At 39.6% G+C, this 64,985-nt stretch overlaps 7 protein-coding genes across 13 annotated transcripts in view; 3 read left to right on the forward strand and 4 right to left on the reverse strand.

Annotated features, from left to right (window-relative positions):
* The window catches only part of LOC111221697 (rho guanine nucleotide exchange factor 25-like), a 21,791-nt gene extending 2,706 nt beyond the window's left edge, over positions 1-19,085 (reverse strand). The window contains exons 1-15 of one of the 3 annotated variants that reach the window (XM_022745206.1): positions 18,738-19,085; positions 8,624-8,943; positions 8,423-8,527; positions 4,403-4,530; positions 3,700-3,766; positions 3,336-3,439; positions 3,069-3,138; positions 2,047-2,136; positions 1,843-1,935; positions 1,354-1,404; positions 1,164-1,241; positions 888-1,079; positions 628-808; positions 340-545; positions 101-241 (exon numbers count right to left, since the gene is read on the reverse strand). In XM_022745206.1, coding sequence (XP_022600927.1) covers positions 101-241; positions 340-545; positions 628-808; positions 888-1,079; positions 1,164-1,241; positions 1,354-1,404; positions 1,843-1,935; positions 2,047-2,136; positions 3,069-3,138; positions 3,336-3,439; positions 3,700-3,766; positions 4,403-4,530; positions 8,423-8,527; positions 8,624-8,943; positions 18,738-18,831 — 1,920 coding nt within the window. In that variant the 5' untranslated portion in view covers positions 18,832-19,085. Of the gene's footprint in view, positions 1-100; positions 242-339; positions 546-627; positions 809-887; positions 1,080-1,163; positions 1,242-1,353; positions 1,405-1,842; positions 1,936-2,046; positions 2,137-3,068; positions 3,139-3,335; positions 3,440-3,699; positions 3,767-4,402; positions 4,531-8,422; positions 8,528-8,623; positions 8,947-18,737 lie in introns of all 3 variants that reach the window. The other 2 variants (XM_022745207.1, XM_022745205.1) reach the window with 2 other exon arrangements.
* Positions 19,086-23,436: 4,351 nt separating this feature from the next.
* LOC111221623 (ankyrin repeat domain-containing protein 33B-like) lies at positions 23,437-27,234 on the forward strand. The gene is made up of 5 exons (XM_022745077.1): positions 23,437-23,477; positions 24,401-24,709; positions 24,814-24,943; positions 25,263-25,403; positions 26,390-27,234. The coding sequence occupies exons 2-5, from the start codon at positions 24,449-24,451 to the stop codon at positions 27,232-27,234; spliced, it is 1,377 nt and encodes a 458-aa protein (XP_022600798.1). The 5' UTR covers positions 23,437-23,477; positions 24,401-24,448.
* Positions 27,235-29,350: 2,116 nt separating this feature from the next.
* Positions 29,351-40,689, forward strand: LOC111221636 (activin receptor type-1B-like). The gene is made up of 9 exons (XM_022745094.1): positions 29,351-29,494; positions 32,659-32,904; positions 33,924-34,190; positions 34,320-34,550; positions 34,705-34,872; positions 35,986-36,142; positions 36,275-36,399; positions 36,523-36,653; positions 37,692-40,689. The coding sequence occupies exons 1-9, from the start codon at positions 29,428-29,430 to the stop codon at positions 37,815-37,817; spliced, it is 1,518 nt and encodes a 505-aa protein (XP_022600815.1). The 5' UTR covers positions 29,351-29,427; the 3' UTR covers positions 37,818-40,689.
* Positions 40,690-40,804: 115 nt separating this feature from the next.
* Positions 40,805-47,677, reverse strand: prkag1 (protein kinase AMP-activated non-catalytic subunit gamma 1). Of its 2 annotated transcripts, none has more exons than XM_022745095.1 (13): positions 47,446-47,677; positions 46,269-46,320; positions 46,081-46,181; positions 45,913-45,994; positions 45,761-45,819; positions 45,504-45,549; positions 45,357-45,411; positions 44,662-44,788; positions 44,270-44,435; positions 44,137-44,174; positions 43,258-43,404; positions 42,790-42,889; positions 40,805-42,632 (listed from the first exon to the last, which is right to left on the reverse strand). In XM_022745095.1, exons 1-13 carry the CDS (start codon positions 47,455-47,457, stop codon positions 42,622-42,624), a joined length of 996 nt encoding a protein of 331 aa, XP_022600816.1. In that variant the 5' UTR covers positions 47,458-47,677; the 3' UTR covers positions 40,805-42,621. The 2 variants fall into 2 exon arrangements, with proteins under 2 accessions (XP_022600816.1, XP_022600817.1); XM_022745096.1 differs by having other exon boundaries at positions 47,442-47,677.
* A 178-nt stretch (positions 47,678-47,855) lies between these two features.
* Positions 47,856-52,781, reverse strand: LOC111221638 (GTP-binding protein Rheb-like). Its single transcript, XM_022745097.1, has 8 exons — positions 52,375-52,781; positions 51,188-51,259; positions 51,002-51,069; positions 50,709-50,791; positions 50,207-50,263; positions 50,064-50,111; positions 49,675-49,756; positions 47,856-49,574 (listed from the first exon to the last, which is right to left on the reverse strand). Exons 1-8 carry the CDS (start codon positions 52,424-52,426, stop codon positions 49,482-49,484), a joined length of 555 nt encoding a protein of 184 aa, XP_022600818.1. The 5' UTR covers positions 52,427-52,781; the 3' UTR covers positions 47,856-49,481.
* Positions 52,782-55,052: 2,271 nt separating this feature from the next.
* Positions 55,053-60,579, forward strand: ikzf4 (IKAROS family zinc finger 4). 4 transcript variants are annotated; one of them, XM_022744899.1, is made up of 8 exons: positions 55,053-55,146; positions 56,307-56,364; positions 56,461-56,565; positions 56,900-57,154; positions 57,496-57,663; positions 57,757-57,906; positions 58,234-58,365; positions 58,816-60,579. In XM_022744899.1, the coding sequence occupies exons 2-8, from the start codon at positions 56,325-56,327 to the stop codon at positions 59,697-59,699; spliced, it is 1,734 nt and encodes a 577-aa protein (XP_022600620.1). In that variant the 5' UTR covers positions 55,053-55,146; positions 56,307-56,324; the 3' UTR covers positions 59,700-60,579. The 4 variants fall into 4 exon arrangements, with proteins under 4 accessions (XP_022600620.1, XP_022600623.1, XP_022600621.1 ...); XM_022744900.1 differs by lacking the exon at positions 55,053-55,146 and adding an exon at positions 55,452-55,905; XM_022744901.1 differs by lacking the exon at positions 55,053-55,146 and adding an exon at positions 56,111-56,171.
* Positions 60,580-63,573: 2,994 nt separating this feature from the next.
* On the reverse strand, positions 63,574-64,371 carry rps26 (ribosomal protein S26; the record flags this gene model as incomplete). Its single annotated transcript, XM_022744904.1, has 3 exons — positions 63,574-63,669; positions 63,934-64,064; positions 64,179-64,371. Coding segments are annotated over 3 exons (360 nt in total), but the record flags the coding sequence as incomplete, so codon positions are not given.
* Positions 64,372-64,985: the final 614 nt, after the last annotated feature.

The raw sequence follows: 64,985 nt of genomic DNA on the forward strand, positions 1-64,985 counted from the left end.
CTCAAAACCCGAACATAAAAATAAAAACGTATGATATGCTAATACGTCATCTTAAGAATATGAATTCTGTTTTGCACTGTGTAAATGAAGACTGATGTACCTGCATGCTGTGCTGGCTGCAGGGCGTCAGACCGTTAGACGTCTCACGGTCGTGTCTCACCTCTGTGCACAAACTGAGCTGACGGTGGGAGGACAGTGGCGAGTGAGCTGCTCGAGGTGTCACAGCACAAGGGTTAGAAACCTTAAAAGAGAGACATGAATCAAATAAAGAAGATGTGAGAGAAGGAAAGATGCATGCTTGTGTATTAAACTTATATGGTGTTATTGCTGTACACTCACCGCCTTCGAGGCAGGGCAGTGTTTGGGCGGATGAAGAGAGGGCAGGGAGGCGTTGTAAGAAAGCAGGCGGGGCTGCTGACGTCGGTCCATGGATGCCGAGGAGTGAGGTCGCAGGCCAGATGCTGACGCAGTTGGAGACTTCATGTTCCTGCCCAGACTGTTTGACTTGCTTTCCCTGCGTTGGTACTCTATCGGGGACTGGAGGGCTGCAGTGGACAGGAAGAGATGTCACATTACTCATACGCTCCGAACTCTTACATCTGCAGTTTTATTACTAAACTCTAGTACCATTAAGGAAGTTCCTCTGAGTCTCTAAGATCTGGACCACGTCATTAAGCCAAGCCAGCTGTATTTCCGGAGATAATGCCTGCATGATGAAGCGTGTCACACTGCTGTCCGTCCCCCGGGAGGTCAGGACCAGACAGCATGGATCTTCCTCAGAGTGCTCCTCCACGCCCAAACAGCTGACCTGCAGACGTCAGCCTAACGTTAAACACCAAGGAAAAACACTACACCGAAGATGCATTGAAATATAGTGTTACTCTAACCTTGATGCTGTTTTTAAACGTGTACCCTGGCAACGAGAAGCCTTTTTTCTTGTCAATTGGCTCACTGAAGATGACCAGCTGCTCGAACAGGAAGACCCGCCTCTCCCTCGCTCTGGACAGGAAGCCACTTTCCTGCTCGCTGACAGAGAATGTATCCTGCTGCAGCAGCTTCCCCTGAGCTGTTATTTTACCCTGAAACAGTATGTATGTCACAAACATTGTGAGAGGCCACAAGTTGCCATGGATACGTGTTTAATCTGCGATGAGAGAGCTCACCTCGAAACCTTGGAGCCTGCCTACATTCATCATATCATTACAGCGTTTTGGCACGAAACACATCACCTCCACGGCCCTCTGATGGAGCAAGTTAATTGAAAATCAGTAAGTGAAAATGAGACTTTGGTGCACAGATAGATGTTTGCCACTTACAGATTCACAATACTTATTTGTATTTTTGAGCTCATACCTGCAGCTCCACAACATCCCTTCCCGCTTTACTGTAGTACTTCAGGAAGTCCTGAGGGAACCAGTCAAAGAGAGAATTTTATTTAGTATTTTAGGGATTTTTTAATGGAAGAGAAACATGCCTTTTTCATGCTTTAATTCTAACACAATCTCTGTGCATCTACAGGCTGATGGGATAACTAACTTTCTATTTTATGACAAAAAGTTCCATTAATTTCAAGATTAATTAAAGTTTAAATTTTTTAGTTTTCCCTTTCATGTAATTTTATGTTTAATCTCAGTACCACTTTCTACTAAATCACCATTTATAAAGGGATTGTATACTTTAATGAACGGCTTTAATAAATTAGTTACTTTTCAGATCAGTTATAAGCCATTAATAGGAACAACTTTTGTATTGCCAGGTTGTATAAAATCTTTTCTTACAGTTTTTATTTTATGAATCCAATACACAAGAAATTATGTAAAATAGTGACATTAAACATCAAACCTTCAGCAGCAGCTGATACTTCATGATCCTCTGGACAGGTTTGATGAGCAGGTCATTGAGCTGCAGCCTGTGACCCAACTGCTGCCTGAGATCCTGTCAGGTAAAAAAAAACAAAAAAACAAAGGAGACAAAAGGTTTTAGATATAAATAAAAAGTCTTCAAAGAGCTCCAGTTAAATCTACTGTAATATAAAAGTTTAGTCACCTCAAAGTAGGTCTCAATGTACTCAGAGACAATGTGCTCTGACTTGGGTTTGTTCTGACAGTAAACCACGTACATGTGAAGACGTCGTTCCTGCAGATTTAAGGCAGAGAAACAGTCCATGTGACAGTTATTCTAAACAACACGTGTTTTTTTGCGTGTGAGGGGCCGTGTGAAGAATGAACGGCCAGAACAGAGAGGGAATAAAACCTCTGAGCTGCTCCGACTCTTAGTTTCCTCTCCGTTTTTGTTGCGTTTCTCTTCCCCTGGAGAGTTTTGTGGAAGTTTGGTGAAATCAGTGCAGAAACTTTGCCTCATTAAATAGTTCCAGTGGCTGAGAAAGAATGGTTTAATTTGGCGTGGCTCAATCAAGCATGCTACACTTTGCTGAGTTCAGTGGGATAGAGAAGGTGAGCTGGAAAAGCTGCACCAAATCAAAACATTTTTCCAGTAGTTTATCCTCCCAACCTCCCGCAAGATTACATACTGAAACTGATATGTACAGCGACAATATAAAGTATTTAACACCCTTTTTTATCTGTGTATTTCTGCATTATATCATTGAATCAGCATCTTTTGATTTAGTTTTGTGTTTGCTATTTGTTCAGTATTTGGAGCAATATGCACAGATTTGTTTTCACTTTGACATTAAATGGTCTTTTTTTTCAATCTTCAGAGAAAAAGACTAAAATATGAATAAGTTCATAAGGGGGTGAATACTTTTCATGGCTCATTTTCACACACAGCATGGTCTCTGTGGACCATCTTTCACGCTGACTGTCGGCTTTGACGGCGCTTTAGTGAAACCACAGTGATTACAAAACCTTTTATTCTGCAGCTGCACCTGCGGACAATTGAAGTGTAAGATGAAGTCACATCTGAGTGGCACGGGGCCAACGCTTTACACACAGTTACAGCCCTGAGCTGTGAGACGGCTGCAACCTTCAGCAAAAGTCAAAACATGCGGCGAAATGAAAACAGAGAGTTCTCTTCTACGTTTGTTATTCATTGATCTGGGGACTCACATGTTTGATGAAGAGCTGGGCCAAGCTGTCTGGATCACCCACACATTTCTCCAGCTCTGCCAGGAAATAACTGTGTGACACGAAGCAGGGAGGAACAGACCAAACAAACAAACACACACATAGGCAAGAAACAGGGGACATGGCAAACTGTCAAAAAAAACATGACAAGCTCATTAAAAGTAAAAATGTAAACCATAAGAGATCGTTCGAATTAGAGGAACTGAGCGGGGAGAAAAAAAAAAGACGAAACAGACGTCTCTGACTCACTCTTTATGCCAGTCGTAGATCTGGTGGATGTTTCCAAACACAATCCTGTCCTTCCCCTTCATGTCCTCTGGAACTCCTTGATTGGCCATGGTGACCATGTAGCCCTACACACACACACACACACACACACACACACACACACACACACACACACACACACCACAACACACACACACACACACACACACACACACACACACACACACACACACACACACACACACAGTAATCACATCAATCAGAAGTTGATCATTTCCAGACTCTTTCAGTTTAAGACATAAATATTGTAGAGTGTTATTGATTAAAAGTCTGAGTTCTGTCTTGTATGAAAACAGATTATTTGAAGCCTTGAAGAGAGACACACCTGCACTATGAGGCCGAGATCTTCCACATACAACCGTTCTGTCTCTATGAGTTCTGTCAGCACATATCTGAAGGACAGATTTTAAAACAGCAAATACATGATAATCAGGCAAAAAATAAAAACCAGAAATGTAGGCCTATAGTTGTTAAAGGAACAGTTGACATTTTGGGAAATACGCTCATTTGCTTTTTCACAGACAGTGAGATGAGAAGATCGATACCACTCTGAAGCTACAGCCAGCAGCTGGTTAGCTTAGCTTAGCATAAAGACTGGAAACAAGGGAAAACAGCTAGCAAAATCCTCCAAAGCACACTAATCAACACATTATGTCTCATTGCTTTGATCACTAAAAAAAAGGAAACATAATAAACTTTAGTTTTACGAGAGGTTATGTGTTAGACTATTTCTGTAGGACATAAACTCCCTGAAGTCAGTGCGTGCAGCCAAGAAATAGTCTGGCACATAAACTGGTGCTTGTATAGAGATTTTATTACTATTGGACAGATGAGTCAGACTAGCTGTTTCCCCATTTCTATTTCTTACATGAAGCTAAACTACCCATCTCCTGCCTCCAGTTTCACATTGTACCATACAGACATGAGCGTGGTATCAATCTTCTCACCTGATTCTCGTCAAAGGAAGTGAACAGGTGTATTTCCCGAAACGTTGCACTATTCCTTTAACGTAGAAGCCGAACACCTACATGCTCTTCTCTAAGGCAATGTTTCTCTCCTCTTCGCTGTCCACCGTGGCAGACCACTGACTACCTGAGTCATCAGTCACAGGGCAGCTGTCTTCTCCCTGGAGAGTGTTGATGCTGGATTTTTGACTCTAAAACACACAACAAGATAGTGCAGCTTTTGGTGAGCATCAGTGTAACATATTATGTAAGAGGAAACAAACACAGTGGTGGAAAGTAAGCACAGTAATTTTGTGGTACTTAACTAGAGTATTTCTATTTTCTGCCTCTTTCTATCTTCTTCTCTCTATCTACATTTAAGAGGGAAATACTGAACTTTCTGGTCCACTACATTTACCTAATGGCTACTAGCTACTTTATTGAATACAATTTTAAAATCAAAAACAACATGTGAAGTTACTTTGTCAAAGATTTAACCAGAGGTTCCCAGTGTTTTGGCTTGGGACCCGTTATGTAAAAGCAGCGTCTAGTTGAGGCCCCTTGACATGTTTCTGAAGACTATGCATTGTTAGCAGTTCCACCAAAGAGACATTTCCCCCCTAAAACCTTTCAGATGGTTTCATTTAAACAACAAGTTGGTGCCAAAAGAGGTAAAATTATTCAGTATTTCCCCCAAAAAAGCAAAGATTTTAAAAAAAAAAGGAGAAAACAATACATTTGTGAAGCAGAACTTTTTTTTCTTCTTCTTACAGTGAGGTCACCCCTGCACTAAAACTTTATATAAAGCAGTTAAAAGTAGCTCCACCTCCACCAGCTGTAACAGTAAAATGCTGCTTAGACATGGATGCATGAGTATTAACTATCAAATAATGTCATATAATAATACATTAATCACAAAGCCCATTTTTTTCTGCATGTATGCACTTTTACTTTGGACATTTGAATATGACGATAATACTTCTGTACTTTTACTTAGGAATTAAACCTGTAACGGAGTATCTTCAAATTGCTGCGTTGGTGCTGTTACTTAAGCAAAGGATCTAAATACTGGTGAAAGGCTGTGGCGCACAGTGACGCCTGACCACCGCTCATCAGCCACTCACACTGAAATAACTGAATAGCCTCAGCATCCTTTGACGTAGCCAGCACACATCTGCGGAAAAATAAGAAGATGTGAGGGTCTTAATTCTGGAGAAAACATCAGTAGGGTAATTTCGCTGATCCTCTTTTGGAAAGTCCTGCCCCCCACCCCCACCCCCACCCCCTAAATCTCAAGTAACCTGAGAGTAATAATCACTTTTTAATGTCTCTCCTTGCTGCTGAGGAGACTGTTGGGCAGAGAAATTTGGAAAAGTGGAATCAGGCCTGACGGATGAAGGTGAATAATGAGCAACATTTGCACAATTTGTCAAGTCATATAAAAGAGGTCAGGAATAACTGACCACCGCATGGAGAGTTGTTATATAACAAATACCACGCCTCACCTAAAAGCAGTATAATCTAATGTGAATTTGACTCTAATCCTCTTGACACACCATAGTCTCACCACATTTTGTTCTCTGCCTCAGTGCACTAGATGATAATCCTTCTGTGGAGGCAGTTTGTAGGTCAAATATGCACTTTCTGTTTATTTTACCTTTTTTTTTTTCTTTTTCGCTCTCTCACTGTCTGAGTAGACTGCTCACATCCTCACGCAGCAGCCTGCCCACAAAAATCATCAGATTTAACTTCCATTAAAACTGCTGAGCTTCGCTTTGTGTTTGCTCTTGAGGTTTCTTCCTCTCTTACAGCAGTTATCTCCTCTGAAAACCATGAAAACTTTAAAGGAATAGTTCACCATTTTGGGAAACACACACACACACACATGCTTTCATGTCGAGAAGCTGATTACTGCTCTCACATCTGTACTCAGCAGCTGGTTAGCTTAGCTTAGCATAAATACTGAAAACAGGGGCAACAGCTAGCCTGGCTCTGTCCAAAGGTAACACTTACTAGCACCTCTAAAACTCACTAATTAACATGTTTCAACTGTTTGTGTAATCCTGTAGTACAGAAACTGAAGTGCAAACAAATGTGATAATTTGCTGTTTAACAAGGGATTATGTGGTGAACTAATGTTCTTGCATTTATCAACCTGTCTTTTTTACATTTAAGTTATTGTGTGGATTAAACAACAGAGATATAACGTGTTCATTTCCCCCTCTTTCCAGTCTCTATCCTGGCTCCTGCAACATATTGACCATACGGACATCACTGTGGTATCAACCTTCTCATTTAACTCTCAGCAAGAAAGCGAATAAGCGTATTTCCCAAATTGTCAAACTATTGCTTTAAAGAGACGATAAGTCTTTCTAATCACAGCAGCACAAGAATAGAGGAGTAAGGAGCCAAAGTAAATATAAAGCTGAAGGTATCTATGACGTAATTTTATCCCAACAGGCTATTAGACTGAAAAAGGCTAAAAGTGAGGACAGTAATTTATCGAGCTGACTTGAGAGGTGAAAGGATTTGAACTGTTCAAAACCCGTTTCTACTTATCTGTTATGTAAAGCTTATGAAACTTGACTCTGTCATCCTTGGAGGAGAACTGCCCGACATCCAAAGGCCAGTTTCTCACCTTGCCTTTAGGCCTCTTCTTCTTCTAATTTCAGAGTAAACTCCTCACCCCCAACCCTGACCCTGTTTCAGCCTGTTACAAACTGCTTGGTTAGTTGATTACTTCCAGATGCCGTCTCGAAAAGCCCACAGGATTGATTCCATTCACCAGGGCCTTTCAAGGAGCGCTCAGTACAGTGAAGGGTTTCAAGAAAGAAGCGGTGTGTGCGCTCGTGTGTGAGCACACACACAAAATATGCAACAAAATGTGAGAATATGTTCTGTTCATTTGGCACAATTGATGGAAGTAAAATTATGTGTGAAAATAAGATCCCTTTCTGATAATGAAACAGCTGAACAGGATGTAGAGGTATCTGTGTATGTTTATAATTCATAGTTTGAGTGTGAGTTGCCTTGATATTTCAGTGTATATGCTTCAGTACATACATATAAATTATTAGTTTATGAGACCTGCATTACCTAAGGGTTGATGATGAGAGAAGCTCCAGTGAGAGAATTATAGTTATTGTCCTGGGAGTGTTTTACCTCCATAATTCAAACATTCAAATGTGTTTTTCTTCAACTCATTTCAATATATGTTCTTATCAAAAAGTACCATTTTATACACTGTGTAATTTCATCTCATCACAATAGTAACCTATAAGTATTATACACAACAGTTTCCCAACTATTTTTTGCACTGCATCTGATTTTTATATTGACTTGACTTGTAGATCAAACGACCAAAGTAATGGCTTGTCTCTAATGCAGATCAAATATTTGGATTTTAAAACACATAAATAATGTGTTTTATCTCCTTTTATCATCATAGAAAATCTCCCTTCATTTTGGTTCTTCATAATATTAACTAGTTCGGGCCAACTACAATCTACAAAGTTTAATTATTATTCCTTTTTGTCGAATCATATTGTTTCTTCACAGCCCACTGACGAATGTCCCTGAGTCCAGTCCCAGTCTCTGGCCCAGAGGTTGGGAACCACTGTTATATATGGTAATAGAATATCTGACAACTTGTGATATGATTGTTATGACTCTGATCCTTTAATCCAACTATAGCAAATCTAAATTTGGCCTCAGACAAAAAGACAGAAAAAGCCTTTGAATCAAGACCTCTCAGTATTGATTTGCATGCGTGTGCTTCACCAAGACGCACAATGAAAGTCTTGGACTTTATTGTGTTATCCTTGATATGTGTGTGATTAAATATCTATTTTCACTCTTTTCTCATACAAACTGCTCATACTTTGTGTGTGTGTGTGTGTGTGTGTGTGTGTGTGTGTGTGTGTGTGCGTGTGGGTCCTCACAAGTATAGCAGGACAAACGTGTGTGTGTAGGTGCATGTAAACAGAGATAGAAAAAGATTTAACGGAACAACATTGAATAGATGAATAGAAAAGACAAAAATAGTAGAAGAATAGAATAGAATAGGATAGAATAAAATAGAATAGAATAGAATAGAGTCATTACTAGACTCTGTGTGTCTCTGTCCTGCAGGAGGTCAGATAAGTGGCTCTGACACGACGGCTGTGTAGGAGAAGAAGCTGCTGGACTTGCCAAACTGTCTCTCCACACCTGTACAACACAAAAATAAACAGCCATTAGAAACAAGCAGACAAAGTGTGCTTCCTTAGGGTGAATAAATGTGTAATGTAAGTCTTTATGGCTCACCGTGTCTCCAGAGGGGAGGATGGTGTAGTTACCGTGCGGTTCCAGGGGCCTCGGTTGAGCCTCACTGTGGGAAAGAAGCAAAGGCGGCTGCCTCCCGTCTGACCTGCACATCTGCTTCTCGACTTTTCCTGCTCCTCCTCTGGCATCAGAGCTCAGTTTGCGGACGGGGTTGGTGAGCCATTTCTTCAGGGCACTGACAGGGTGCCGTGATCCTCCAGATGAGGAGTGTGAGCCGGGGCTGGAGCTGCCTGAGGCCTGGTGGGGCACAGAGCCCACTGATGGGGCGATACTACCATCACTGCCCGCCATAGAGTACGACTCTGCTGCAGAGAGAGAGTGAGAGGGAGTGAGAGGGAGAGGAAGGGGGAGAAAAGGGGGAAAAGGATTGGGTTAAAATACAGCCGCTAATTGTGGGGTACATCCTCTCAGGTCAGATGGCGCAGACAGATTTCTGCACAAAAATGTTGTTCAATTTCCTGTGTTAAACCCTAACTGTAACTTTAGTAGCTGCAGCTACTGTACCTACCGGTCCTAAATTATTATAAACACAAAAACAGATCTGTTCTCACAACTCATGCATTTAACTGGAAATTTTATACCAGTTAGACTGCTAGCATTTGTTGTACAGTGTTAAAAGAAAATGTAGCTAAACCAAAAATGTGGTAACAACAACCAAAGAAATCTGTGTAATTCACACAGTATTTTTTTTTTACTAAACTTTACAAGACAGGATGGATGTAAAATAAAATATAACTAAACACAGACAGTCTCATTTTCAATCCAATGACAAAAGCATTATTTGTATTCATAGAGGCAGACCTCATGTTGTGTAGGATGGAATGACGTTTTAATTAGATAAATGCAGAAATACAGGAATATAGACATCCTGTATTTACAGTTTTAACAAAATGTACTTTAAATAGACAGTAAAGGTTCTTGTTATGAAGCAGATTAGCCACTGTTAATGTTATGTTAGTATGTATGATTAGATTATTATTATTGATGCATAGCCAGAATGTTAGTGTTGTTCCTGGTCAAAGAGGAGCTCATTTCAAACTATTTTATAATCAAAATAGTTTCAAAAATTGTCCAGCTTTCTTGAAATTGTACACACAGTAAGTATGGTCCTTGAGTAATAAATGTATTTGCCACCACTGGTTATTCATTTTAATATTTTTTCCATGGAATCACGACACTGTGAATACTGGATCTGAAAATCTACACTGGGCTATAAATTACACTATAAATCATTATAGTCCTGCTTGTACCAACTGTGGTGACTGTAAACTCTCTGCGGCTACAACTCTGACCCCTGTTTCACCTTCGTGCCGACTTATAATGTGAACAGTGGATGAATCATTCAAAGGTTCGAGGGAGTTTTTTGGATTCTGTGACTTCAAGTCATTTAAAACTGATCTCATCACGTCCGCACTAATCTGCCCTCGATCTACTACCCAGGCTTGACCAACACTGGAGCTGACACCCTTTTACGCCACAGCTGGATCTTGTTTCCCGCTTTAAGTCTCTAGACTGTGGAAACTGGTACCTAATCTTCAACCACACTGTTTTAATCAGGCATCCTAACAGCAACATTTCACTCTGTTCTGCTGATGGTAGCAAAGTGGAATCTTTCAGGAGCCCCACTTTGTCGTTTTGGACTCTTCCCAGAAGCCACTATTCCCTGTCAGCACATTTATGTAAGCTGTAATCATAATAACAAGCTTTCAAGAAGCCAGTGAAAATCTGGGTCAGCCATTTGCCAAAACTGCCTGATACAGCTATTAAACAAGACACCATATTGACAGTAAAATACTGAATGATGTGTTTTTCTTCCTGCTCCATTTCAGCTCTCCTTCTATTTAATGGGGACTAGCAAAATCTTCCCTAAATACCACATCCACCGTTCATGACACTGGCTTTTTTGTGTTGCTTTTACTCACATATATGTACTGTACATGCTGGTCCCTTGAGCTGACTGTCAGACAAAAGTTTAGTCTCCCATAAAACAATCTAGACATTTATATCAGGCTTCAATAATTAATTTCAATGATTAAACTAATTCATCATCTGGCAAAGTCACATTCCATTACTCATTTCAGTAATGGGATGATTTAGAGGGAAGTGTGGAGGGTCAGGGTGTGTGTGTGTGTGTGTGTGCGTGTGTGTGTAAAGAGAGAGAGTGTGTTTGTGTGTGTGTGTGTGTTTCTGTTGATCCTTGGGGGAAGGGTTGAGAGGTCCTAATGAATCTTATCACAATTCATGCTGACCAACGATAATCAATCAGTTTAGGATGATAGGAGAAAGGAAGCTGATTCAGAAAAACACAAAGTACAGCTGAGAATGATGGGAAGGTCATTAGTTTTGCAAATATCTTGGTCATAAAACAAAGTTCTGCAGCGACTGAAATTTTGAAGGTTCAATCATTATAATTCATCCTGAATGGAAAGCTTGCACCAAATCAGTCCATTAGACATTGAGACAAGTTACTAAAAATAATTTAAAAAATGTTCACCTGCTGTTGGCACTATAGAGGGAAAGTCAGGGGATCAACAGTGTCATTAGGATTCATCCTCTGGGACCATGAGCGTCTGCGCCAAATTTCAGAGTCGATTATTATATATATTATTGAGATATTTCATTCTGGACCAAAGGTATAGACCTATCAATCGACACTGTCATAAAAACAGATAAAGCCTGTGTTGTCAAATCCAGTCTGTCTCACAATCTTCACTGCATGCCGCTGTCTCTCTCATGTATTTCCTGTCACTTTTCACAGTAGTTTTGTTTCGCTCAGTATAATAAGAAGAGACCAAACATCCCAACAATTGACCAGAGAATGTCAGACTGGCTTTACCAGCCACATCCTCAACTATGTGACCCAAATAAAAACAGAAATTCACTTTTTGCAAACATCTACAAAAGTCCACATACACACAAATATAGCCATCTGGTCTCCTTGTTGTTGTTGTTGTTGTTTTTTAATCTATCAAGGTCAGGCCATACAGGACCACTAATGACCAACTCACCATCTGTTGAAATGATACAAGTGCGCCATACTGCAGGTTTTCCTGCGAAAACATCGACACTTTCTCTGAACTGACCCGTAATTGTGTGTGATGGTCACTGTGACGTCCAAATCACTGCTGAGCTGAGCAACTCAGCTTGTCGTGTTTGTTTGAGACACTTATGTAATGTGTCATTTTCCCACGGAGCAACAGCTGGAGCACCATCCGGACTGCAGGGAGTGTCAGCAGTGCGTGCAAGCATGCATGCTGTGAACGCATCCTCACAGGCGGGAATTATGGACATCCAAATGACATTGAACACTTTTATCTTGTGTAAACTTTGTGTCGACAAAAATAGTGAAACGTTAATGTAAATTCTAAGTTTTTTCTCACACTTCAGCGAGGCTGATTGGTGTGACTTGTCAGCTGTGGAGGTGGCTTCGTGTGTAACTCAAATTCTCTAGTGCAGGCAGATTGATGGATGGTTTAAGGTTGGGAGGGGTTTGACTCTCTCTCTCTGTGACCCCATTGGCTCAGACAACACACCTACCCAGATGGAAAGAGATGGCAGCTAACAGGACCAAACATTAGCATGGGGTCAATCAACCTGCCAGTAATCCTGTTCTGTTGCACTGAAGCACTATCAGCTCAAACACTGCCAGCAAATTGTACAACCCCGCGGCTTGACAGTTTGAAATGTGAGAGCAGAAACTAACTTGCTGCTGAAATTGAGCAGACTGTTTGTGTAGTTTTTGGAATATTTTTTTATTTCCGTTCACAACAGAAAAGGAAAGTCACTTGGCTTTACTTGGATTATGCATTTTACTTTGTGATTTCCTACATTTCCATATCCACACTTCCTCACATTGTCTTCAGTTGTTCAGTTAATTTACTGACCCATACAAAAGCTATGAATGATAACAATGTGCAGGGGTTTTGTGTCTTAGACCTGCAGGTGTTCAGGTGACTCTGTCCACTCCTGAAGACTGGCTTATTGTGACTTTAACTCTACATCTTTTAATTGGTAGTTCATTTATGAGTAAAGTGGCAGTTTATCAATTAGAGTAGGACATTGTCTGTCATCAATGAACAATATGACGTGATGCAATTTAATGAGGAATTAGTATCCATCGCTGAATCACAATGTGTAATTGCAAGGGGTGGATATTATCCACTTGAATTATTTCTGGTTACTTTTAAACCAAAACACTGAGACGCTATGTCACGGCACAGTTGAGGGCTAAGTGGCATAATTACACATAGAGTTACATTATAAAACTAAACTGCTTTTATATTGTTGGGTGTATAAAGAGAAGACCGTTCTCATGATAGAGTACATTTGTGCTTATCTGGCTCCGATGGGAGAGCGAGTGCTGCTTCCATGACCTACTTTATATCATGGAAGTGCTGTTGAGGTGCTCTCTCTCTCTCTCTCTCTCTCTCTCTCTCTCTCTCTCTCTCTCTCTCTCTCTCTCTCTTTCTCTTAAGGCAGATGGTTTGGAGACAGTTAACTACTTCCCCCACTCAACCCCATAAATGGTCACAGTCAGTAACAGCAGGAATTATTGAGAAGCTGTTGGACCGGTGCTTCAAAGAGCATGATGACACTTCACCAGCTCCAAGCATGACTAAAGCTTTGCACATGTTACGTGCCAGGCCTTCATTTGTGTGCCACGTGTATATGGGACCTGATTGCTGTTGGTGCTTCATATTATGTACACAGTGTTGGATGAAATCATCATTACTGATATCAGCGCCAACCATTTGTGGCTCAAAAGGTCTGCTTCACTTCCTGTTGAAATACTGCCAAGAAAAATACCTCAATCCACATCGCTGTCATCAACAAACCTACAAATCAGCCACTCTCACATTGTCTGCATCCATTCAATCCTTAGCAGGATTAATGCACAGTTTATCAATCTGGGAGAGTGACTGAATAGACCACACACACACGCGCACACACACACACACACACACACACACACACAACAACCACACACACACACACACACACACACACACACACACACACACACATAAATATGTCATCTTCCTAGCTCCACATTACATTTTAATTCCAGGCACAGGACCTTTAGCATTTACATGCTAATGTTTAGGTCCTTGCTTTATTGCATAATGTCACTGTCGCAGATAAAGTACAGAATGGAGCTCAAGCTTAAACCAGGGTCTGATTAGATCGACCACCTACTCACATACTCATCTCTACTCTATCCTATGGTATAAATTTGGATGCAGCCGCTACCAACAGCTTTGACTTTTCAGTCCTTGGCCTGAACTGCCTGAAAAAAAAAATAGTGTGAGGTGTGAGAAGTGCGATAAATGTCCTCAGGTGATGTCAACGTTGGTTCCGGCTGAAGTCTGAAAATGAAAACATCTGTCAGTGTAGCGTTAGAAAGAAGAGAGCTTAACAGACTATACTGCAGCCTGGTCGATAGCTCTGGCTCTCCTGCATCGATTCTGATACTTTTTAAACTGTCCTTGGTGAGTTTGACAGTGTTAGTTGTTAATCAGACCAGCGTGTGTCTTTCTGATCTATGACAAGAATGATTATGATTAATATCCCTTCACCCTCACATGTGATTACATCCTGCATGTTGACAATTGACCCAGTTCGAGTCTCTACAATCTTGTCGGACACCACTTCCTTTTTCCCACGGCACCGCAGGCCGCTGAATCTCGCTCGTACACTGTGGTCACTCTTCCTACTGTAGTTTTTGTCTCTCACCCCAAAAAATCATCTCAGTCTACTCCATCTCCTCTCAGTGAAGGTCTGGCTAAGGTCAGGTTTGAGTTCAGGTTAAAACTGAGTATTAAATGCAACACACAAGTTTCACAGGTCTTTGCACTGGCATCAGACAGCTCCCTCCTTACCGCTGCCCCGAGTCCTAACTGAACATGAAGAAACAGAATTGAGTGACTATGCACCACAGAGCTGGAACAAACGTCCAGAGGACAGAAGACTTGTCCCTTCTTTGACTATACTTCTAAATTGAGGTTTAAAATGTTTACTCTCTCCACTGCCTTTGACTGAACTTTAAACTGTCAGCACAACATTGACATATTATCATCTTATACAGAAACATTAGCATTTATTTTAAGTCGTGTCTGGTGATAGGTGTCAGTGTCTTGGTCTCAAACATTTCACAATGGGTAAATATCTGGCTCTTTAGCTGATACAGGCTCCACTATGTTCAACAGCGAGTTGCTAACTTTGTCTGTCTGCTGTTTGGTGCTAAGCAGTGAGCATGCAGCAGGTTTCTCAAAGCTTTTGGCTGAAAACAGGTGTCTGCTGCAGCTGTTATGTGTATGTGTATGTTGCTGAGAATGAATCAAAACAGTGAACTTGAACGATGAGCTGAAAGACACTAAAACGCAGAGTCAGGTGATCATTCTCTGTGAGTTTGTCACTACTTGTTTCTGTTCATATTCTTCCTGTCAAGGGTTTCTATGCTTTAAATTAGCATTTTATTGTTTTCATCCATATCTCATGTTTTAATGCATTATATAAAGCACTTTGAATGCTGAAAAGGAGATTGAGTTGTCTGCACCTGCTGGACCCTTCCCTCGTAGGGACACAAGACCACATCTCACTGACTAATTGTGCGCTTTAATGCAAATCCAGTTGAAAATAAAGATCAGCCAGTCCAATGGTTCAATGACAATATTAGAGCAAAACACCCAGCAATCAAATTCAAAAATGCAAAATGGCTAAGTCGATATGTAGTCTACCACATATGTATGTGTTCTGTGTAACTAAACACTTTTGTGCTTGTTAGTCATCATGTTTACTTCTTCACATACTGGCAGTGACAACCTCACACACACTGGTGGGCTAATGGACTATTAGTCATGCTGGTTTCTGAGCCAGAGTGATGCATGTGTAATGAGACAGTGAGATTGCTGGCAGGACATTCAAGTAAATTTCCAAGCAAGTTTCCCAAACATACTTTATCCGGTGGTGTTTCTCTGTAGCTGTCGGACATTGTACCAAATGAAATGACACACTCAATGAGAGAGGGGTTGCAAAATAAAGAAGTAATGGGGAAGAAGTCTTCAGGGGAGGTAGAGTGACATCAAAAACCCAAGTGCACATAAGAACAACTCAAAAACGAAGCAAAGGCTGCCCAGCAAAAGTACATCACTCCTTGAAAAGGTATGGAGGAAGAGACAAACAGAGACAAAAAAAGAGAGCCAATACTACCCTGACTTTGATTGCTAGTCTTTCTATAAACACAAAGCAAACTCATCCACAGACTCACAAACAGACGAAAGAAGGTATTTTTAGAGTCACGGGGTTGAAAGCATCTTGTATAACAGCAATACTGACATCACGTCACGCAGGCGATGTGTATCCCAGAGAAAAGTGCCATAGATGTTCTATTAAGCTTTGTGAACAAAGGTGAGAAAGCAAGGCATCTCAGCACACAAGTGTTTTCATTTTCACATTTCACACGTCTATTTGTGGGTCTGTCAGAGCAGTGGAGCTCACGGAGGAGCTGCTCTGTAATCACTCCCCGAGCAACTGGAACAACTGAGGATTTAGGAGTCGAGGGCAGTAATGGGACGTGTTTACGTGTTTATGTATGTGCCTGTGTGTGTGCATGCTCAAACGTGTGTGTGTGTGTAGAGCTGCCTTTCCTCTGAAACAGTGGTCACAGTAGTGTAGGGGTACAGATTAAGGAAATCACTTTCTGTTTTTACCTGCTGCCACACACATATATCCACACAGAACAGCAGTCAGAAATGCATCTGATATGGAAAAACTACAACAACAAAAAACTAACCCTACAGCAGGAACAAAAAGATAAGAGAGCAAAGTCTTTGTAATGTAAACTAATGCCTTCATCTCATAGTATTTAAAATTTGTGCTATGCTAACTGCCAAACTGCTACATATGTATTCCCAGAACTGACGAAATGTATGAAAAGTTATCTGATTTCTCCAAAATATGAAAACATAAAACATGTATAAATATATCAATAAATGATATTGTTAGTTAAATAATTAAAATGGAGCGTAAAAAAGAAAAACATTTAAACTCCAAACAGTTGGTTAAAACAGAAAAAAACCCCATCAATCACTGATTTGTTACTCATGTAACCGTAGCTAAAGCATTTTAGCAGCACAGTTACCGAGTCAGCTACTTGGAAGTTCAGAGACACTGTCACTCTTCATCAAGAAGCACAGTAAAAAACTTGGACTGTGTTATCCTTGATGTGTGTGTGATTTAATATCTATTTCTCTTTTCTCATACAAACTGTGTGTGTGTGTGTGTGTGTGTGTGTGTGTGTGTGTGTGTGTGTGTGTGTGTGTGTGTGTGTGTGTGTGTGTGTGTGTGTGTGTGCGCGTGTGTCTGTGGTTAGGGGTCTAGTTTTTTATGGAAAGGAATGTCGGGACAGTGACTCATTGACTCTTGTGTTTCCATGATTCGGTGATCAGAAGCATATTCAGAGACACTCCAGAGATCCAGATGTGACTTTATCACTGTTTTTTTTTTTTGACTGTTTGGAACATGAATCACTCACTGGGTTGTACCTCTTGTTGTACCTGTATCACATCACTTCCCAACACAGCCTGAAAATTTACAGTGAATCAAACCTGAAGACAATTTGTGAAAGTGACTCTCTACCTTGTCTCTAGGTAAAAATCCAAAAACAAAACCTGTGTTATTTTTGGGAATGCTTTCTAAAAGTCTATTTTGGTATTTCATGCGGTTATGCACATTTAAAGGAATAATCCGCTGTTTTTTAGCTCTCTATCCCCTTAATGGTAGAAGCAATGATCAATATAGAGTATCAGCGCTCTCAGTATCTCTAACCCAGAGCATCCCAGATGTCAAGTAGCCCACCATGGTGCAATCAAAGTCCACATCTCAAAATAGAAGTAACACTACCTATGCTATGTCTTGTCTAATACTTGTATCAGAGATGCATTTGCCTCACAAATGTACAAGTATACCATATAATAGACACTATTTTTGACAAACTTAAGTCAAGAGGAAATGAAAAGGCAGTTTTCTAGCTACTTTCTGCAGTTACTGTTTCTATAAACTGCTATTTGCTGACAGCATCCTGCCCAGTGGTAACACTGTTTGCTTGGTTGCTAAATCTGGCTGAGGTAGTCACCAACAATAGTGAGTCAGTAGGATTAATATAGGGATTTTCACGTTTAGGCTAATCCCTCCTACTGTCAAAATATTAGCCATTGCTTGATTGTTGTACATACAGTATTGCATTTACACAATTCTACAAACCACAAACACACAACAGGTAAAACTGTAGGATGTTAATTAGCCTCTCATGAGGTCTATAATTAGCCTCAAGGGGTGTATATCTGGTGTGTAGTAGAAATGGGTATTATAGAAATGGTTGACACCAGTAAGAGCTGGGTTGTAAGTGGAGGTGGTTTTTAGACCATCTCTGAGTATATTTCACACGTTCTTTTGGCCATTTTTCTACAAATTCAGGTAACATTTGAGGTTGCCATGACATCCACAATACAAGGAGTGAAGCATTCCTTCAAGTAGTCTAATCTCCGTCCACTGGCTACCACATTGTTGTTTATATAAACCTCCTAGCAGGTGGATAGGAGGGAGGACACATAATAATCTCCACTTTTTCCCTAAATTTTGCATTAAACATGAAGGACATATGCAGCAGGTGCCTTACATAACTTTGCTCAGACAGCATCATCCTCTGTTTTAGAGTAATCTACTACAAGCTGCGACCCTCTTAGTGTTCCAGTAAGACTGGAAAGTAAATGAATGGAAAATATAACATTTTGGGAAATAAATGTGTAAAGAAAGATTGAGTAGATTTTATTTTACTTTATACCATATAAAAACCAGCTCTAGCTTTGCAGGACTCTAAGAGAAAGGGACACCTGAGTGCATTGGCTATGATTACAAAACATGATGTACAATTAACAAAATTAACTGTCTGCAACATCTTTGGGAAGTCAGAAAAACAACCTAATATACTAAATATGAGTAAAAAGGAAAATCCTTTAAACTTGATGTGTAGACTTTATCCCACGGTCAGAAAACATCTACAGTAAATCTCCTCCTGAAGAGCAGAGCATCTACGTACCTCTGACTCGGACAAAGCAGCAGCCACATTTGCTGAGCAGTTTTCTGAACAGGTGCTGACACCCACACCCTCGCTGGTGGTGACCCCCTCTCATGATGATCCACTCCTGCTGCTAGACCCAATACTATCAGAAGCAGGCATAGTGCTGGAAGGACACACACATAAGCACATGCACACACACTATTCCTGTGGTAATCCCACGAGGAGATGAGAGGAAAAGTGTTCACAGTGCTCAACAGTCATTGTCCAAATCTGAGTACAAAAACCCTGAGACAAAAATGCTGTTACTATCCCATGATTTGAAGACAAACAGCAGCAGAAAACCAGAGAGGCCGTCCTCTCCTCCACTCCCGAGCCTCTCTGTGTGGTCAGATAGTGGGCAAAGATTATGAGAGGGACCAAAAGTAAGTGAGGGAGCGACAGAGAGGCAGGGAAGGGGAGGAGCTGTGATGAGGGAAGGGATGGTAGCTAACATGCTGCACTGCTGTGCCAGCATCTGTTTCCCCGTCCCACCTCCTCCCGTTTCTCCTTCTTCCCCTTCTGTTCACTCTCCCCTACATCTTCACACCTCCTCATCAGCTTCCCTTCTCTTCTCTCTACAGTCCTGAGCAATGAAACATAAATGGACTTTCCAAGATTTCCATCCGTACAGATTAACTCCCCATTCAATGTTTTGTCATTTTTGGCCATGTTAATGGCATGTCTCTGTAGAAGGCAATCTCGGTTGGTCGGTTGGTCGGTACTCCAACACTTTGATCTCAACAACTACTGGAGGATCACCATGAAATTTAGTAGAAAAACTCATGGTACCCCAAAGAGGAACTTGCTGATCCCTAGAATTTTCACTTCAGGCCATTAGTGGATCAAAGTCTTCATTTATCTATTGAAATATCACAACATCTACTGGATGGGTCAGCACCAAATATTCGTGGTCTCCGAGGGATGAATGCTCTCCTGCCTTTTCCTCCATTCATTTATGTAAACTGTACAGAGATGTCACCAGTTGGCATCAGTTCATTTTAAGGGGTCAGAAACATTGGAACCACTGTTTAAAGTAAAGAGGAAATTCAAAACATCCATGGAAAATTCACTTGACCTCTGCTGCAAATCAGGCGTGTGTGCACAAATATCATTGCAATCCCTCTGCAAGTGTTTCTTGGTGTGTAAGTGACTGTGTAAAGCTTTCAGTAAAACGTAATAAAAACTGCTTCAATGATTCAGTTGTACTGACACTTGCAGATCAACAAAGATGATCGATCATTAAACCGGTCATTAAACCGGGTACCAAAGCATTTCCTCTGCTGTGGACAAACCAACATGTGGAAATATCCAGCAAACAACAAACTGAGCCGGCAGGATAGAAGCAGGCCGATTTAATCTCAAAGCAAAGATTAAGTATTCATGACTAGATGATCTTCTGTGTACAGCTGTCCAGGCTCGTGGCAGCCGGTAGTGTGAGTCAAGGAGATTTATGCATAAACTCATACGAACCCAAACAAGGACAAAGTCAGCAAAGAAGAAGGAAAAACAAATACATAAGAACTTGTCTCCGATACAGCTGCTGTTTCTATGAGACACGCGAATATTACACAGTTCCACGCAGACAGTTACACGGTCATGTCACAAGTTGACCAAAGCCACCCTTGAATCTCAATCCACCGAGGACAGATTACAGCTATTAAAACATCAAAATGCTCTTGCTCTCTTTGCCATCAAGTTAAGCTTTTAAAAACTCTGCTGAAATGATGATCCCTGTGAGCTGAAAAGCACTGATCTCCCCCACAATGTAGGATTATTGTATGTGCATGCATGTGTATGTGAGCGTGCAAATGCCTAATTAGTCAATATCTAATCATCAGGCTAAGGCCATGCGTTGCTTTAAGTATTTTAAATCTTAAAGTCATCTGTGATGTTTTGAGTGCAAAGTGCAACATGTTCAGTCAAATCTCCGATGTGACGACTGCTCTTCTTTTCTGTCAGATAGCTCCCCACTATGGGTGACATAGGAAGTGCACACAGCAGTAAACTACTGTATTTCTCTGTATTCGCCGAAGACATGGGAGCAGCAGATGAACCCACAATGTTACCTTTGCATCCTGCAGCCACGTTGGATTTCCTTGTCCACTTGAACTGTGTCCTGATGTCCTGATTGTTTTCAGTGGACAACAGTTTCTCCCGGCTGGTGTCTGAAATCTTATGCAAAGGACAGATGAGAGTAAGTGGGTGAAGTAATGAATAAAATAAGTTGAAATTTAACATTTAATTGTGGCTCTATTTGTGATGTGTTTGCCCGATAGGTTTAGGGGTAGGTAGAACAGAACAGAAAAAAGAGATGGAGCTAATTATACCACTTGTCTACTCTATTTCACCTTTCTCTCCCCACCCTTCTGTCTTTCCTATTTTTGCTTCAGTTTAAGTGGTTTCTTATCTTATCTGTGGAATTTCTCTGAGAGGACGAAACTGATTGGGAGACAGCACAACATCAAACCCGAGGGTCAAAGAAGACTAATGCTGAAGAATAAGTCAGGCTTCATATCTGGTTACTGCCATACAAAAATGTTATTAAATTACTCAAAGACCTTAATGAAGGCAAGATAGTCGAAAAAGTTTGTGGGATGAATTGACGAAGAATTCTGGAGGTTGTTCAATTCTGATGGATTTGCATCCAAAACCTGAAAAAATGGGAAGCACTTCCAAAAAATGTTTCTATAACAGATTATTTCTATAATAAAAAAAAATCAACCCTATATTATATAACTTAGCTTTAGATTCATATTTACAAGGATAAAAATCTAATTATGTTACTATGCACAACATATGGTACAGATAACCGGATACAACAAAATGTAGCAGGCATAAAACACACAGTATGCATCCTACTCAATTACATTTCACATAATTTCAGAATATATACCCATATGATTATTATGAGCAGCCCATGTTGTTAAGTTTTTAGCAATTATTGCCATCACAACATTTGAACAATGTAGGACTCATGAACCAAAGACACTCACTTTATCAACCCTGTATCCCAGAAGCTGTTCAGTCCTGCCTTGCACTTTGGCCAAAGTCTTCATTTTGCATCCCTTGCTCTTCTGTTCTCCTTGATTTGTCCTAATGTGGTGTCCCTTTTTCTTCACCTTAAGGTCTATAAATTCTGTCTCATTCTTCTCTCCTCATTCAAGCATCTATGCCTGATCCACTGGTTTTTGTTTGATAAAGAGGCAGAAAACAAGTTGAAAAGGCTTCAGAAAAAGATCCCTGCTATCCTGCTTGACGTCCAACAGAAGGACAAAAAGAGACAATTTATATTTTGCACCAGATCCTTTTCTCCTCTGGGCAGATGAAGACAGCTGGTCAGTTGCAGTGTTATGTGTCCTCAGGCCCTTCAGCATAAGAAGGGGGCAATCTGTCAGGACAGGTCCAGCCACGTCCCACAGGTTCCATAGACTAATTTCAGTTTCTGTGACCATTCCCAAAGCAGGAGCTTTAACTAACCCAACTAACTAAGTTATTATCACAGGAAAGACCTGATTGTACCATCATCTTTTTTTTTTATTTGTCCTGTTTTCAGCTCCTACACTCTGCACTGAATATAGTGAAATTCTCATAGACCTCACTTTAGAGCACACACAGGCATTTCACATTTAATTAATGTCAATACAGTTTGTTGTTTGTCATATCAAAGACAAATATAACTGCTCATCAGTTTCACCTCATGAGGACCACATTATAAAGGCTGAGGTCTGAGATTAGAGCCTGTGAACAGTGAGATCCCCACCCTGTGGTAAATCTGAGAAATACCATCACTCAGCCTCGGCTGCAGCCGTCGTTCTGTGCAAAAAGTTTTGTTGCTGCTGTCCTGTTTTAACTATTGAGTTTGGATTCTGACCCATCTGTTGAAAGCACGTTGGTCACCTCTGATGGGATTTGATTGTCTGCTGGTCAGTCTTAACAACTAATTAGATTCCTCTGGCTTAAACAGCTTATAGTAAACATTTTATACATTTACAATTGGATTAATGACTTATTTGTGGATCAAACACTAACGCTATACACGGTTTCTGTGTTTTAATAAGAGATTTTTGCATGAAAGCATCAATGACAATGTGTGGTTGTTGTTGGCATGTCACTGTTGATCCACCTTCAGGATTTCTCTTCCATGTTTTTCTGTTTATGTTCGCGTTTATCTTTCAAATAATGATGATGATTTGTGCCATCATGGTGTGGGTCAGATGTTCCTATAACTGTTTATCAGACACTTGTAACAATGGGAATCTACTTATTTTCCAAAATAAATACATAACAGCAGAAAAACGGCATGGCAACTTCAAGAAACTCCTTCAGTTTAGCTAATTAAAAAAACAGGTATAAGTACCAGGTAGTACGGAAATCACTAGTGTTGTGCTGAAAGATGAAAATGGCTAGAGCAGTAATCCTCTCCATAAAGCTGTTGTAAGTGGGATGAGCTAAGCACAGGAGCTGAACACACAGTGTCTCTGTGAAGACTCTGTGAAGACTCCTCCTCTCAGTTTTATGTCATCACGACAATATGTGGGATGGAAATGGGTAAAGTACCTCTATTTACAGGCCCAGGAGAAAAGTGTGACCTCTCGGCTGCTCGGAAAACACAGTAGGAGTGTTAGAAGAAGTCAGAACTCGAGGAAGTCAATACTCTTCCACAAGAAGCCACGGAGCTGTGACATAGAGAGATTTACAGCTGTTTGAATACCCTCTATGGTAAGTGTATATTCTTTATGTTGATATATCAGTGTCAGTTAGTTTGTCATAGTGATTGTACATACATTATGATTATGGATGCTGCAGTTCTCTCTGGTTTTCTTCTGTTTAATGAAACTGAGCTGGCCTCACATGTCTGTACTCAAAGATTCTTGAACGTTTATCATATGAAGTAATGCTTTCTTGTACAACACATACATAACAGGTAATGATTGGGTCGTGAAAATGTTTGGAAAACCACTGTCAGTGCACCCCTTTATAGATGTCAAATATTCCTAAATCACAGTTCTGTTGTTTTGATTTCACAGAAACACTTATGTTGTACTGTACACCTTTGTTTGTGATGAAGTGCCCAATATATGTCAGTTTGAAAAACACGCACAAAGAAAAAATACTGTATTCATTAATTTGTTTGTTTTTAGCCATTTTGGCCTCAGAGAGTCAAAACACGAGTTGACCAGGGCCACATGTGACTGGGGTTATTCTGAGTTGGTTTGTTCCTCATTTAGCTCCCCTGTATGTTCAACAGGGGTTTTAGATGCTGATCCAGTTACTCAACAGTAAAGGCACGCTGAGCTCATATGGCCACGCCCACTCCATGACACACAGATAACACAATCATAATCCCTGACTGACAGACTCAGCCTTTGTCAATGTGTCAGAAAGCTAACTTTTGATCTGTCAGATCTGAGGCCTTACATATCCAGTATGTTGTGATTCACCAACAACTTTGCTCCTACAGTGAGGACATGATTTTAACTTGGCATTATGTGTAATTACGGAGAGCTTTCCAGGGAGGAAAAATTCATCCTTGCTGAGTTTCCATCTCTAAAGCACACCTGATTGCACCTTTGTTGCTATAGACAACATCCAGTAGTTTCTGCCCAACTGGTTACTATTTTCTATTCTATTTTCTTGTGTAGATGTAGCCAAAGGACACAGTACCATCTCACCTGTTCTGTTGTTGGAAGATGGCCACTGCAGCAGAGGACCCCCACCTGGGCTCAGGCCCCGATGAGGACGACGTGTCTCTGTCAGGGGGCGAGTCCGATTCGGACAGCATCCTCTCTGATGACTCAGTGCTTCCAGACTACGGGCCGGAGACGACTAATGGGCGTGCAGCATCAACACTGTATCAAGCATGCGCCCGTAACGAACCTTTCTCTCTGCGTAAAGTTCTGGAGAGAGGGGTCACAAAAGAAGAGGTCATGGAGCTGGACATCAACAGCTGGGTGAGAGTCTAATTCATGATTGTAATAATTCACACACAAGCTTTGGCACGATGTGATATCTTATGGTATTGTCACTGATCCTTATCATTGGCTATTACTAACAGAATGGCTTGATGGTGGCCTGCTGCAAAGGTTTCGTGGACATTGTATATGGGCTTCACAACTGTCCCTTTATAGACATAAACCACCAGGACAACGAAGGCAACACTGCACTGATGATTGCAGCCCAAGCAGGTAAGTTGCACCTACACACAGGACATTAACACAAAATTTTACTTAATGCATACAGTAAAGGTTAAGTTTAGTAGCTAAAGCAATAAAGTGCAACACAAATGACTGAACAGCCTCAAAAATGTTGTAATGAAATAGTGGTAATAATCATCTATAGCATTATGTGACTTATATAGACTGAGAACTGTAAAGCTTTAATAATTTAATTTGATCTAGATGAACCAACCAATCCCACATAATATCTTCATCTGAGCAGCAGAGCCAGTTTTCAAATGTTACACATCTTCTGACACAATGCTGATCTATCTCTCCATCTCTCCAGGTCATATCAACACAGTCATGTATCTCCTAAACTACTATTCTGGTATAGACACGGAAATAAAGGATTGTCGTGGTTTCACGGCCCTCATCAAAGCTGCTATGACCGGCCGCAATGACGTCGTGGCTGCCCTCGTAATGGCTGGTACGTGAGAGCAGGGTACAGCTGTGAACTTTTCTGGCATAAATGCTATCAATGATACATTACTTTCTTTGATGCACATCGTAAATACTGATTAATAAATTAAGGCACAATATATCCTCTTAAATATTTAAGAGAATTTAAGGTACACAGAGGGCCCCATTTTAACACAATTCTGGCTTATTAACCCACCGGTGAAATAACCTTTGACTTTTGACAATGATGTACCCATATAGAAGCTGCTGTACTATGATATTAATAGATCTTTTTTTTTGAAACCCTGACATTAGCTCATTAACCAGGACTCCTATAGCTCAAAATGAACAGTTGCAGCACTGGTGGTGAGAATAGCTGACCTCATGGTTTATCTGTCCATATTTGAAGCCTGCTAACTCTGTTTGCGAGTGAATGTGCCAGTGACGCCAGACCGGTTTAAGGGATCATTCTGAGGTCATTATCCAATCTTAACACAACCCCCAGTAATCACTGATTTACTAGTCTTGCAGGCTGGTTGTAGATTAGCCACTTGCAGAGCTATTTTTAGACTGCACACGTTTCCTAAAGTCTCTGCAACTCATAATTTATTGTTCAACATTGCAGCTATGGCTGGACAATATGACCTGTAGCATGATAAATTGTGACATTTACAGCAATAACAATATACGTATGTATAAATTTGGCAGCCCAGTACAGCCCAGTCCAGCTGGACTTTTGGACTATACTGTGGATTTTTTGGACTGTTGGTTGAACTCTTAATTAGAAGTCCCTGCATGCTAGTTTATCGGCGAGGCTTACAAGGATATTTCCCTGTAAACTAGAATGAAGCCATTGTTAATGTTATTAATGACACCTGTTCTTTTCCTGCTATGGCAAGCCCATTGGTCAGCCATGAGAAAGGCCAAAGGGCTCCCCGAATCACTTTAGAAAAAGAAGCTGAAAAGAAGAAGCTTATTCACTTTTAAATTAAAATGAACCCTTGTTTTTTCCAGGGGCTGACATTAATGCAGTAGACTCTACAAAAGGAAAATGTGCTCGGGACTGGGCACTGAAAACAGGTCGTTATGAGACCTTGCATCGCCTCCGCCGCCTGAATATGCGACCGAAAGCTGAGCAGTTCTGTGAGAGTTATGTCCCTGAGTGGCCTGAGCTCAAGGAGAAGGTAGCCAAGGCCATAGCTGAGAAAAGCGCAAGGGAAAAACTTACCCAGCATATAAAAAATACCTTTGGATTCAGAATTCCTCGTGACCCACAAGACAACGGGGTCTTTGACCACATGGTGCGCATGACCACAAGCATCCATAGTCCACTAATTTCAACTGGATGCCGTCCACTCTGCCCAACAAGCCCTCCAGAGGTGGGGAAGAGGCGGCTGGCTGTACCGGAGCTGGTGAAGAAACACTCAGATAAGGAGCTAGAAGAGAGCTCGGTATGCCACAGCAACGGCTCCGTGTCACACATCATTCCCACAATCCACTCTGCAGAGTCCATTGCTACCAGGTGCTGCACCGACACAGAGCGGCGAGGAAGCATCCTCTCACTGGCCTCCACCAAAGTCGCTACTACATTTATTCCCCGCAGTATGGCGAGAAGGAACAGCGTGTTCCCCTCTGGCTGCATCCCCCAGATCAACATCAGCAGGCCTACAGAGGCAACGCCAAAGAAAGAAAAGAAGAAAAAGAAGAAGAAGGAAAAGGGATTCCTGGAACCACCCAAGTGGAAGTACAAGGAGATCAAGGATGAGAAAAAGAGGGAAAAGAAAAAGGCTGAGAAAGATAAAGCAGAGAAAGAAAAGGAGAAAAAAAAGGAAAAAGAAAGCAAGACGGCAAAAAAATAGTTGGTTGAAGAAAGGGCTCTTGGGAGATGGTAAATGGACTTGCACTTACAGTATATAGCCCTTTTCCAGTCTTACTGACCACTCAAAGCGCTTTACAATGCTTGCGCATTCACCCACTCACACACACATTCATACATCACACTGATGGAACAGCCATCAAGGGCAAATTGGGTTTTGCTATCTTGCCCAATGACACTTTCACATGCGGACTGGAGGAGCCGGGGATCAAACCAACCACTCTTTCTAACTAGTATACGACCTGCTCTACCTCCTGAGCCACAACCACTGCCAGCCCCCACCCCAACCCCCCCACACAGGCACAGCTCTTCTGCTTGAGAACTATATGTTTTTGAAAATGTGTTCAACTCAGGGACTGAAACTGAAACCAAATATCTTGGAAACATTCAGCGAATACTGACCATATAACCTAAAGGGGAAATAGGTACAAGAGGAAATATTTTTTCCTTCGTATGACTGACTGACAGAAGACCTCAAATGAGAACTGTAAAGACTCTTCAGGAGGATTTTTGAAGCTTTTAGTCTGTCTAAAAGTTTTGACAAATATTACATATATTTTGAGATAGAATAGAGAATAAAGTTTATTTTTCCATTAATATATTCAAAATTTATAGAAATAAAAAAGACGATGATTATGATACAATGCATAAAATCCCTGTTTACCGATTCAGGTGCAAAAGCATTTCTAGTATCTACCTCATTGTTCAAATAAAACACAGAAAGGTAGACACATACTGTTTGTATACCTGCATATCCAAAAGTCAAATTTATCCCAGATGTTAATTTAGAAACATATAGCTATTCCATAGCCCATTTGTGTTCTTATATAATATTGTTGTCTTTGTTGAATTTGTTGTAAGTTAACTTTTGTAAATAGGCCAAAATCACTTGTAAATACTGCAAACATGCATCAACATGGAGGATCTGCTCAATCCTCTCACTCAGTTCATTCAAGTTTTATTGCCATTTTCTTATACTGCCAATTCATATGATGTATTCTGCTTTTATTAACTCTATGAGTGCATGGATTCAGTTTGCTTAAAATTACTAATAAATATAGGACAGTGAAAAATTAGCAGTTCGTTAATCAGTTTTGAAGCTGCAATGGTCAATATTTTTACACTAACAGTAGATCAAATGGGGGCACCCCGTTAGCTCACCTCACCTGTATACCATTAAGGCCGAGTCCTTGTCACAGCTGCATGAGATCAAATCTGGCCCAGGTCCTTTGCTGCATGTTATCCCATGTCTCTCTTTCCCCTAACTTTGCTGTCTCTCTTGCACTCTCTCCACTTCTCTATCACAATAAAGGCACAAATGAACCCCCCAAAAATGACTTAAAATTAAAAAAAACAAATGATCAAATCAAAGTATAATGGGAAAGGTGTAATTTGTCATGATGGAGGCAGAAAGAAGTAAACTGACAACTGAGTGTATATTTTGTAAAGTGACCTGTATGCCAATATTGAACTTTCAGCTTGTTCTGCTGTCACCCAAAGTGGCAAAAAAAAAACAAACAGTGAATACAGCTTTAATGTCTAAAGGCTGATGGCCAATCAAAGACCACAACTGAAGACAACAATCCTCAATCAATGTGTATGTGGAGCTGGAGGCAATGAAAGAGCAATCAAATGTACTGACAAAAATATATTTATATATTTTGCAGAAACAGCCTTTTCTCCATTCCTCTAATTAATAAATCTTGAGAATGATCTCAAAGCAATAAAAGCCTAAGGAGAAGGAGCCAGGACCTGGTGTTGACAAAAGGCCAACTGTGACTGGCCTCTGTGTCCTAATAAACATATTTTGTCACATTATATTTCTCTCAAAGCATCCATTCTGCCATATTCATGACTATAACCACATGGTGTTGACCTTTAACCTAGCTATTTGAATGGATGTAGGGATGGCCAGATAAGATTAGGATAGATAGATAGATAGATAGATAGATAGATAGATAGATAGATAGATAGATAGATAGATAGATAGATAGATAGATAGATAGATAGATACTCACCTCTTTAATCTCCACTCTGTGTATGTGCCTGTGCTGCAGCCTGCTGGTGGAGCATGTTAGTAAACTGACAGCCTGGTTAGCTGTCATCGTCTCGCCTCGCCACATCTAACGTTGGCTAACTGAACGTGTTAATGCGATGAGCCGGGAATTTATTGACCATGGCTAACCTACGGATTTCGTTAGCCGTCGCGGTCGTCCAGGCTGTCCTGTACAAAAGCTCCGAGGGTGAGTAACTTATTGTTTGCTTTGTTCATGAAGACGCTCGGGCCGCTGACAGCATCAAGGCGAACGGATGTGGAGTTAGCTGCGAGCTAACGTCAGCTAGGCTGGCTAGCCTAGACGAACACAATTCAGTTGAGCCATAGATATGAAACCAGGTCAGCTCTCATTTATGTAGACCTGGGGACTATTTAAATATCTTTCATGTTCATGTAACAAAACAGTATATCCCACCGTCTCCCTGTTGCTGTCGAGCTAGTTAAGCTAGTCTGAAACAGCAGTTAAACGTGTGTTCAGGTAGCATGGACTGACAGTTCAGTGAATTATTTTGCTGTCAACAGAGACAGTCTTGCTCAGTTTTGGAGCTGTTTATTCCCTCTACAACCTGTACCCCAGTATTTTATAAGCATTTAATTACCTTTCTGCAACAATCTAATAATATTATTCAGATACATTTAACGTGTAGCTAGTTAGATAATGATACCATAAAGGTATTACTGTATATATCAAGGTTTTTAAAGTGCTCAAATGTTAACGTAGAGTGGATGTACTCAAATTACTTGAAGGCAGAAATGAGTAATCTCATGTTTACAATATCCAGGCACATATATGGAGATTGCACACTTTTTACAATGTTGCTACATTGATAGATAATACACAGATTTTAATACTGTAAATAAAACAAAGTTTAGGATTATGAGACATTAGGTAATTTCAGTAGCCTATTACTTTTTTTATTTTTTTTATTCCACTTTTGTGTATAGTAGAATGTATTCAACAGCAGGTTGATAATATGTATTTGATGGGGTAAAGCAGGACTGGGTGATATGTATAAGATCATTTAAATCCTTTAAAAAGTTGTTCATCACATTGATACAAAAATGTTGTAAATCAAGTACTGGCATAAATAAGTTCAGGGCTACAACTAACAATTATTTCCAATACCATTTAAATTGCAGTTCATCTTCATAATGAAGGTGTTCATTTTATTTCCATTTATTGTCAGAAAATAGTGAATTTAGTCCATTAGGTTTGCTTCATTCAGCCAACAGACTACAAATGCAAGGTTGTTCAGTTTATCATTGATACAGAGAAAAGCAGCAAATCCTCACATTTGAGAGGCTGAAACCAGAGAATATTTTGTGTTGCCTTGATAATGATAGAAAGGATTAGGATTTTTCTATTGACCGACTGATTGAAAAGATTTGTCGACAAACAGAAAAAGAGATAAGTAATGGAAGAGTTGTCATAGTATAAATTGTTGTTAAATTTCTGTCATTATAAGGTAGATATCAACAATTCACCCATCTCTATGACAAAGTGATGTTTAGAAAACTGGACACTGTTCTTCTTCTGGTATTGCAACCTGTGAAATAGTGCTAGGGGCACATCATAACTATACAGCGTATTCCTTTACGCCCCCACACAGTGCAAGGTTGTGGTGTCTCGATTCTGTTCCTGTTGATGTCGTCAAAACCATGGGACATAAACTTGTTGCTTATGTTGTAAAACACACTGACACGAAACATAGCCAGTCAATCCTGCTGTGTACTGGTTGAAAACAGAAAAGTGTGTAGGGTAGCGAAGATGACCCACTGCTCAAGCAGCTGAATTCCAGTGGCGATATGAGCTGCTGTGAACTTCTCAAGGAAACATTTTTTCCACTCTGATTTATTATTATTATACATTTGTAATGTTTTCAAGATGAACATGCAGAAACCTCTTTTTTACTGTTGCCTTTTATCATGGTCAAACCGCATTATGTTTTGATAATTTCCATCCATAATACTTGTTTCTTCTCTGAGGACTCTTTTGTGGTTTTAAAACAATCAGCCCAATGTGGATTAAAGCTGTGACTTTATAGCCATGGAAAGTCTGAAATGTCAATCCTATTTCATGTTTAGTCAGCATGTCTTCCTTATTTCCTTATTTCTTCTGTGGCTGTTTTTGTTGCTGGTATTTAACCACCAGCATCTGCTAAGTAGGTGTTGGCATTGTGTGAGTCAGTACCACGAAACATGTTGTAATGTATTAACTCTATATTTCCTCGGTTTGACGTAGATAATGCTGAAGTTCAGCTGCATGTGTGTGGGTTTACAAGCAAACACATCTAACACACAGGCTCTACCAAGGTCATTTTCTGCTGAGAATCCACTGGGGGCATTTTCTGAATTACTGGAATGTCACATCATGTCTGTGTCTTAATAACATTACTCAATTTCACAGAGGAAGTCTCGGTCTCTTGTTAGTCTAATGACTGTCACAGCTGGTCATTTAATCTCTACCCCTACATGCCCTCACATAAACTCTCTCCACCCATCCTCCCAAAACCCCTGCCATCCTAACACACCCCAGCCCACCCCCTAACACTTCCTCTACTTCCTGACTTCGCCAAACCCATCCTCCCTCTCTCTGTCCGTGTGTAGTTCATCTTTGCAAAATGTCACTCATCTGAATTTTTTCCCTCAATACTTGAAATATTTAAGGGTCTTTGCTACAAAATTCTCCTGAACCTTGTCGAGTTGCCACCTCACACAAGTTTCCCACAAATCAAACCTTCCCTTTTGCAGTTATCTTTATTGGTGACCAAAAAGTGAGATGTCACGTGCCTCACTGACAAAGTAAACTATCACTAGCATTGTCCTTAATGTTTTTAGGCTTTTTGTAAGGCTGCACATTGTTTGTAAGGTGTCATGCACGCTGAAGCTATGTCCTAAATCCATACTACATACTAATGCTATAATGCTACATACAGGAAATGATACATGTATGTGTGATGTCAGTTGTCAATCAAGCTGGGCATCAAAATCCTCTATCCTCAACAGCATTCTCAAGAATTGATCGTATTTGTTATTATTATGCATGCTGTCTGCTTAGAGTATACTTTATTTTATACTAGTATGGATTTGGGACATGAATCTGCTCGCTGTTACTGCCCTCTGCTGCATAGGATTTCTATAGAAGGATCTTCTACAGCTGAGAACAAATTACAGTACTTCATTAGTACCCTTGACTGACTGTTGATGTTTTGTAACAATAAATTCACAGCTTGTACACACAGTATTCATTTGCAGCGCTTGCAGACCAAAGTTTATTATTCTGAATCGTGGAATTTTATTAATAATATTTTTCATACTGTTTTGCCTCTTCTGCCCCCTCCACCTCTGCAGCCCTTTGGTGTAATTGCACCACTGCCCAGTGTGAGAAGACTGGCTCCCTGTGTGAGACTGATGGAGCCTGCATGGCTTCCACCTCCTTCATTGACGGCCAAGAACAGCACATCCGTATCTGCATCACACGGGACAAGCTCGTGCCCCCGGGTCAGCCGTTCTACTGCCTCGGTGCAGAGGGCTTGCTCAACATCCACTGCTGCTACACTGACTATTGCAACAGCATTGACCTCAAAGTACCCTCAGGTGAGAACTGTGAAGTGACGCACAGCTTATACAGCAAATAAATTACATGAAAAAAAAATTGTCTTTACCTCGAGTACAGTACATCTAACACATGCCCCTGGCCCACAGTGAGTGAGTTCATCCCAGACCAGGCAGCAAAGTGTGTTAAACTGTCTTGTGCTTTCTGTTTAATGTTCAGGTCTGAGGAGCAGCTTTTGCACCTTTATTTTAACTTTAAGTTCTGAAAATGAATGAGTGACCAAGTTATAACATGTTCTACATTGTCTGTGATGTTATTTAGAGACATCTCAGTGCCCAAGAAGGATTTCATACACTGTTTTTTGTGACTCATGGTTCCTGAAAAGATAAGTGTTTCCAAGGAACAAGGGTTATAAAAAATTATGGACAGTGTTCATCCACAGCACAAAAAAAAGTTCTTAACTACAAAGCAGCATTTTAGAGACAAAGTGACAAGTGTTATTCTAAGTCAAAGTTGCTCTGCTTGGTTTGCTGGCTCACATACTCACATTTTTCTGTCAGCACGCACATTTGGAAAATAATTTATGCTAGGACCAGCTATAATGTATTGAAACACGAATAATTTCAAAGATCCATATTCATTTGTCAAATTCATATGTCTAAATCAAGGGTGGAGTTGAGGAGGAAACCAAAACGTGATGCAAGCATTACAAAGACGACGCACTGCTGAATAATATGGAGTGTTCAAGAGAGAGAATAAGGAGACCTTTTAACATTATTAGTTTGCTGTTAATGTAATTTTAACACTTTTTGTGTCTGTGCTTTTCACAGTAAAAGCCTTTCAGTGTTGAGATTTGAGTATTTCTTTGTGAAATAACTGGAAATAATCAATGTAGGTTAATGCAAGAGTCAAATGTTGACTCAGTTTTCCAATTGTCAAATCAGACAAAAGCTTGATGCTGTTACCCATCAAGGGATCATCATGTCAGGGAAAGAAGTCGGTCTTATGTTGCACTGGTTGCCAGGTGTCAGATATTAATTTCCTACTCTTCTGTTTTCAGTGACATCTCCATCAGGGCTGGAGGGAGGCTACGGCCCAGGTGGGACATGGGGGCTGGTGGAACTAGTTGCTGTGATTGCAGGGCCACTATTCCTGCTGTGTCTGCTTTTGTTGGTGGGTGTGTTCCTGTATCAGTACCACCAGAGGGCCTACAACCACAGGCAGAGGTTGGAGGTGGAGGACCCCTCCTGTGACCACCTCTACCCAGCCAAAGACAGGACCCTGCAGGACCTCATTTACGATCTGTCCACATCTGGCTCAGGCTCGGGTCAGTTGACAATGGGATAATAAATCAGATGGCCAGCACTCATTTGGTAGTTGACACTAGTTTTGGGATGTCTAGATCAAATTTACTGACTGGGGATGACTGGTCTCCATTCTCATCTTTTCTGAGCAGGTCTGCCTCTGTTTGTCCAGCGGACCGTGGCCAGAACTATTGTCCTGCAGGAGATCATTGGTAAGGGGCGTTTCGGGGAGGTGTGGCGAGGACGTTGGAGGGGTGGTGATGTGGCAGTGAAGATCTTCTCATCCAGAGAAGAGCGCTCCTGGTTCCGAGAGGCTGAGATCTATCAGACTATCATGCTCCGTCATGAGAACATCCTGGGCTTTATAGCTGCTGACAACAAAGGTGTGCCCCTGTTGTTTTGTAGTCAAATAATGAAGGAATAATTTACTTCTTGGAGGTACTAGTATTTGTGTTTTTATTTCCTGTGCAAGAATGAATCATTTTGAAGTAAACTTATACTTTCTGGGGTATTTCTGTATCTCTTTCTCTTGCTCAGATAACGGCACATGGACCCAGCTGTGGTTGGTGTCAGACTACCATGAGCATGGCTCTCTGTTCGACTATCTGAACCGCTACTCTGTCACCACTGAAGGAATGATCAAACTGGCTCTGTCAGCTGCCAGCGGCCTTGCACATCTGCACATGGAGATACTTGGAACACAAGGTAGTGTTTGTGCATTTGTATATTTGTATTTAGGCATTACTTAATTTTTCCTGTGTTCCACCTGTAATTAACAGGGTGGTTCGAATGGTGACACTTCCAAATAGAAGCTAAAACATCTAACACACTGTATGTCACATTCAAACACGTGGTTTAGTTTCTGAAGTAATGAGTATTATTTCCAGAGTTTCTTTTAACTGTTGTAAAGACACATCAATGCCTGAGCAGGTCAAGTCTGCTCCCTACATGACTTACTTTCTCATCTCGTTGTATAGTAGCTACCAGTGGTGAAATACATTTGTGATTTCTCTGAATTCTCTAAGCTGAAATGTTAATCATTCAGTTGTTTCATCCAGGAAGTTTCATGCTTTCTAGAGGTGAAAGGAAGTTTGGGCAGTAATCCAAGTGAAAAAAACTTGTGTCAACAAGAGCTTTTCACTTCTTCACTACTTACAGTGCTGGTTGTATAAATTTCCCTTCCAAAACTCATTTGTTACTTTGCCTCCCCCACCTACAAACTGGCACAAGGCCTCTCACTCAACTGATCTCTGTCTTTAGATAAAAAGACTCTGATGTAACTAGATAGAGTAAACAGAATGTGTCACAACAGCATGTTGAATTTGATTAGAAGTCACCCACAATAAAAGACTAATTGTTTTGCGAAGTATGTGTGTAATATATTAATTCAAAATAGAAACTTAAAAATAGTTTTAAAAAAATATATATATATAGTAGAAAAATAATTACATCATGTTCTTGAAGATGTAGAGAGTTTTTATTCTAGAAGGGGGTCTGAAAACCTAAAGTTGCAAATGGCAGAGAAAGAGGTTAAATAAATAATAAACCTGTGAAAAAATAGAGGACACTGAAAATCCAGTGTGGTGAAGTTTCTAAATGCCCTTTGTTTTCCAACTGTTGACATTATATGGTCAAGGGCATGTGTTCGTGGGCTCCTATCCAAGTCCAAGTCATCATGCTTAGCTGTCATCACTGTCACATACATGGCTGCACATGCCTGTTTTCTATTTTTATGAACCAAACTGATGCCCAAAAAAGTAAATGGATACAGAAATAAGAATTCAGAAGTGATTACCATGTACATTTATGTTTTAATAGGAAAGCCAGGCATCGCCCACAGAGACCTGAAGTCCAAGAACATCCTCGTGAAGAAGAACTGCACCTGTGCTATTGCTGACCTGGGTCTGGCTGTCCGTCATGACTCTGCCACTGACACAATCGACATCGCCCCCAATCAAAGGGTGGGCACCAAGAGGTCTGTGTCCACATACACACTTGCTGACTTAACATTGACCTTCCTTTCGCACACATATCTTTGACACCTTTCCCAGAATATCCTTTAATGCTGTACATTATTACAACCTGGGATTGTTTTTACATCTCACAGGTACATGGCTCCAGAGGTTCTGGATGAGACTATCAACATGAGACACTTTGACTCATTCAAATGTGCTGATATCTACGCATTGGGGCTGGTCTACTGGGAGATCGCACGCCGCTGTAACAGTGGAGGTCAGACTCTTTTTGTTTTTGCTCTGGATACTCGACCTGTGTTGTTTGTTTTTTTTTTTTTATCGGTGTTATAAGCTCAGATCACAGCACTGGGCTGACCTCAACACTGTCCTGTGTTATCAGGTATCCATGAAGAGTACCAGCTGCCCTACTATGACCTGGTACCTTCTGATCCTTCCATAGAGGAGATGAGGAAGGTGGTGTGTGACCAAAAGCTACGACCCAACATCCCAAATTGGTGGCAGAGCTATGAGGTATGAAAATGCAATTCATTTCTGAAAATAAAAATGTTATTACTGTTGAATATCTTCACTGTTTTTAGAGGGTAATTCTAGTTTATTACAACCAGGATCTTATCTTTTAATTATTTATCTGTTATTCCTATTGCTAATGGTAAAATTGTACTCACCAGTTTAGGGGCACATCTAGGGATGCTGCAGCATCACAAAAAAGAAGTCCCACGGGTCATAATTGTTACCCAAAGTGAGTGACTTACACACAGTTTTTCCTTTGCATGAGAGTGGACATTTCAAGTGCACTCACTTTTGGTTTTACCTCCAAAAACTGGTTCAGGTTTAGAAGGTTTAGATAACCTAGGAAAACTGATGGCTCGTTTACAAATAGAACCAATTTCAGATAAATCGGTGTGTGTGTATTTGTTGAGCGATGAATAACAAGAAAGCTTTACAATATGTTTGAGATCATTTAGAAGCAGTGTCACTGTTACATAGTTTGTCCACAGAGAGCGAGGTTTATTTTTTAACTATAAACTGTCCTGCCCATTAAATATCTTGGTCACATTTCAGTGTCCTGGCCAAGACAGCAACACCACATAAAACATAAAATCTAGAGGTGTCACAACTTATAATAGACGTACAAAGAATTAGATGAAATCTAAAAGAAAGATTCACAAATGACGTAAAATAAAAAGGATTAAACAAGACCAAGGCCAATATATTGATTTTGGCCTCAAATATCAAGTCACAGTCGGACATTTACAACCTGTCTGATTGTCGGACTGTTTGTGTGTCTTGCCCCATTGAAATGTATTCATAGAAATATAGCTGTGTTCCCAAACCTGAACAGTCACAGCGGTGAGTACAATGTTATCATAGACACTAAAAATGACACCAAAAACTACAAAAAAATGACCAAGTTGTAATAAACAGGAGCTATCCTTTGAAGCCGTTGTTAAATACTGTGCCTGTGCTGCATTTGTACCATCAACTTTATTCAAACCATATTATGACAAATAATAAGTCCTAGTATACCTTTTCCTCCTGCTGTTCCAGGCCTTGCGGGTCATGGGCAAAATCATGAGGGAGTGTTGGTATGCTAATGGAGCTGCCCGCCTGACAGCCTTGCGAATCAAAAAGACCCTGTCCCTGCTCAGCATTCAAGAGGACATTAAAGTCTGAGCGAAGTCAGCAGACCACTGAGAGAGCACTGAGCAGGACCCGGCTCCAGACTATAGGACAGTTAGAGAAAAGGGTCCGGGCCCTTCTACAAAGAACGCACAGAGAAAGAGAATGTGATGGAGAGTGGCACATTGTAAAATATTAGTCCATCGACACTCCTGCCAGTTTTGAAGCCACTTGATTTCCGACAAACCCTACCTCGCTTACCCAGCCAAACTACCAAGAACTCCTTTCCTGTCTTGTCCTCAGCTACTGCTGCCCTACCTGAACCTTTCTGTTCCACTCTACACATACTAACAAGGATCTTTGGATTTCCTGTATGATGGTATGCAGTCAATAGCAGGATATGTAATTAACCAGTTAACATTTTAAAAATCAGTTGCTGATATTTCAGTCTCTTTGATCACTTTTGCCTAATAGTTAACAAACAGCATTCGCTCTTATTTTCTTTGTAAGGGGGCAGGCTGGGAGGGTTAGGGGTGTTTTTAACTTATTTTTACGTATTCTGTTATTTAAATGGCTAGATCTAATGTATGGGTGTTTGTGAGGCTACTGTGTAGGTTTCTCTATGCTACACTTATAGCACACAGGCACATGACAAACTTCACAGAGAATAGTCCATCTAGCTCTGCTACAACAGTGTGGTTTGGTTAAATGCAGATTACCATGTTAACATGTACAGAACAGTTTGTGTAAGAGCAGCCCATTGACTCAGTGAGGTGTTCTGAGACTTCAAAACCCTGGAGTATTAGGGCACCTTGCCAAACATGATTTAGCCTTTGGACCACTTGCCTGGAGCCTTTCACATAAGCTGTTGTAAACCTCAGGTTTTCTTTATGCTTAGCAATCAACAAGCTGTTTTCTCAGTTTAAAACCAGCTTAAGCAAAATACACATTTAGAAAATTATTAAATAAAAATGGATTTCACAAGGATGGAGGGTTCAACTTGTTGTAGAGCAACAGCTGCCAGTGGCTTGATACTTCAGATGACACACTCGCTGGCTTCAGATCTGGACACTAACATGCAAAAACACTACATGTAGCATGTTGCACAGTGGTATATGTAGTATGTTTATATAATAGTGTCCTATTCTGAATGCAGCCGCTGTCAATCAACCCGTAGAGTATAACCTGCAATGAGAGTGTACATTGGCTCTAGTCCCTCAGATAAGCTGTTAAACGCTATATTCAGATCAACCATTGCAGCAGCCGCCACTATTTAAACTGTACATTAAATGTGAGGCAGAAATTTATAGTTTTCACTCACTTTTAAAAACACTAACTCGAGGAATCTGAATAATAGTTTGTTTTATGTGTATTTTTTTCATATTGTCAAAGCATGTCCAGTGTTCTTTTGCCGTCAGGGCTCATTCACCCTGGAGTATAACTACTGCACATAAACTAGCTTTTTAAGGTGAAACTTGTGTATATATGAGAGTTACATTTGATTGATACCTGTCATGTTTTAGATGGTTGAATCTTTTATACCAGCTTTTTGGTTGGTGGGAAGAAAATCCAAGACTTCTGTCCTGCTGTTTGTAAACAGAAATATGTACCAATCTACCTTTTCACCTCTTATGTAACATTACTGTATGCATCAGATACACTGCTTATGCTGACTTTTTCCTTTAGCTCTTTGTTACTGCAGTGCAATATTTGATTTTTTTTTAATCAGCGTTTCCCCTTGTGGCTCCTTTTGTTCACCATGCATTACCTCCTCAATGTGTAAATTGTATGTGATTTATTTACTTTGTGCCGACATTGTCAGAAATCACTGTCTACATTTTTTGTTTTCAGGAAATAGATGCACTTTTCCCGTTAGTTGTATGCAAATTCAACAGGTACTGTTTGTGTGTATAGTCTTTCCCATGTCATTTACAGTATATGTGTAGGCTGCAAGTCCCTATGAAAGCCTGAAAGGCCAAATGTGCACTACTACTGACCTCACAGCATTAAAACCAAATTATTCTCAGAATCATCTCTGGTCATGGCCTACAGTCTTTATTTAAGATCACGCCACTGAAAATGACAATGTTTACATAAATCATGCTAATCTCTGTCGGACCAGAAAAAATCTGACTTTTCTTTGGGTTTGTGGGAGAAGAAATGTTGAAAATTAATACTACTGAAATGACTCAATGCTGTCTCTCAAATGTATCCAACCCGTACTTTTTAACTCACAATCACTTGCTCACCTGCACTGTATTGTTTAAGTCTTATGGGATGTTAGTAAGAAGAGACAGATGGCACTCGATACTGTTGCTGTTGGCTGGAAAGACTGGGAAGCTCTGCTGTTTAATAGGTGGTTGAATGTCATTCATACTTATACACTAAAGAGGTATGTTTGTTGTATCTGCCTTACAATGTTAAAAATGCATAGTGTATTTAAGGTTTTTAATACCTTGCTCTAACAGTGGGGTGTGAGTGAAAGAAATGAGGTATTATATTACAGGTTGTGATAATTCCCAAGTCTCTGTCCAGTTATGGCAAAGAGACAACTGCATCCATGTACAAATCCCTTCAGGACTTCAATCATGTATCTTCTAATAGAGTAATAAATACAAGTGTTTTCCTACGTTGTGTCTATTTCTTTTATTTTCCTTCATTTTTGCCATCCCCTACCCCATGTACTGAAAATAGAAAAGCGGCTATACAAATATTTTTACATAAACAATAGATACATTACTAGTTGTATATGAAAGGGTTGCTTGGAGTGATGAAGTCACAAGACTCTGCATTTCTCCTCAGCTCTATGGAGCATTTTAGCAACTTGCAGCTCTATGTTTAGGTTTTCCAGGCCACAGCTCGACTTAACATCATGCCTCCGGCCACAGCTGTCACCGGCACGGAGGCAAAAAAAGAAAAAAAAAAAGTTAAGGCAGGTTTAATGAGTAGCTACAAAAATTACAGCACACATGCTACCCAGTTACATTTTTCTACAAAAGGTATGTCGTATACAAGATGCATATATTTAAAAATTAATACCATTTAAAACAAACTAAAAGAACCTTTATTGCTCATCCTTTAAATTATAATCTCAATGCAGATTAGTACAAAAACTGCGCATTTACATACAGTTGTACACATTCTGTTTCATATATACCAGACCAGGAAGTGTGTGAATGGTCTATCCTCTTTAGAAAATGGAAAGGAAATGCTGGTATTCAGTGATTTTGATAAAGATATAACATCTCATATTCTGACAACATATACATACCACTAACATATAAATCATAAAATGAATAATACAGAAACTGTTACTGTGACCATTAGTTTTCAAGTGATGGACCAGATTTCCAAAATATTTATGAGATTTTGCAGCACAGGAGCAATAAGCGAATCCCTTTAACACTAATAATGCCAAACCCCAAAGTGTAGCAGACAAAATAAGCAGAAAAAAAGTTGTGTCTAACTTAATTCATTTAGTTATACATGAAAACAAAATGGCAAAACATAAAACCCATAAATATTTCGACTTTATGCACTCAAACAACACAGCACAATTAACGGTTGTCTCTAATAGCAGATTCATCTATGCTGGTCTAGACTTCACCAGTGAGGTCGTCTTGGGAGCCGAAAGTGCTGTTCCAGGTTTGCTACTTTACTGTCTGGCTACACAACAGATTAAAAGTCACGTCCTCGGATTCTTTTCATGTTGGTATTTGTGGCAAATTAACTTAATTGTTCACAAGTTGACATTTTTCAGTTCATTTCATTTAAATTATCCAGAGTAATTTTTGGGGCAACAGGTCCTGAAGCTGAGATGTGCAAAAGGTCACACTTATTCAAAATAAGCAAGACCATGACCACGTCTTTTTAATTTTACATCTCTAAAATTATTTTCAGTGCAGACTGATGACAATTTCCAAGCTCTCCCTCCTGTTTGAATGATAAATTACACTAAATCATTTTCAATCATCTTCTCGAAATGGTATGTAGCAAATTTCTGTATGTATGTACTGCATGTACAGTATGTACGACACACACAGATAAATACTTAAGTAACCATATATTCATCAATATGTCTTTGCAAGTTGGGAAAATGTAGTTGTTCAGGTTAAAAAAGATTAGCAGCTCAATGCTCCACCTGCATTTAAAAAATCAAGCTAACTGAAAAAGGAATAACAAGATAATTTGAGTCTGATAACATCATAGTACTTATATGTACAAAGAACAGGGCTCAGAGCAATGTCTAATGTACATTGGTGTGTGGTGTTGTCTAAGAGCAACTACACACATCAAAGGTACACTGTGTTAAATATTACTCTTGGATAGGCTCAATGTGCATCTAAATTCCAGCCTTATTATAGAGAACAAATGCTGCCACCGAAAAGCAATCCAGGTATCAGTTTTCCTTTAGCTGATAACCGATTGCTTATTTCATCTGGTGATTACTTTATATTATCAGGAATACCTTTGTAATCAAAGGCGTAATTAATGTTGTGTCGATCTCTATGTAGGTCAGCACGACAACAGCCACAATGGTGGGAATGATGCTGGTCCTCCTTCAGAGGTTTCATGTGCTTTTGCATCTTTCTCATCACTCTCTGGTGACTTGGAATTTGGCTCGATTTACAGGAGCTTCTACTGTATATGTCCTGTATTACTAAAATTATATATTACTGGGTTGCTAAAATGTAGTGAACTTCATATTTCTGCAGAGAGGGAAACGTCTTCTTGTGTGAATAGAGGAAACCCAGTTACATGAGATGGATGATGAAACTAAAACCTTCTGTCATTATTCCCCTCTCACATATTTGCTCTCATTCCCTCTCTTTCCCTTTGCTTTGCTATAGTTCCTTCCTCAAGCAGCGCCTGTGGACAGAAAAATCAAACTTTACCATGGACACATTAAGGAAAATATGTGAATGAATACACTACTTTTACAACTACTTAAGTACTTCCCTTATTTTAATATGCTCCTCTTTCTACGAAAAAGTGTGCTAGCTCCAAAAACAAAAACAGTTCTTACCCTCTTCTCCATCAGTAAGCACTAATGCCTGGAGAATATCTGAAAGAGAGACAATTCCCTTCACGACATCCTGCTCGTCCACAACCACCAGCCTGTGCACCTGAGTGACACAAAAGAAGATCATCAATATTACCTTTATCTCTGCAAAACAGAATTTATACCATGGCCAAAAGAATGTGTAAGAAACTGATGCCCGGCATGCAACTGTGCACACACAGCAGCATTGTTGACAAGAGACAAGGAAGTTAGGAGTCTTTTATTTTACAAAAGAGAGCTAAGGAGCAACAGACATCAGAATTACAGCATGGCTGTCTGAGATCTTGGTGACTTAGTAATAGGAGAAAGCTAAGCAGAGTTCATTCTTATGCAGCAGTGATTCTGTGCAGTAATGGTAAGGAGTGAGCTACACCTGCTACAGGAGTAAGGACCAGCTACAAGAGACAGTACACAATGACATCCAACCCCCACCTCAGCCTCCACCAGTCTGTTGATGATGGCCTCCAGGGTCTCGTGCCTGTGGCAGGTCAGAACTCCTTCAAAGTACTGAGACCGGTGCTGCAAGGCTTTAGTCACCGTCACATCCAGGTTGTTGTACGTCTTCTCTGCAGCCAGGTTCTGTATATACACAGGCCCTTAAATTAATAGTGTGTCTTCATCTTAAATCGCACAAAAAATACACTTATAATTATAGCCATCAGATTCATCTGCCAAAATAACAATAGAGTATAATCTCTCAAGTAAGGATGGGAAATATGGACAAATCCTCTATCACACAATAAATGATTTTGCATCGCAATATTGATACATATCGTGATACATTTTCTGGCAATTCAGAGAAATGTAGATAGATAAAGAAAAAATCCATTAAGTTAAAATTTGCCATATAGCAATTCTCATTGATTTATAGCACATTCAAACACGTTCAAACATAAAAACGGATTAATACCTATTTAGAAACAATACTATTTAAAAATAAAATTGAAAAATACCTTTTCCCCAATCATACTTTCAATATTAGCGTAATGATCATATCTTGTATTGCAAACATAAACATTTCAGGGTTTAGGACTTCTGGTCAAATAAAACAATGTATTTGAATGAATCATGTTAGGTTTTGGGAAATTTAAGCAGGCACCTTTCACTATTTTCTCATATTTTATATACCAAACGATTAATGAATAGATTAACTGAGAACATAACTGACGTATAAATGGATAATGGCAATAAATTTTATTGGCAGCTTTACTCAATTTAAGAAAGACAACTGGAAAAGAATATCCAATTTTCCTATAAGCAAAAAAGGTAGAAAAACATACAGGGAGTATACAATGAAAGATGACAACTTACTATAACATCAAATTTTGAGTATATATCCACCACTCGACCTGCAAGAGAGAGACAGAACTTCAGTACATAAACAAAACTCAAGAAGTCATTAATGCAAACACAATAAGGATGCCATTTTAAGAAGCCCACATACCTTTGTCATCCACAACGGGCAGCGCTGACACTCGCTGCTCAACGAAAATACCCAGCGCTGTGTATAGTGGTGTGTCTGAGCGGACCACCGCTATGTTCTTGAAAGTTCCGATGTTCAGTTCCTCTAGAGTTTGACTCAAGAATGACGGTTTTGGCATTTCTGATATCTGAAAAGTAACAAGAGAATATACACACTTGATTAAAACTGCAGGGGAATAGATGTCTTTGTAAAGTAGATAAAAGTTAAGTAGAAATATACTGTTTCCTCAAGTGGAGCTAATAATCCTTACTCTGGACTTGATTTCTGCAGTGTTACTGTCAGACTCAAACAACAGCAGATGATTTACAGTATCTAATGTAGCAGCAGTGAGGAGAGAAGCCTAAGTGACTTACAAAAAGCTTCAGGAACTTGAGAATCCTCTTGTGTGTGAGAATATAGAGTGTGTTCCCTGTCAGGGGGTCGATTACAGGCAATCTGTGGATCTTGTTCGTCAGCAGAGATGATACTGCATCATACAAACTGTAATGCAGAGAAGTTAAGAAAGGACCAAGTTAATCAAGTTATTTGGGATGTAGCATGTTGTGAGATAAAATAGCTGAATGAAAAAATAAATACAATAAAACTATCTTAGTTTCTAATGCTAGTTTCCATCTTGGCAGGAAATGTATTAACTTTAAGTGTGGGTTAAGTGTAGCATTCATATAATAAATGTTATGGATACAAAGAAAATTTCCTAGCAACTTTGTTTAGACAACATAAGCTTTGGAACCACAAGATTAAAATGTTGATAAAGTTCTTAAGTTATTAGTAAGTGTAGAAAAAGCTGATTATAGACATAGTGAATTTTCAATAAGTGTCTGATGCCTGTTTTTACAGAGACTCTGGTCAAAAGAATAAGGTGTGGAGGAGCATTTTGGACACTGGAAATGTTAGCACTTACTGTTAAAGAGCCACAGATTAAAGTATCAGATGCCCCCTGGTTTTATGTCCCAGCATGGAACAACCATGTATTCAAGTGATATTTGACACGCAAAAATGCTGACGCTCTGAAGAACTACTACTAGCCAAACAATTTTTAAAAACTCACCTTGCATTGGGAGATATGCAAACCAAGGGCTTGAAAGAGTCTTGAAGGTAGAGCTCTGTTATAAACATAACAGACAATATAGTTTACCTTCAAGATTACTGGTGTAAACGACAAGAAATACATCTGATATTCATTTAACTTTTTTACCTCTCCATGTCTCAATTTTGTGTTCTTCCAACTCATATATCTGAACCTGAAAGATTACAAAGAGACAAAAGGTTTGACTTCTTTAAGATGAACTAATACAGAAGTAAAGACAAGCTCTTCAAAAAGAAAAGAGAGCATGGGCACATTCAGCAAAATATTAGTAAAACCTCACCTATGACAAAATAACCTTGCAGTTCACGTTTAAGCTGTAAAATGTTACACCTAATCTTACAATTCAAGGATGGTAACCACCTTACCAGTGGAGATTTGTAGTAGCGATGAAGAATGTTAATGAAGTCTGTGATGGTTAGCATACCTGCAGAGAAAAATTTGTAGCAATTAATCAGTCTATTATTTAATTCATTCTTACTCAGATAATGAAACTGAGCCAAATGAAAATTATTCTTACCAACAAAGCACTGCTTCTTACTGTCCCACAGAGGCGCTGCTCTTACCCCATTCGAAACAAGTGCAAAAAATGCCTTCTTCACCTGAAACATTAATTGCACCAAAGCTTTCAGTCTATATTAGCTAATGAAAGATAGATTCCAGTTTTTATTTAAAGCTTTTGTTTTACCTGAAGTGATGTGTCAAACACCACTAATTTGGAGCTGGTAGGTACAAGGTCATAACACCGGTGGGACTTCATAAACCGGGTGTACACATTGTGCTCTGGGTCTGAAGGAATACAAGGGAGACTATTGTTCACTGTTTTTAAACGTCACTGTTTTGTCATTTTGGTCTCATGAAATATAAGTTTCTTACCCTCTATGATTGGGTCCTTTTTGGCTTCAAAATCATCAATATTTGCTGGAATCTGAAAGACAAATAAATGTCATTAAATTTCAGCTTGTCTGGACAACTTCCCAAACATAATCCCCAGCCATCAGGGTTATGGGTAGAGGCAGCTACTACATAACATATTAAACAAGCAAATAAATTACAATATATACCAGCAGTATATTAGCACCAGCGTTACCACTGATGTATAAATAATTATAATGCAATAATATAATGTATATTATTCTGAAATGAGCCATTCTGTATAATGTATAACTATATAGTGACATACTATACATGCATACTATATTGCGACACTAATACTTATGTGGTTTTGCTCAAGAAAATTTTGAAATCAATCACTTTAACTTGTAACACAGAATTTCTAGACTGTGATATTGATACTTAAGTTAAAGTACTTCTTCCGCCACTGGTGATTAGTGTGGAATGTGTCATGGTCTCACTAACAACTGGTCCACTGCATTATTACCCAGGTCAGCCTCACAAAATACGCATTGCTTCACTGATCATGACTTCATTGGTGGGATGTAGCTAACTGTACTGGTTCCATGTAACTGCAGTCAGTCAAGAATTCTGCTCACTTGAATAAACCGTGTAACAATTAGCTTCAGCTAGTTATATCCGCTGTAATAAAAGATTCAGTTGACATTACTGCCAGTATTTAACGGTGCCTGGAGGTCAAAGTGACCCGGTGTGGTCGCTGTTGAAGTTAAGTGCACTCTGTTTAACGCTACGTTGTACAAAACCATAATATTAACGTTAGCCAAACATTAGCTTTAGCTAGCGTCACACTGTTTACATTAACGAGTCAGTCGTCGAGGTGACTTTCCATTTCGCTTCTGCCTTATGCGTCACTTACCCTGGTGAGACATTAAGTGGTAAACTGTCTTGTTTTTAAAATTATTTACACTGGTACTGGGGCTGAAACTATGTTTACATTCCCCTAAGTGTGTGCCTTTCCAATGCTGGAGTAGTGGAGTTACTAACAAACAAGCTAACCTCATAACTATTCTACCAACATGTAGTTAGCTGGTTAGCTGCTACCATTAACATGCTTTGTCTCGTTGGTAACCTAGGTGGAGAGGGTAGTTAGAAAGCTATTGAGCTCTAAACGCTCAAGTTAACTAGATAACTCACACACTCCATGTTCCATCCGATCTGTCGCCTTCCTGGAGCTGGGTTAGTTTTCAACTGGCAAGTCCAGCAGAACCAAAGTCTTCCGCTATAACTTACTGTACAGTCGTTACCGTAGTACACGTAGTGTTACGGCACCGCAATCTCAAGTATGAAGCAAACTATAAGTCGTATAACCCCCAAACCAAGATGCCGTGTCTGCTTGCAATAAAATAGCGTTCATATGAAGCTACAGTTCAGTGAAATATAACCAACTGCTGTAGTACGTCCAAAATCCTTATGCCCTTATAACTTCTCTGGTTCATTGGCCGTAATCCACCGCCCCTGCTGCACTGGAGGCTGTGCAGTAATACACTGTATAGACAGCCTTGCTTTTTGCTACCTAAATAATGCTGCCAAAATCAGCACAAAGACACATTAAATGAGTAACAGATTTATTTATATACAAAACTGTTTACAGCAAGATTTCTGAATTAACATTGACCCATAAGGGAATATTGGTTTTCAGGTGCACACCACCACCTGCACCCTTGGTATCAAGTCAACAGAAGGAAAAAAAACTTTTAAAGAGCACCTTGAGTCATGAAGGGAGGCAGATGAGGGAGTTTGAAGAACTGTAAGGCACAAGACACAGCATCACCAGCTTCTGTTCAACCATCATCAATCATCCATCAGTCAACTACTTACTCAGCAAAGCACTTGATAAAAAGTTACAATTACCCACTACAGGCACAACATGAGGATTGTGGGGGAAAATCCACAGTCTGTGTTTCTGTAAGGCTACACAAGCTAAGAAAAATAAGTCAGTGTCTGGCAGTGATCATGCCAGTCCACAATATCAATTAAATGGGCTGCATGCCATCTGGGCTCGGTTTTCTCCAGCCTGCATGAACCATCAAATCAAAACCAAGAGTTCAAAAATTACTAAGCTAACTCTGTGGCCATCAGCCACTTAACTGGTCTTATGCAGTGTTAAAATGCAATTTAAAAATTGCAACTTAACAATGTTCATAATTATAACGCGCTTATAAGCATATACTCTACTTATCATACTGAAGGGAGAGCAAACTTGCATCACTCAAGATATAACCAATAGTATCAAACCGATTTCTAAGATTCTATTTATATTGTATAAAAAAGGCCATAACTGGTAAATACCAATGATATGTTCCAATCTATACTAAGTTTCTGAGGTTTGTCCATAAGATATCAGCTTTATTATGGTCCGTAAGGAGAAATTAAACTGTAGAAACAATGAGAGAGGTCTATCTGCTTAGCAGAAAAGCTTAAAATGTTTGTTGTTAAATATACAAATAGATTCTTCTGTCATGAAGACACAGTTCAAGAGTTCATTGGAGAACAGTACCTGAAGATGAGTTGATAAAAATTACAGTGAGAAGAACTGTGAAACCACAGTGAAATTTCTTATCAGAAAACTCATTTCGGGGTGTTCAAGGAAATCCACCATTTGTGAGAAATAGTGACATTTTAACACCACATTTAAAGCAATGTGAACAGTGACTCTGCATCACTGTCAAAAAAGGTCTGCTGAAATAATATACTCATCCTAAAAAAAAGTCATTCACTGTACATTAACTTTACATTAGCTTTCGAGTTATGAGACATAAGCCAATGATGCCTCAAACATGAGATTTACAAGTAGTAATTACCAGAATACGTTCATGAAAAAATTTAATGCAATTGGAAAATCTTTTGTTTTCTGAGGATTTGGTTGAACTCAAAATCAAGATTTTGCCTAGTCATAGATTACATTTCAATATTTAAAGAACATGCTCACTGAAGGTGCTTCTTTGTCTAAAACAGATTAATCTTGCTCTTATAAATTTCTGCCTCTGGTTACGAGTGGGATAGTTTATCGACTGTCTGGGCAGTTGCCCTGCTATGTAAATCAATCTGGTATTACAATGGAGCAGAAAAGTTCCACTGCAGTGTCTCGGTGTCTGTGAGGTCACGATTGGCAAGCCGGTGAAGTTGTGCCTCCTGTCTTCAGCAAATGAGCTTACTGATGTCCTGGATACACGTTTACATCACAGCACACTTCTTCTCCTCTGGGGCTGCATTTCCATCAGCTTTCTCCATCTCCAAAATGATCCGCTTGAAAACCTCCACAGCAGTCTGCATTGCAAGAAAATTGCCAGCAGAGTGTCAATCTGTGTCAGAAATACTGTGTGGACTACACCTACGAGTTTGTGCTCAAAGAGACATCTATCATTACCTCATTCTCCTTGGCTGAGGACTCCATGAATGCAGCACCCCAGGAATCAGCAAGTTTCTTTCCCTCCTCTGGCTTGATAACCCTGGGAACAATGGAATAAGGAACATGAGGCTTTCGCAACACAGACATTACTTGATAGTATGATCAATGCTTTGTAAATTTTGGGGGAATTTGTTGCCATTAAGAGACGAAGAATGTAACCAGACTCATCCTTTAACTGCCCAAACATCAAAGGGCTACATTTATTATGTAATTTATGATTAATTATTGGGTGATAATTAAATGTCTTAAGTGAAAAGTCTGATAGTATTATCAGAATTTGTTTTATCTGACCGTAACAACCTACACATGCAGTTTATATTTATAGGACTTTCACTCATCTTGATTACCTTTCCATGTGGAGATCTTTTTTGTTCCCTACAAGAACAGTTGGGACCCTAAAAAGAAAATATGGTTGAAAAACAAAATTAGTTGGAAAATCAAGTGAGACAAATTTGGAAGTTTTCAATTTTGAAGAGCCAACTAAACTTACTGAATCTTTCCAACCATGTCTAGCAGCTTGTCGTGTAGAACCTGCACAACTTCAAAACTGAATAGAGACAGACATCAAAATACTTTTAAATACTGACTTACTATGACAATATGCTGCCAGTCTAAAAAAGCACATTTGCAATTGGATACAACAAACACCAACAGCCTTGATAATTATCTTATAGTTGATTCAAACCCGCTCTGATATAGTATCACAAATTAAACATAAACCTTGTTATATGGCTATTATACTGCATTAGATGACACTCTGGTATATAGATATGATAGTGGGTTAAACCTTTATAAATCTCTGTGGTTTACAAATAATGTATTGTGAAGAGTTAAGTCTGTTAATGTTAAAACACAAGCCAAACATCAATTGTAATACACACATGGTGCTGTCTAACTAATGTACAGTGTTTTAAAACTTCTGTGTATCATAACTAACAACTTTCAATCTAATATCATACATACAGATGAATGAAACAAAACCATCCACACACCTTTTCATGGAAGTCACCGAATACACAAGGACATAGCCGTGGATGTCCATAGAGTGGGATTGTGGAAAAATTGAGTACTCATCCTACAGACAGAGGAGGGGTATGATAATCTCACTGAGTTGGACTGTTACCAAACACAACACATAAACAATTTGTCAATCTGACATCTGAGTACACATCACAATACTAGCAGCGCCTAAGGTTAAATATTAGGAATTAACAGATCAAAAGTGTTGATTTAAAGCTAAGAGTCTAGTGCTTCTGTCAGTTATGGTGGTAGGTGAACAACTTACTTGTCCAGCTGTATCAACCAGCTGGAGATTGAAGTCTTGGCCATTCACGCTGACCATTTTGTTAAAGGCTGGGAAAGGAGATTTGCTCATTTTAAAAAACATACCGTTAGATTAAACAAGATGCTAAGCTAAAATGTGACTTTCTTTGCTGGAATATCTTGCACATTACCTAATGATAACACTTACTGTTTTCAATGGTGGGGTCATAGGAGTCAACAAACTGTCCTTCCACAAACTGTATTGTAAGAGATGACTTTCCTGTGTAGAGCAAAGAAACATAACATGGCTGATTTACTACTACTTTAATACAATGTTAAAACCATCTCTTTCCTTGTAACAATCCTGTATGTTACAAAATGTAACTGTAACAGACACAAATACTATGTCCATGTAGAGACTTACTTATGGCTTCAAGCCTTTAAATGAACAAAACATTTTATCACATTGCACTACCAATTTCAAGTGTTGAACCAATTTCTATGACCATTTAAATTCTGTGACTTGATCAGAAATTTCAACTACATTGTCAATGACAAATGTTTTTTTGTCACAAACTTTATTTGATACAGTAGGTGGGAAAGATAGTGCCGCTGTAGTATTTGGATAGGATCTCAAAAGTGTGACGTGTCGGTTTCTGTGATGCTGGAGGACCAACTAGATAACACTACCCAAAGGATCGAAACAGGTGAAATGATTGTCCTCTTCAGGCAGGACTAGACACTACACTCTCTCCCACAGCTGTCAAATTTTCCACGGGTCTTTTTTTAAATCATCATTCGGCCTTACCTAAATACTATGAAGGCCCCATTTTGATAATACCTCCATTCACAATAAATGATGTACTAGAGTATGATTAAAAAAAACGTTTGCAGTAACAATATGCTTGATATTCCTTCCTGGGATCACATAATCTTTTGGGTCACAGAATTTGTTGCAACATCGGCCACACAGTTACATTTTAGAAAATTAACGACTGGGGACTTGGTAGGAGGTAAATATGGTCATAGACTGATTTCCTTAACTTTTCAACATCACATACTTGTTATGTTTGACATGCTACACTAAAGGTTTAGAGACACACAGCCCCTCGCACCATACCAGGACATCATCGACTGAGCTAACTTTATTTTAACAGAACACGTTGTACTGGTAACTTATAGCTACAGCTATACGGTAAGACACGGATGATTTTAGTGTAGATCGATAATCAACAGCGCAGCAAACACATGGAACACAAAGAAACATGAACAAAGGTGAGCTAGCGTTACTGGTGAGAGTCGGATACACTCGGGGAAAACAAAGCCAGGACGTTAGCCTGTTAGCCAGCTAGCCGACTAACATTAGCTGTGCACGAGCTTGTGTGCTTTACTCACCTACAGACCTGTAACCAATAACAGCAATCTTTCGATATTTTGGTTGAGGCATTGTGGTGAAACGGTGTTCAGTGGATTTGGATAATGTAGTACGTCGCCTAGTTTTACAATCTAAACAAACTTTTATCGCCACATTCGTCTCACGTCACGTGACAACAACAAACTTTTCGGAGCTGCCGCTCGAGCTCTCCGCTGGGCCTCGAGCTGAAACGTCAAAGTTTCACTATGGCAAGTACAATTTGTACTTATCTAAAAAACTGCCCCCTTCCTCTATTTGATATAGTCATCGATATCGATCGACGGTTTCAAATAATGAAATTCTCGTTTCAACTGAAATTGGGAACGACAAAAGGCTTGTTCTACGCGCTTACGACTCGCGAGTGAAACTGACGGAAACTGTCATAGTGTAAAGCACACCGTCGTAAAACAGGGTACGTCAGGAGTGACATGGACGAGCAGCACTCTGGACAGTTTGTACAGTAGAGGTCACTCTTTGTATGTCCCAACCTGTTTCAGACAGACGCCCTTTAGACTTTTCTAGACTGAACTTCAGGCCAGAGTCACAGTCCTTTACCATCAGCAAGCATGTGAGTTTTTATTGTTCCAGCTTACAGCAGTATGACATAGTTTTTCAGACCTGTCAAATTTAAAGAACGACCACAACCTCAATCTAAACAAATTGTGATCCAGGACAGTGGTGGAAGAAGTATTCAGACACTAAGTAAAAAAAACGTATCAATATATTATTGTCCATACAGTACTGTGCTACATAAAGTGAGGCTTTTAAAAAAACAATGCCATTAATGTTTTTTATCAGTTAACTTCATGCAAAGTCGAGTAAATGAAAAAAAACTAGATAAAATATTTGTTGTGACCACAGCACCAGTTCTCCCTTGTACACCTGTGCACAGTTTTTCAAGGTACTTGACAGGTAGGTTGTCGGAGAAATGCCCGTACTATGGATTTCGGCTGTTTCTTCATGTAATTCTAGACTGACCCATGATGCTGACATCAGGATTCTGCTGCATGACTCCTTGTTCTTCTTGTCTCTGAAGATAGTCCTTTATGACTCTGGCTGTATTTGGGCTCGTTGTCCTGCTGAAGAATGAATTTGAGACTGATCAGATGCCTCCCTGATGGTGTTGTATGATGGATAGAAATCCAAATCTCATATACTTTTGCACAGTACTGTAAACTCCATGTACAACTCGAGGTAAAAATACTGTATTCAAAACCCTACACAAGTAAAAGTACAGAAGTATTATTTTTTTTTATAAAATATGCTTCGAGAATCTAAAAATGGCACCAATACATGACATTATTGTTAATGCATATGCATCAACATGAAGCAGCATTTTACTGTTATAGCTGGTTAAACTGTAGTTTGTTTTAATTACTTTATGTTAAATCAGGACTCTGAAAAATGTTTTCCATGTCTGAATATCCTGGTGCCTGAGCTATCTGTTCAGACATTATAATTATAAAAACTTTGAACCGTGTGGAATGGGGTTTCTTTGCCAAAATCAAGTAAATGTGAGAAGGCAAAAAGAAAACAAATGTTCTTCAACCATATTGCACATTACAAACTGTACAATGTCCTAGTCAAATACAGTCTGGGCCTTCAAAAATCCTCCAAAAATCTATATGGCTTCCTCCTAAATGATTGTCACAAGCAAAAATGTCTCAAAAGGTAAGGACATTGGACTCATATCTGGTGACCGCTTTAGTGTGTCCTGGTTAAAACAGTCAACATATTCACCTACATCTTGTTTGTGAAATAAACAGTATACTGCTATAGACATGACATGCTTTGATTCCCACCCATTCATTCCAATTAATCCTCCGAGTCTGATCCCTACTCCTATATGTTCTTTAAAGGAACTATTACTAACCCAGTGTTCTCCTGGAACATAGACATATTATATGGTGGAGATCATTCTTGAACAGGCAACTGTTATATATTTATCTTAACTTTATATTGTTCTGAGTCTGTCATTTTCATTTATTGTTGGGTATGGATCTTCAATACTTTTTGAGTACCGACTGAAATAGCACAGAGTATTGAAAACTGACAACCAAAAAAAGTTTTGCTTAGGCCTATTTTTTCTTTGATCAGATTTTTATTTTTTTTATATATTTTTGCAAAATTTGAGGCAAAGTTGTTGTATGGGTGATTTTTGTTAAGAAAATATAATAATACATCTATAATCTATTATTGTGTTGAAAATTATTGAAAATTGTCATATACCTAAGTTTGTAGTATATGCTTCTTTTGGTAGCAAAACCCAGGTGTTGTATTGGCACTGGTATCATAAAATTTCAAAGGATAAACAAGAATATTTTTGATTGACCACAATACATTATTCTAAAGAAAAACAAAGTCACAGAAGTAGCTATTCAAACACCTAGATCCCAGGGTACGATGTACTACAAGGGCATTGTGCTTTATTACCTCGATACAATTTTGTGCTCTGTTCAGTATTGAGAAATCTGATTAGAAGCCGGCAGCGTTCAGACAGTGAAGCATCACAATGAGAAATAAGGCGTGGTACAATATAAATAAGTCTTGCTTGCAGATTTTCTCTTAGTTTCTATGCAGATTTGTAGCTCATGTCAGCCCGTTCGCTGCTGCTGGCTCAAAGGCAGTTACGCTCGGGATGTCACCGGAAATTCTTTGGAGCTGGAGGTAAACGCTACCGGGAGATGCCGCCGTCATAAACAGGCTGATGAAAATACAGAATAATCTCACTGGAACGGCCCTGCAAGCGACAGGTAATGCAACAGTTTCTGGGAGAACCGGGCAACCGTAAAAAGTACTTCTGTTATGGCCTGCCTCCGCTGTGTTGTGTTGCAAAGCTTCAAGGCTTCAGGGAGAGCAGACTAGCCAGCTAGCTAAACACTAGCTGGTTAGCCATAGCACTTTGGGAGGCGGTGGGTGCCATAGCAACGGTTTAGGAAACATTGGCTGTGGTGGCTAGCTAGCTAAGATAGTACAGGCTAATGGTGGTTTGTTATGCTACCGTTCAACAAGGCGTCATAGAGACTTCAGTGTCCAGTTTAGCGTTACGCAGCCACAAGTCACTGTTGTCTAACTTGAGTCATTGCCAACAGTACTTAGGTGTAACTTTGCGCCGTGCTTTTTAATAAGCTGTCAAGGATGACAGACTGTTGTAACGTTATAGTGCTGAGTTGAGCTAATATGGCTAACGGTAATTTCCATCACATGCAGTAAGCTAACGTTAGCAGCCAAGGCCGACCGTAAACTTTATCTCAACGCCACCGTTATGTAAACGCTGTCTTTCTGTACTACGACCTGGTTTTCAGACTCATTTGTCTCGGATGCGCCTATTGTTCGATTAGCTCATCGTTAAGTTACTTTGTCAGTGTTGTCATGAGTCAACCTATTTATTACTGAGTCAATCAGCTGATCTGTAGCAGCTAAGGTTAAAGTTGGCGCTAACTTAGCTCCTAGTTAATGATTTTATGGTACAATTAGTTAACCCACGTTGGCTAATCTTCAGCACATTTATGGTTAGTGGGCTAATGTTACGCTTAAATATTGGTGCAGTTAAAAATGTATGGCCTTACTGAAATTGCATCGACAAGTTAACGGTAGTTAGCTAACATTCCGGCTAACTGTTAGTGTTATCCTTTTTTCTGTACTTTTTTTTGTTGTTTTTTTGGTCATTGAAATTTTATAATGTAATTAAACTTGTAAATCATTTCTCAATTTAGAAATACATCAGGACTTTCCTTTCATAATGTGATGTCAAATTGGACCTGCACCTATAACTACTGTATGTTCTCCTGTTATTTTAAAGGTTTCTACAAATGTGATTATGTTAAGTTCTGACTAATTGAATCGGTGCGCGAGTGAATGTGTGATAGAGATAACTGAGTTTGATCTTAACCTCCATTAACTGTTATTTCAGTATTCTGCTTGAACTAGTATGGATGTTGATGACTGCAATGGCCGGTCTTACATATCAGGTGGGACTCTGGTCTATCACATCACAAATATACTTACCTTCAAAGGCTGACATGTGGTTAAATGATAGATCTTGCTTGTTTTCTCTTTCGTTGCAGCTAGTGGAGACTCTTCAATGGAAAGAGAGTTTTCTGGGGCCCTTGGAGGTCCAACAGTGAGCACTCCAAACAGCAAGGAGACCTCTCCTACTCGCTCGCTCAGTGGTCAGTGAGGAAAAAAAGTGTGAATTCCACAAAGTGGACTATACAATGGTTAATCACATCCAAAATCTTAATTATTTTCATGTCTCATCTTTATTAGTTCAGAATATATAATGGAACTGCATTTCACTTTCACTGTGACATGTCAAATGTTTGCAAAAGGTTTATGATTGTTTTGTTATTCAGGATACTCTTAATAATATCAAGTTTAGATGAGCTTACTGAGACAGCCCTGCTCTAATAACTAAGTTAATTATCAAGTCAATTAATTCTGGCTACATGCTGGTTGACAATCTCATTTAAGGCCTACTTTATTTTTGCTCCTGCATCTCTTTAGCCAACTCCATTAAAGTGGAGTTGTACAGTGATGAAGACCCAGGTCGTAGTACTGAAGATGAAAGAGGGGAGCGAGTAGAGGAAGGAGGTCCAGAGCAGGGATCAGAGGCTATCGGAGGCTTCAGGGAGCTCACCAATCCTGAAACCATGCCAACTGGAGCCACCAGGCTGCCAAATGGAAAGCTCAAGTGTGACGTCTGTGGAATGATCTGCATTGGGCCTAATGTTCTCATGGTGCACAAACGCAGCCATACAGGTGACTGATCAGTTTAGTTCACAAAAATCTTTTCCATGAGAAAACATTTCTTTTTGTTAAGTAAAATTGGATAGATTTAAAAGATTTTGATATGTCTTGTAGACACCTTTTTCAATTTGTTGTATTGTATGCCATTGACACAAGTACTTATCCTGTATTGATGGATAGTTACATTGGAGTGAAAAAAACAAAAAAAAATTTTGATTATGCAGAGCTAAAAACCTTGCTTGTGCAAAATGTATTTGAAACTGGTCATTAATCAGAATGAATCGCAGGAAAGACCTGCTCTGATAATTGTAATGTAACAGAGAAGTTGGACTTACAGGTTTAATTATTCCCAGGTGAGAGACCATTCCAGTGTAATCAGTGTGGCGCCTCCTTCACTCAAAAGGGTAACCTGCTCCGTCACATCAAGTTGCACTCAGGGGAAAAGCCCTTTAAATGTCCCTTCTGCAGCTATGCTTGTCGAAGACGAGATGCACTTACTGGCCACCTTCGCACTCATGCAGGTAGAGGACAGATTCAAGCTTAGCGAGTGACTGTTTTGATTAAAATAGTAGACAAGTTTAGACAATAATAATGCTATATTCCTTTCTCCCCAGTGTCCTCTCCAACTGTAGGGAAGCCGTATAAGTGCAGTTATTGTGGCCGTAGTTACAAACAGCAGAGTACCCTGGAGGAGCACCGTGAGCGTTGCCACAGCTACTTGCAGAGTCTGGAGTCACAGCAGCCATCCAGTGCACAGACTCCAGGTATGTGTTTTATGACATTAATCGACATGACATATCAGAAGTAAACAACACTTTCTCAGATAAGACAGGAATCTAAATCATAATATAGTGTTGCAAATATCAGTCTCGAAAGGGATTGTAAGAAGCATCTAATGTAGAAATGTAGTCTACCTCCCTAACAAAGTAATGAACAGAATCCCCCACTTATAGTCACTTTTACTTTATATCCAAAACGTGGTTTAAATTCTAATGAAAACCAGCATACAACTTAAACATTTGGGATAAATGCTGTCTGAGTAATAAGAAAACCCCAAAAATAACATCACAGTTTGTTTGTACTCTGTGCAGGAGAGGAGATGAGAGAGCTAGAGTTTATACCAGACTCTCTACTGCAACCCTCCTCAGACAAGATGGCATTTATCGATCGGCTCGCCAACAGCATCACCAAACGCAAGAGATCCACACCACAAAAATTTGTAGGTGAGCATTTGGTCTCAGTGTGGACGGGTTCAGGAAACTTTAAAAGCAGCATTCATTGCTTGATTTGGATACCACGTGCATTAGGACTGATCTTTTTGTCCTAATGATGTGACCACCAGCTTTCAGGATTTTATTCACATTTGTTTTATTCAAGTTGTATGATTTGTCATAGCTTACCAACAATTGTTTGGTTTGGACACATCTGATTCACCCATAGCTTCAGGACTACACTCCAGTCATTTGACTTAAAATAAATAGATCCATTTTTAGTTTTGGAAACTCAACATAACTACCAGCATCATTATGCTATTCAGAATGGATCTGAAAAACTGGCAGGCTGTTTATTTATCTATGCAAGCTTTCCAAAGATTTTTTTTGGAAAATGGTGTTGTGACATCTTCCACAGACTTCCATTGTATAATATCGTAAGTTTGTCTCTCTCAATTGTAGGACAGAAGCACATACGCCTCAACCTTGGAGATGCACCTTATGAGTTCAGTGCTGGTTTGGATAGAGATGGGGAGATGCACACAGGGGACCTTGAAGCCCCGCACTTTACTGGTCTGGGAGGAGAGTACACAGGCATAGCAGGTAATGGAGCAGGGGTATCAGACACACTGAGACCTCTACACCTTCCCACCACTCACCCTTCATGTCTGTCGGAACTCAGGCCGATCCACAGCTCCTCTCACACCCCCATTGCTCTAGGCCCGAGGCTGGATTGTACAGGGACAGGAACTGGGCTGGGAGCTGTGGGTGTAGGGGGAAGGGAGGCAGCAGAGGGTCATGAAGACCTGCCTGTCGGTCGAAGTCATGTGCCCTCACCTAGCAATGGTTGCCAGGACTCTACAGACACAGAGAGCATGCCGGACGAGCCATGCAACAGTACTGCTCAGACTCCAAGCCTGCACAGTAACAATGGCCATCATCTTGTCCACTCCAACAACCATAACCCAGTGCCTCCTCCCATTGCACATCACAGGAGCCGGGACAGACACAGCCCCAGCCACGCCAAAGAAAGGGAGGTGGAAAGAGAGGATGGAGGCCACTCAGCCCCCCCTCCTCCTGCCCTCGCTCCAACTCCCAGCTCACCTACCGCACCCTCCTCCACTTCGAGGGAGGCTTTTAGGGTTGTAGACGGGGAGGGGCGGGCTGTGCGTTCTTTCCGTTGCGAGCACTGCCGTGTACTTTTCCTGGACCATGTCATGTTTACCATCCACATGGGCTGCCATGGTTTTCGCCAGCCTTTTGAGTGTAACATCTGTGGCCACCGAAGTCAGGACCGCTATGAATTTTCTTCACACATTGTCCGCGGAGAGCACATCCTTGACTGAGGGTAAAGCGTGGACAACCTGCTACACCTATAGCTATTTTTACACTGAGACAAGGACCTGGATGGGTTTGGTCTGCATACAAGCTAAAGGGGACACTGATGATGTTAACCTGACACAAATATTTCAAAGAGGCATTGGTACAGTACGTATAATCGTAATCCTTATTATTTTTAATGCACTTGGAACAACAAATCTATTTAAAATGCACTTTGAATTAAATGTATTCTAAAATAGATGAAGAGCCAAATCACTTTTTCATCCACAGATGTGCCTTGCTCCAAAATTCAGGATTCAAACCTGATGCACAAATTATAGTAGACCATTCTGACTTTAGTCCATAGCATAAAAACTTGCCCCTCTCGTGCACTTTAACAGAAATAATGTAAAAAATAAAAAAAATTAATGTGAAGAATGAAGAAGGCTCGCTTCCAATGGAATCTGTAGAGTTTTTAATGCCTTGTTGTAATGTTTTTCATGATTCCCTAACAAATGTTACATTTTGCAAAGCTTTTACCATCTTTGGGTTGACTGTGTACAATTGATTGTTTCTTAAAATGCGAAGTGCAGACCAAACTCAAAAACCAGGTCCAAGTTGAATAGTTGTGTTTGAGGAGTTGTCCGTGAATTAGAAATGCACTTTCGTTTTTAATGGGGGTTTGGTTGACAGATCTGAGTGTATGTGTGAGAGAGAGTGAAAACATGAGAGACCCTGTGTTTTTTGGAAGTAAATTGAATAAGTAAGTGAAAAATGAAGGCCTTTATTTGTGTGAATGCTGAGTGGGACTATGTATGAAATGTTTGTTTTTCTTTTCTATGACTGCTTTTGTTGCACTGATACCTGCCAGAATACTATGATTATATTAAACTATTTTGTAGAATACATTAATGACCTGCACATTTCTCTCAAATGTGAGAAAAACTGATGGAATGTTTTTCTCACTAGGAAAGGAGTACGAGTATCACTGCCACAATTTTAGAGATTACTGAAGAGGTTAGGGTCTCTACAAGTCCGCAACATTTTCCCTTTCATCACCCCATCAAACTGCAAACCAACACTAACACTTTATGCTATATTTAAACCTGATTTTGGTGTTATCTCATTGTATTGTGCCTTTCTTCACCCTGATCACACCTTGTTGACCAGACTGAAGTACATGAGCTACTGCATCACATCTTGAAAGTGATCATTGTGGGTGATGTTAGAGATCATGAGTTATAAAATGATTAAGCACTCAAGTTGTTTTCCAGACACTGTTAAGTATCTGGCTTATGGCTTTGCACAATATCTATTTATCCTATTCAGATATGGTTGATTTATATTAAAGTGTTAAAAAAAACAATTCTGCTACTTTATCAAAGACTATATGTGCATGGCATTTGGCACATGCTGCTATGACATGAATGAGTGCAGTGTACAGCGACAGTTTACTACCGTCCTCACAGGTTAAATCCAAAAGATGTTTTATTTGCTTTTTCTTTGAACACTTTCAGTCCACAGTCACCAGGAACTGTTGTGACATTAGATTGAGACAAGTGTTTATTTCACAATCAGTTCTGTCAGTTATGGTTAATAATGAATTATGCTGTCTTGGTAAAATTGTGCAGAAACTAAATATATGTCAGGAGAAATGTGTCAGTTCAAAGAACACCGTCAGATCATGATTCTGATTCAGTCAGTCTGTTTACATGTTAAAACAACAGAGATATTTGTTTTAGCCACTTTTCGTGAGATTGATCTCTGTACGCCATTATAAATGGCCTCATGAGAAAGTTTTGGACAGACTTAACAATTCATGTACGCACTGCTATCCAAAAAACCTGAAGAAAATGGTAAAAATCATCAGTTGACTTGAGCCCATTAACTTTTAAATTGCACACAAAATGGCTTATGGAACTAAATTTATCCCATATGTGTTTATCAGAACTGATATTTTGACATTATTTAATAAAGGGTAGATCTTTTCAGCTTAAATAAATGTTGCTTTTCACAAGTCTTTTGCAGTCTAAACAGAAGCAACTGAACTACTAAAGGCTCTAAATGGACATATTAGCTCTGGGAACAGTTCCTTAGTTCTGTCATGTATTAAATTTAATCTTGTATGGATTCTCACACTATAAGTAGTGGTCTAAATGTGCAAACTCCAAAATATAGTTTTTACAACAGGGAATAATAAATTACTTGGTTTTCATATAATTTTTAGACAGCGAGTGTGGTTTTGTATAGCACCAAATAATGGTTCCCTCGTGGCTGAGCCAAAGAGCCAGTACTTCCTACTGTTAAGCACTTTTCCCTATTAAGGGAAGTGACAAAAAGAAAAATTCAAGTAAATTAATTTGTACATACATTATAAATCATGCAGAAGCTACGACATAAAATCTTATTTTCTTTTCATACCTCGGTTCACTTTTGTTTCAAGTTCTTGAGTGGAAATACATTTATTTGAGGGATAATTAGAAAGTTGGCTTTGTTATACATTGCTGTATGAGATGTAAGAGAAAATCTGTTGTTGGCACAATGCAGTGTGGTGATCTTGTCACCAATATAGAAACACACAAACCTAAACAGGTGGTTAAAAATGTTTTTTCCAAAGTAATAATTTAATTTAAAAATCAGATTATCTTCCCTTAATAGAAGAATAAAGACTGTTAAGTCATGTTAGGACAGTAGTTGGTTTGTAAACTAATCAGACTCTTCAAATGTAGTTTTCTGCAGCCTGATCTAGACATTTAGTGTGACTTAAATGTAAATGATTTGACACCAAAGTTGTCATTACAAATCACTGAAATTGCCACATCAGTTTGCATGAGCAAGGAAATATTTTTATCCAATTACATCTTAGACCCTGCTTTACATTGTATATTCTGATTTAGGCAACAACTTATCTCAAAAAAAATAAAGAAGGCCCAGGTGTGATTCTTCTCCAGTTGGTGTGATTTGTGTGTAGTAGACTTTGCTATTGTGCCTTTGGCCTGAGGTCTTTTCTGCATTTTCCTCAACAGTTTAAATTCTCAAATTTTAAGTGTGATACTTATTTTGTTGATCCTGTGGTGCAAGTACTGCACGTTAAAAAAGGCTCCACATTATTTTGGTCATCTTTGAATTTTTTTTTCACCAACGGTGTAGAACACACCTAAACCAACAAGTGATCAGTGGCCATTTTTACAACTGATGATCATAGATCCATCAGAACAAGTTTGGCAATGCTGGCAGCTAGAAGCCAAAGAAATTACTTTAGATTAATTAATTGTGTAAAATATCTTGTACACCTAAACCCACCACCATTATATTGAACTTTAGAGTGACAGTATATTAAGAAAGGCTTGGCACCCCAGTTTATGTAAGTTCTTCATCAAAGCAGGTGCACATTCACCATCTTAAAGCCCCTTTTGTCTTCACAGGCTGAGTTTGGACATTTTTATTTCTGTGCTACACTGGGCAGTAATGTGCTTCTAAATCTGATGCATGTGGTACCAATGCTGTTTGCTCCTCAACCAACACCCCAGTCACCTTTCTGTTGTATTCTTAAGGACAACCAAATAGACTGTCCACTCCCATACAAGACTATACTTAAGAAAAGAAACTAACTAGTTTTGTGGTATTTTGTGTTCAAATGTTTTCCTTGTTGCACTATTTGTTCCCTTGAGTTTTACTCTTTAACCCCCCCCCCCCTATAAATGGTCTGATATCGCTTTAAATAACTGCAGAGCCTTTTCAAATGTATCATATGTAATTATGCTTTTGCGTAATTTGATCTTAAACTACTGTAAGTTTTGTACTGTAAAAGTCTATTCCAAATAAAATACTTGACAGGCCTGTCTTCTCCTACAATTACACAGCACACAGTCAGTTAAGAATAATGAGCTTCACACTTTCAACTTTTTCAAAAGATTTTTGACTTTATTCCTCAGGTGTACAGCATCTTCAAAACCTGCTTCACATAGGCTTTGGATTAGCTCTTGGTGCACCAGCCTGTGAAAGAGAAAAGACAGTTTTAGAGCCATGTGACTTATTGATTGTCAAACACAGGTGTAACCAATTACATTAATTACTACATCAAGTTGGGCATATGAGACCTGGTGCTCCAATATTGTGCATACTTGCTTGTTTCACATTAACATAAACATCATTAACATTATTGGTTTCACTTGTTCTTTTCCTGCTATGACTAGTCCAATTATCCAGCAGCACAAGACTTCAGTAAACACTCAGGGCAGTGTTCTGGATGGTGCTCACCGTGGGTCTGAACCTGGGTGGTGGGGTGCGGTCTTTCCTGGCCTCACAGGAGCGGTTCCTCACCACTTTACTGTGGATGGCACAGCTGACACAGTAGTGCAGCTTCACATAGAGCTTGGGCAGAACATAAGCTGCAAAGCAGACACAGGAGACAAGTACAGATGAGGACATGCTGACAAAAAAAATATACTAAGAGTTTCATGATGTGTGAAATTAAAAAAAAAACAAAGCAAAAATACACTCACAGTCAAAGACACTGGCCTCTGATATGTCTCTTACGGCGGCAGCCTCCACTATGTTCCTGATGACAAACTTCTTGATGGCCTTGTCCTTGGGGACACAACGGGCACAGTTGGTGCAGCGGATGGGCTGCACGTGCCCACGGCCCTTCTTGGCACGACCGTTATTCCTCCTCTTCTTAGTCTGTAAAACAGGCCACAGTTAGTGCATATTACATAACAGCCTAGAAATTCATCAAATGATCATTAAATATCAAAAACTATAAAGCACCTAAAGCAAATGTGATCTGATTGTGCTTATACAACATAAGTTCAGTATCTTTTGTTAGGGGAAAAATGGTTCGCAGAAAAATTATCATTGATATTAGCTATTAAAAGAAAGGCATGGATTAAAATACATTCCAAAAACATTAGCAAAAGTAATGTTACAGCTATTAATTATTTTAATTAGTCAATCTGTCCAGCTGCCAGGCAATGGTGACAATTATAAATCCCAGTTTCTAAGAGTCCAAGATGACACCTTCAAATGGCCAGTAGTCCAACCCCCAAAGACATTTAGTTTTATGATTTTCAACTGAAAAGCCAAACATCTTCACGTGGTTGCAAACTGCATTTACATTTTAGTAAAATTTAATGATTGTCAAAATGCTTCTATTTTAATGTCAACTAATCATTGCAACTGTAGCCACTAGCCAGCAGTTTCAATTTCTACAATTTTGAAAAAACTTAATTTAGACATGAACGACTGTAAATGTAAATTTTCAATAACGCGCTTCCACCATTTGCAGAAAATGAGGAATAAAGATACACACG

Source organism: Seriola dumerili, unplaced genomic scaffold, assembly GCF_002260705.1.
Source record: "Seriola dumerili isolate Sdu_G_001 unplaced genomic scaffold, Sdu_1.0 BDQW01000088.1, whole genome shotgun sequence".
Taxonomy (NCBI): Eukaryota; Metazoa; Chordata; class Actinopteri; order Carangiformes; family Carangidae; genus Seriola; species Seriola dumerili.

Coding starts and splice junctions, on each gene's coding strand:
- LOC111221623 (XM_022745077.1), top strand. CDS start 24,449: ATGGCCACTGCAGCAGAGGACCCCCACCTGGGCTCAGGCCCCGATGAG. Junction 24,944..25,262: donor GATGATTGCAGCCCAAGCAG/GTAAGTTGCACC, acceptor CCATCTCTCCAG/GTCATATCAACACAGTCATG. Junction 25,404..26,389: donor GGCTGCCCTCGTAATGGCTG/GTACGTGAGAGC, acceptor TGTTTTTTCCAG/GGGCTGACATTAATGCAGTA.
- LOC111221636 (XM_022745094.1), top strand. CDS start 29,428: ATGGCTAACCTACGGATTTCGTTAGCCGTCGCGGTCGTCCAGGCTGTC. Junction 34,191..34,319: donor CACATCTGGCTCAGGCTCGG/GTCAGTTGACAA, acceptor TTTTCTGAGCAG/GTCTGCCTCTGTTTGTCCAG. Junction 36,400..36,522: donor ACGCCGCTGTAACAGTGGAG/GTCAGACTCTTT, acceptor CTGTGTTATCAG/GTATCCATGAAGAGTACCAG.
- prkag1 (XM_022745095.1), bottom strand. Junction 46,182..46,268: donor AAAGGACCCAATCATAGAGG/GTAAGAAACTTA, acceptor GTATTCCTTCAG/ACCCAGAGCACAATGTGTAC. Junction 44,436..44,661: donor TCAAGTTCCTGAAGCTTTTT/GTAAGTCACTTA, acceptor GTTACTTTTCAG/ATATCAGAAATGCCAAAACC.
- LOC111221638 (XM_022745097.1), bottom strand. CDS start 52,426: ATGCCTCAACCAAAATATCGAAAGATTGCTGTTATTGGTTACAGGTCT. Junction 51,070..51,187: donor TGACCCCACCATTGAAAACA/GTAAGTGTTATC, acceptor CTCCTTTCCCAG/CCTTTAACAAAATGGTCAGC. Junction 50,792..51,001: donor TGGTTGATACAGCTGGACAA/GTAAGTTGTTCA, acceptor CTCTGTCTGTAG/GATGAGTACTCAATTTTTCC.
- ikzf4 (XM_022744899.1), top strand. CDS start 56,325: ATGGATGTTGATGACTGCAATGGCCGGTCTTACATATCAG. Junction 57,664..57,756: donor CCACCTTCGCACTCATGCAG/GTAGAGGACAGA, acceptor CTTTCTCCCCAG/TGTCCTCTCCAACTGTAGGG. Junction 57,907..58,233: donor ATCCAGTGCACAGACTCCAG/GTATGTGTTTTA, acceptor TACTCTGTGCAG/GAGAGGAGATGAGAGAGCTA.